The sequence below is a fragment of the Oncorhynchus clarkii genome, chromosome 23, assembly GCF_045791955.1.
Source record: "Oncorhynchus clarkii lewisi isolate Uvic-CL-2024 chromosome 23, UVic_Ocla_1.0, whole genome shotgun sequence".
Lineage (NCBI taxonomy): Eukaryota > Metazoa > Chordata > Actinopteri > Salmoniformes > Salmonidae > Oncorhynchus > Oncorhynchus clarkii.
The window spans coordinates 6,251,005-6,308,647 of record NC_092169.1 but is presented as its reverse complement, the minus strand read 5'-3'; the positions used below and the strand labels follow the sequence as shown (position 1 = coordinate 6,308,647).

The 57,643-nt window shown below is 41.9% G+C and overlaps 1 non-coding gene across 1 annotated transcript; it reads left to right on the top strand.

Moving 5' to 3' along the window:
• Nucleotides 1-4,945: 4,945 nt before the first annotated feature.
• On the top strand, nucleotides 4,946-4,998 carry LOC139382073 (U7 small nuclear RNA). The gene has a single exon (XR_011628619.1). It is a non-coding gene; the product is annotated as a U7 small nuclear RNA (small nuclear RNA).
• Nucleotides 4,999-57,643: the final 52,645 nt, after the last annotated feature.

Below are 57,643 nucleotides of genomic sequence, written 5' to 3'. Positions count from 1 at the left end.
ACAGAAACATTGCTCATGTGGGAGAGATGGGGAATAGTGAATAGATCTCCTGGCCACACTGGGCAGTCTCAGTACTGAACCACCAAGAGGGAGGACTAGTGGAGAGTTTTAGGGGGAGAACTGCTACTGTATGTGGTCTTTTAAATGTTTGCTCCGTTTCTCCTCTGAATCATTGACGCATGTCTGCCCTTGACAAGCTAACACATGCTGTTTGGGGGTATCTACTGAGCTGCTCATCTCATGTCCCCCACTCACTTTTGAAGCCATAACTGCTTAGTTGAGTTCATTTGCAGTTATGTATTGGCACAACCAGCTGTCTTCGAAGCAATTTATTTCAATTACATCTATTAATTTTGTGTTGATGCTTTGAATCCCCTCGGTTTCAGAGTTTAATGTAACTTGTTATTGTTCATAAGTTTTCACTGCTGGAGCAATAATGAGAATCTGAGTCCGATATGTTCTTCTGGAAGGCTTTGTACTTTATGTTAGGTGATGGGAGAGGCTACATGAATGACTGGATGAATACATTGTAAATACATTGTAAATACGTTGTAAATACATTGTAAATACATTGTAAATACGTTGTAAATACGTTGTAAATACATTGTAAATACATTGTAAATACATTGTAAATACGTTGTAAATACGTTGTAAATACATTGTAAATACGTTGTAAATATGTTGTAAATACGTTGTAAATACATTGTAAATACATTGTAAATACGTTGTAAATACATTGTAAATACGTTGTAAATACGTTGTAAATACATTGTAAATACATTGTAAATACGTTGTAAATACGTTGTAAATACGTTGTAAATACATTGTAAATACGTTGTAAATACATTGTAAATACGTTGTAAATCTGGTGCTTTATGTACTCATGGGATGCAGGCTACATTACTGTAAAATATTCCACTGAGACACTGGGTTTGGGGTGTGACTGCACAATTAAGCTGCTACCAATCTCAGTTCCTGACCCTGTTCTTTGAAGGACGGCAGCCAACCAACCAGTAGAGCACACTTATCTCCGAGGGCCAACTTATACACAACCTCTCTGTCAGATATCCCCACTAGCGATTCATCACTAAGCAACCCCACCAACCAAATGCTGTGTACACTGTGCTTTCCCCATCATACTGAACCCTCCCCCACACACACACACACGGGGAAAAAAAAAAAAAGATTTTCAAAGCAATAAAGAAGAGTTTGATAATATTAATACATCTGAATCCAATTAGATCCAGACCCAAATACCTGGCCCTTTGCCACTTTTCTGTGGACATGCGCAGGCAGCATTTCGATAGAATATTAGCCAATACGTAATGCTTAATACTCTCAGCAGCCCAGTAATAGAACTGGCATTAAGTGAAAGGTTGTTTTCTTTCTCAGCCTGTGAATCTAGCTAGAAGGTTATAAACATGTTGAAATGAATTGTGGCCATGGGTGAGAGGACGGGCAGGGCGCTGACTAATAGATGGACATTTCCAATGTCTGGAGGAAAGGAGAGAAAAACAATGGAGAGAATTTCAATAGCAGCTCACGCCCGAACCGCAAACCCCGGGATCTTATGAACAGTGTCCATGAATAATTCACAGTGAATTATTGGGTCATATTTTATTGAAAAGCGTTAAGTTTAGCCAAGACTGGGCTATGTATCACCCACAGTTGCCAGGGTTGAGAGCCATGAAGTGGAGCAGAACTGGCCGCTGGGAACAAAGTGTAATAAAGCTTTGATGCATGGCTGTTGCTCTACCAGTTGTTGGTTTTGATACAGTACATACAGTGCAGTTCATAGAAGGATCAGTTCCCACATTACACAGTCACATAGCTTCAGATAAGTAATATGTGTCTATGGCAGTAAGAAACAGGTGTTTGACATGATAAGAAGTACGTCTCCATGGCCTGGGGTGGTCTAGAGGTTCAGTTCCATTCCGTTGTTGAACGTCGCCGATAGAAATGCCATGAATAGAGGCCGACATGATTCCTTGTTCCTCATGTCGGAGAGGCAAGTCTGTTCTACTGTCTGAACGTTCCAAAATGTTTTGTCCTGCTGAATGCGCTCCTGGCGTTAGTGTAAAGAGGCATCCTTTCTATTGGCTCTTTAGCACACATTTTTTTTAAACACTTGATTCATTGAGATTGCTGCCTAATAACATAACCAAAATGTTATTATTTTTCATGAAATGGCCATGAACATACTACGGTATAATTCTCGAAAGGTCTGGAACTCACCTTTCTGGTAGAAAATAGTTATAAATTGCTGCGGTGTACTCACTTTTGAGGACACAAGCTCAAGTACATTGTACAAATATTATAAACATTTCAAAAAGTGGGCAATAGAGCTTGAAATTACAAATGATTTCTAAATGTAGTACAAATCGAATTATAACTATGAGAATTTCACCTTTCTCTGGACTGTATAAAACATATGATCATACTTAGTACAATATTGGCACCATTTCATATGACTGACGACAGATACCTTTCACCTAAACATCCACTGAGCGGCGCAAAGACACCATTCAAATATCTGCAGACTCGTTACAACTTCAGCTTGAAGCACACCGGGATTTCATCCATCTGTGACCAAAAGGAAATGGTCTTGTTTCAATCCTATGAAATCATTTTGTATTTTTTCATGTTGAGATCTCGAAATCCGTCTGAGAATATCACAACAAGATGAAACCACACCTGTTGGATTCGTTAGACTGTCACCTTTCATATGCCGTTTCCAAGGCTGAGCCCCTGCTTAATACCAGACAAAAATAGAGCCCTCAGAGTGACGGTGATAAGCGTAGCCTGGCAAAAGTTAACCCAGCACAGGACACAGAAATATCTTTGGGGTTGTTTATTCTGAAAACTGTCCCTGGTAATGGAAACAGAATCCTTTGGAAAGTTATTTTAATACATTTTAAATAGGCTACAATAATAAGGAATTACTTTACTGTCTCAGCTAACCTGCTTACTGAATACGCTTGAATTACCAGAAGCAAAAGTGCAATGAGTCAACTCAACTCTAGACCTACTACTTTATCAGTGAATCCAATCACGAAACAAAGTGTATCTAGCCAAAGTGCACAAAAAAATGGCAGAGGCCTATTTCTGTAAAACAAGAAAACAAAACAAAACACAAACTAAGTTAGCCTTGTTAATAGTTCACAATAACCTTGTCAAAATTACAGTATTGCATGAAATGAAAGAATACATCTAGTCTTTAAACAACTAAATGATTACAACACTGTCCATGTGCTACTACAGATGCACACGTCGGACAGGTCAACATCACGTGTCCTAGCATTAGGAAAACAATAAACACCATGAATGTCATTATCACAGCAACGATAATAGTTTCCCTCAAAACGGAAGATCACGATTAATGAACATTCAACTTGAATTGTAATTCTCACTTTATGATATCTTGTAAAACTTCACAACGTGGTCCGAGAGCAACTGGATGTAACTAGCAGTAGTTAGCCACCAACACCCAATTACAAATCTGCAAACATCAACAGTCTAAGTTGATCATCCAGAACAAATATTCAAAGCGAACATTGCAAAGGAGGCATGTTTACATAATTTTATAAAGCTGCATCAAGAGTAATATTTAATAATACATTTCACGAGAAGCCATGATGGACACTAAACACTCTCAGGTAGCCCGGCTACTACCAACGAGGATCTCATTGTGCATGTGCTACTGTATCCCAGAACCCCCGCATTAATTATTATTAATATTTATTTTTTTGAATTTTTAGCCCTTTTTTCTCCCCAATTTCGTGGTATCCAATTGTTGTAGTAGCTACTATCTTGTCTCATCGCTACAACTCCCGTACGGGCTCGGGAGAGACGAAGGTTGAAAGTCATGCGTCCTCCGATACACAACCCAACCAGCCGCACTGCTTCTTAACACCACATGCATCCAACCCGGAAGCCAGCCGCACCAATGTGTCGGAGGCTACACCGTGCACCTGGCAACCTTGGTTAGCGCGCACTGCGCCCGGCCCGCCACAGGAGTCACCGGTGCACGATGAGACAAGGACATCCCTACCGACCAAGCCCTCCCTAACCCGGACGACGCTAGGCCAATTTTGCGTCGCCCCACGGACCTCCCGGTCGCGGCCGGTTACGACAGAGCCTGGGCGCGAACCCAGGGACTCTGATGGCACAGCTGGCGCTGCAGTACAGCGCCCTTAACCACCCGGGAGGCCCCCCGCATTAATTATTGATCATTATTAAAGGGATAGTGCCATCTTGTGGAAATAAACAAATACAGCGAGGTGCTTTTACCACCCGACTACATGAGGATAGAAACACAGAGAGAGATATAATTAATATCCCACAGAAGAAAATACTTTAGTTTCCATAGAATACTATAGCACTGATTATAGAATGCTGTAGTAAACTGTAGTATACTATAGAATATTATTCTACACACTATCCCTAGATCACGTGTGGACTCCCGAGTGGCGCAGTGGTCTAAGGCACTGCATCTCAGTGCAAGAGCCGTCACTACAGTCCCTGGTTTATTCCAGGCTGTATCACATCCGGCCTTGATTGGGAGTCCCATAGGGCTGCGCGCATTTGGCCCAGCGTCGTCCGGGTTTGGCCGGGGTAGGCTGTCATTGTAAATAAGAATTTGTTCTTAAAGGACTTGCTTAGTGAAGTAAAGTTTAAATAAAAAATAAAATAGTACCTACTATAGAATGCTGTAGAATACTATAATAAATACTTAATTATTATCTGCAAAAAAACTCTATAGTAAATACTACACAAATTAATTTGCATATATTCTGCCCATTCCCCTCCCCCCATATCCCAATTTGTGCCACCCATAAGTTAGAAACCTACATATATATACCACATTATTTTCTGTTCATGTTATAGGAAAGAGTTGAGTGCTGAACTACAGTATCTGTTCAGACTCCAGTCCTACATGTTATGGGAAATTTGCTATTTTAGTATTTCTCTAGTAGGTTTACTCAAGGAGAAACCCTCAAATAAAACCACTATTAAATTACAGTCTGCGAAAACACTGCTTCAGGACTTCTGTGGGAGTATAACCTAGGTTAAAGTAAAAGTAAATAAATTCATGGATAAGAAACTTGAGTTCTGTTATTTTTTATATTGATTGATTTTGGCCTTGAAGTGTTTCAGAATGGTTGAGATGGGTACTTATTGAACTTCTGTATTGAACTGGCGGTAAACAGCTGCTGTCCAACAGCAGGAATACTGTAGTTGTTCATTTGGAAGATGAGGTAGAATAAAGTTCAGGGGATTTACACTTACTCTGGACTGCATGAGTTGATATGCATAGTACAGAATCCCATTCTCTCCCACATGAAAAAATATTGTAGTATACTATGGTATGACAACCACAGTATTCATTTTAGTGTTTTGCCGACAATATTGTAGTATTTACTGTAGTATACTGTATTATTTACAGTTAACTATAGTATAAATACTGTAGTGAAAGAAAACTGTAGCATATACTATAGTAATTAATGTAGTGTATTTGTTTATTGTAATATACTGTAGTATTTACTGTTGTGGTTTTGCAGACATTACCGTAGTATTTACTATAGTGTTTTTGTTTATATTATCATTGACATAGAAGTGGAGACTTTCTCCTTGAGAAATACACAGAGCAAATGTCCCATAACCTGTAGGTACAGTGCCTTGCGAAAGTATTCGGCCCCCTTGAACTTTGCGACCTTTTGCCACATTTCAGGCTTCAAACATAAAGATATAAAACTGTATTTTTTTGTGAAGAATCAACAACAAGTGGGACACAATCATGAAGTGGAACGACATTTTTAACAAATCAAAAACTGAAAAATTGGGCGTGCAAAATTATTCAGCCCCTTTACTTTCAGTGCAGCAAACTCTCTCCAGAAGTTCAGTGAGGATCTCTGAATGATCCAATGTTGACCTAAATGACTAATGATGATAAATACAATCCACCTGTGTGTAATCAAGTCTCCGTATAAATGCACCTGCACTGTGATAGTCTCAGAGGTCCGTTAAAAGCGCAGAGAGCATCATGAAGTACAAGGAACACACCAGGCAGGTCCGAGATACTGTTGTGAAGAAGTTTAAAGCCGGATTTGGATACAAAAAGATTTCCCAAGCTTTAAACATCCCAAGGAGCACTGTGCAAGCGATAATATTGAAATGGAAGGAGTATCAGACCACTGCAAATCTACCAAGACCTGGCCGTCCCTCTAAACTTTCAGCTCATACAAGGAGAAGACTGATCAGAGATGCAGCCAAGAGGCCCATGATCACTCTGGATGAACTGCAGAGATCTCCAGCTGAGGTGGGAGACTCTGTCCATAGGACAACAATCAGTCGTATATTGCACAAATCTGGCCTTTATGGAAGAGTGGCAAGAAGAAAGCCATTTCTTAAAGATATCCATAAAAAGTGTTGTTTAAAGTTTGCCACAAGCCACCTGGGAGACACACCAAACATGTGGAAGAAGGTGCTCTGGTCAGATGAAACCAAAATTGAACTTTTTGTCAACAATGCAAAACGTTATGTTTGGCGTAAAAGCAACACAGCTCATCACCCTGAACACACCATCCCCACTGTCAAACATGGTGGTGGCAGCATCATGGTTTGGGCCTACTTTTCTTCAGCAGGGACAGGGAAGATGGTTAAAATTGATGGGAAGATGGATGGAGCCAAATACAGGACCATTCTGGAAGAAAACCTGATGGAGTCTGCAAAAGACCTGAGACTGGGTCGGAGATTTGTCTTCCAACAAGACAATGATCCAAAACATAAAGCAAAATCTATGGTTCAAAAATGGAATGGTTCAAAAATAGAATGGCCAAGTCAAAGTCCAGACCTGAATCCAATAGAGAATCTGTGGAAAGAACTGAAAACTGCTGTTCACAAATGCTCTCCATCCAACCTCACTGAGCTCGAGCTGTTTTGCAAGGAGGAATGGGAAAACATTTCAGTCTCTCGATGTGCAAAACTGATAGAGACATACCCCAAGCGACTTACAGCTGTAATCGCAGCAAAAGGTGGCGCTACAAAGTATTAACTTAAGGGGGCTGAATAATTTTGCACGCCCAATTTTTCAGTTTTTGATTTGTTAAAAAAGTTTGAAATATCCAATAAATGTTGTTCCACTTCATGATTGTGTCCCAGTTGTTGTTGATTCTTCACAAAAAAAATACAGTTTTATATCTTTATGTTTGAAGCCTGAAATGTGGCAAAAGGTCGCAAAGTTCAAGGGGGCCGAATACTTTCACAAGGCACTGTAGATGAGAGAATTAACCCAGCCTACACTAGCTTGCCCAAACCATTAATTAAGGAAAATGGCCTGACAATTATTGCTGAGAGACGAGGGTGGAGGAGTTTAAATGGAGGGGATGGCTGCCATTTTGCAGGCTCCTAACCAACTGTGCTATTTTGTGTGCTTTTTTCCGCATTGTTTGTAAGTTATCCTGTTTCAGCATTTTCATGTTCGGATGAAAAGCGTGTCCAGAGTAAACTTCCTGCTACTCAGGCCCAGATGCTAATATATGCATATTATTAGTATTGGATAGAAAACACTCCGAGGTTTCTAAAACTGTTTGAATGATGTCTTTGAGAATAACAGAACTCATATGGCAGGCGAAAACCTGAGAAAAATCCAACCAGGAAGTGGGAAATCTGAGGTTTGTAAGTTTTTCAACTCATTGCCTATCGAATATACAGTGTCATATTGCACGTCCTAAGGCTTCCACTAGAGGTCAACAGTCTTTAGAACCTTGTTTGAGGCTTCTACTGTGAAGTGGGAGAGAATGAGAACTGATTGAGTAAGAGGTCTGCCAGAGTCGCATGAGCTGATCGCGCGTGCTCACGAGAGAGGTAGCTGCGTTCCATTGCATTTCTAAAGACAAAGGAATTCTCCGGTTGGAACATTATTGAAGATTTATGTTAAAAACATCCTAAAGATTGATTCTATACATCGTTTAACATGTTTCTGCGAACTGTAATATAACTTTTGGAACTTTTCGTCTGAACTTTCTCCTGGACTTGTAAGTTTGGTTTCGTTTACTAAACACGCTAACAAAAGGAGGTATTTGGACATAAATTATGGACTTTATCGAAGAAAACAAACATTTATTGTGGAACTGGGATTCCTGGGAGTGTATTCTGATGAAGATCATCAAAGGTAAGTGAATATTTATAACACTATTTCTGACTTTTACTGACTCCTCAACATGGCTCTTTTTTGTGTCTGAGCGCCGTACTCAGATTATTGCATGGTTTGCTTTTTCCGTAAAGCTTTTTTGAAATCTGACACAGCGGTTGCATTAAGGAGAAGTATATCTATAATTCTGTGCATAATACTTGTATCTTTTATCAAAGTTTGTTATGAGTATTTCTGTAAATTGATGTGGCTCTCTGAAATTTCGCCGGATGTTTTCGAGGCACCACATTACTGACCAATTACTGCGCCAATGTAAACTGAGATTTTTGGAAATAAATATGAACTTTATCCGAAAAAACATACATGTATTGTGTAACATGAAGTCCTATGAGTGTCATCTGATGAAGATCATCAAAGGTTAGTGATTCATTTTATGTCTATTTCTGCTTTTTGTGACACCTCTCTTTGGCTGGAAAATGGCTGTATGTGTTTTGTGACTTGGCTCTGACCTAACATAATTATATGGTGTGCTTTCGCTGTAAAGCCTTTTTGAAATCGGACACAATGGGTAGATTAACAAGAAGTTAAGCTTTAATTTGGTATATTGCACTTGTGAATTTATGAAAATTAAATATTTCCCAAAAATATTTTTGAATTTCGCGCTCTGCCTTTTCAGCAGAACCCCTAGCCCTAACAAGTTATTTTGTGCATAATGCTGCTGCTTCCATCTCGAAATTAGCTTTTGGATAACAGAAGAGCAATTACTCACCTCAAACTGGATAAAGATTTTTTCTTTAATTTGTCCGACGCGAAGGATATACTGCTTCTCCAAGACCAGGCCCAAATCCCTGTCATTCGCGTGAAGAAAAGACGGAAATGCAGGGGGCGGAGATCGGGGTGACTTGTGAGAATTAATCAGTGAGTGGGTAACCTGCCTCTACCATCCATTCTATTGACCAATGTGCAATCACAGGAGAATAAACTGGATGATCTCCATTCGAGACTAAACCCAACTAACGGAACATTAAAAACTGTAATATCTTGTGTTTCACCCAGTCTTGGCTGAACAACGACATGGATAATATACAGTTGGCTGGGTTTTCTGTGCATCGGCTGTACAGAACAGCTACGTCTGATAAGATGAGGAGTGGTGGTGGGTGTCTATTTGTCAATAACAGCTGGTGCCCAATGTCTAAGTCTTGAGGTATTGCTTGCCTGAGGTAGAGTAAGTCATGATAAGCTGTAGACCACACTATCTACCAAGAGAGATTGTAATTTTTTTGTAGCTGTCTATTTACCACCACAAACCGACGCTGGCATACAGATTGCACTCAACGAGCTGTATAAGGCCATCAGGAAACAAGAAAAACAGAATTATGGTCAGATTTGAAGTAAAGGCTGTCTAGAGTTTTTTTTCCTGCATGTGACATGCTGGTAGAAATGAGGTTAAACAAATTTAAGTTTCCCTGCATTAAAGTCCCTGGCCACTAGGAGCGCCACCTCTAGATGACAATCTCTCTTGGTCGAAGCCTACCAGACGAGCTAAATACTTTTTAAGTTCGCTTCGAGGCATGCTACACAGAAGCATACATGAGAGCACCAGTTGTGCCAGGCGACTGTGTGATCATGCTCTCCATAGCCGATGTGAGCAAGACCTTTAAAACCTGTTAAGCATTAGGGGGCGCTATTAAAATTTTGGGATGAAAAACGTTCCCGTTTTAAACGAGATATTTTGTCACGAAAATATGCTTGAGTATGCATATAGTTGACAGTTTTGGAAAGAAAACACTCAGACGTTTCCAAAACTGCAAAGATATTGTCTGTGAGTGCCACAGAACTGATGTTACAGGCGAAACCCAGATAAAAATCCAACCCGGAAGTGACACATTTTTTGAAACCGCCTCATGCCAATGACTCCTTATATGGCTGTGAATGAGCTGCGAATGAGCTTACGTTTTCCACGTATTCCCCAAGGTGTCTACAGCATTGTGACGTATTTTTACGCATTTCCATTGAAGAATAGCCGTAAGGGAGCATATTTAGCAAGTGGTCACATGGTGTCTCCCGCAGAAAATCTTGCGTAAAATACTGAGGTAGCCATTTTTCCAATCGCTTCTAATGAGAAACCAATTGCCTCAACGGATATATTATCGAATATATATGTTAAAAGCATCTTGAGGATGGATCCTAAATAACGTTTTCCGTGTTTCTGTCGATATTATGTAGCTAATTTTTTTAAAAGTTTGGCGTTGTAGTGGTAGCATTTTCCAGTCGATTTCTCAGCCAAGCATGATGAACAAGCGGGAGCTATTTCGCCTACAAAAATAATATTTTTGGAAAAAATGAACATTTGCTATCTAACTGGGAGTCTCCTAAGTGAAAGCAAAGGTAAATTATTTAATTTGGTTGCTTTTCTTATTTTGGTGAAAATGTTGCCTGCTGCCAGCAGAGCCTAGCATAGCATTATGTCATGATAAACTTACACAAATGCTTGTCTAGCGTTGGCTGTAACGCATATTTTGAAAACTGAGATGACAGTGTTGTTAACAAAAGGCTAAGCTTGTGTTTGAATATATTTCATTTGCGATTTTCATGAATAGGAAAAGTTTCTAGGGGTATTTATGTCCGCTGCGTTATGCTAATTAGTTTGAGGCTATGATTACGATCCCGGATCCGGGATTGCTAGTTTCAAGAGGTTTTAAACAGGTCAACATTCAAAATCCCGCAGGGCCAGAGGGATTACCAGGACGTGTACTCAGAGCATGCTCAGACCAACTGGCAAGTGTCTTCTCTGACCTTTTCAACCTTAACCTCTCTCTGTAATACCTACATGTTTCAAGCAGACTACCACAGACCCTGTGCCCAAGAAAGCGAAGTTAACCTGCCTCAATGACTACGGCCCCGGAGCACTCACGTCGGTAGCCATGAAGTGCTTTGAAAGGCTGGCCATGGCTCACATCAACACCATCATCCCAGAAACCCTAGACCGACTCCAATTTGCATACCGCTCCAACAGATCCACAGATGACGCAATCGCAATCGCACTCCACACTGCAATTTCCCACCAGGAAAGAAGGAACACCTGTGTGAGAATGCTGTTACTTTACTACAGCTCAGCGTTCAACTCCATTGTGCTCACACAGCTCCTCACTAAGCTAAGGACCCTGGGACTAAACACCTCCCTCTGCAACTGGATCCTGGACTGGTCGCCGCCAGGTGGTAAGGGTGGGCAGCAACACATCTGCCAGGCTGACTCTCAGGGGTGCGTGCTTAGTCCCCTCCTGTACTCCCTGTTCACCCACGACTGCGTGGCCAGCACAACTCCAACACCATCATTAAGTTTGCTGATGACACAACAGTGGTAGGCCTGATCACCAACAACAACGAGGCAGCCTATAGTTAGGAGGTCAGAGACCTGGCAGTGTCGTGCCAGGACAACAACCTCTCTCTCAATGTGAGAAAGACAAAGGAGCTGATCATGGACGATAGGAAACGGAAGGCCGAACACGCCCTCATTCACATCAACGAGTTCCTTGGTCTCCACATCACCAACATGGTCCAAACACACCAAGATAGTTGTGAAGAGGGCACAACAACTCCTTTTCCCCCTCAGGAGACTGTAAAGATTTGACATGGGTCCCGAGATCCTCACAAAGTTCTACAGCTGCAGCACCGAGAGCATCACCGCCTGGTATGGCAACTGCTCAGCATCCGACCGTAAGTCGCTGCAGAAGGTACGGCAAGCGGTACTGGAGCGCCAAGTCTAGGTCCAAAAGGCTCCTTTAACAGCTTCTACCCCAAGCCAAAAGACTGCTGAACAATTAATCAAGTTGCCACCCGGACTATTTACATTGACACCCCCCTTTATTTTTACACTGCTGCTTCACGCTGTTTATCATCTATGCAGTCATTTTACCCCTACCTACATGAACAAATTACCTCGACTAACCTGTACCCCCACACGTTGACTTTAGTTTATTTCGTAAGTTTGTTATTTTCTTAGCTCTATTTCTGAAATTGTGTTGTTGGTTAAGGGCTTGTAAGCAAGCATTTCACGGTAAGGTCTACACGGCGCGTGTGACAATTAAAAATGTATTTGATTTGATTCTCCCTGAACCTTTTAGTGTGTCTCCCCCACCTCCCAGTACCCATGGTGCCCCATGGGGGAATGGTGAGCCGCCCACCATTGAGACTTAATGCGGCCCACACATGTGGGTGGTTGTGGACGGAGCAGAGGATAAGACAAAGAGGATCATTAATTAACACCCGATAATGCAACACAGGATACACCTCATCTCTCAAACAAATGAAGGAGAGAGAAATGCAGAGATGCAAACAGAAAGAAGGGGGAGGGAGAGGTAGAGCCAAGGAGTAATCTATTGGGAGTTGTAATGCATGACAGACAATGGACAGCGAGCACCATCAATCAATTACCTGAGCCTCCTTATGTTACACTCACATCTACATCAACCTCAGTGAATTCTTATGCGGTTTATGTTTTATGCAAAAACAACTAGCAAGATAAGACTCAATTGACAGGGTGAGGTTTTCTTTGTGTGTTTGTCCATGTCGCTATGTTATCCACTCAGTTTGAATAATGTGACTACGAACAGGAGGGTATCAAATTGATTTTGTGACCTGTGATGTGTTTGATTAATTGCTTTGTCACAAACATCAGGTATCCTCTCAACAGCCAAGGCTTTATGTTCACCATTGATAAGCAATGAATAAACGATCTGTGTGTACATGGGAGATGGGGAGAACTGCATCATTACTTTCTATGGTTGTCCTTGTTCAAACTCTGCTGCCTCACCCTCTGTGAAAAATGTTTGTTTTTTAAAATTTGTTTGTTTTTTCAGACAGTAACAGGTATTATAAACTGGGTGGTTTAAGCCCTGAATGCTGATTGGCTGACAGCCATGGTATATCAGACTGTATAGCACAGGTATGACAAAACTTATATTTTTACTGCTCTAATTACATTGATAACCAGTTTATAATAGCAATACGGCACCTCAGGGGTGTCATGACGTTGGCCTGGGTAGGTTTATGACAGTCATAAATACCTCTTCCCCCCTTTTTCCTCCCTCTACCCTACTGATGTTACATTTGCAAAACCCTTGGTTAACATAGAGATTCTGGGAATATCAGAAGGTGGGGGGAAATGAACTATATTCTGGTAATGCGACCAATTGAACATATGCGGTGGTACTTAATGAATATGATGTCAGTTCGGTTGTCATCTGAGACATTCTCATCAATGATAAGATGACAAACTCTACAGTGGAAAGTCTACACATCAGAGTTATCGGATTCACATGGAATTGTTGTTCAATTTAAATGTTTGAATATTAAATTATTCGTGATGGGATGAAATGTGGTTTAACTTCTAAAATGTGAGATTTGGGTTTTCATAAGACAGGGCTCTGGTCAATCAGTGGCCCGGCCCTGTGAAGGGACATGGGCTATAAAACTTTTCAAACACTCCCTCCTCTCCCTTCCTATATAAGCCCTTGACGACAATATAACCTCCTGTTCCGAGGACGTGAAGACGACGGTCCGATGTCAGAATGGTTCAGATAATAACTACAGAATGAAGCCAACATCAGCGTGAGCTTTGGTTGCGAATGGTTTGAACTTTGAACTCTTATTCACTACAGAAGTGATACCTCCTAGCCGTTGAGTTAGCAACAGCCGCTGCAAACGAGGGTTAGGAAGGAACAGACAGTGTATCCAGTCTACCACACAACGACGTTACTACAACGTATTCAATTTATCAGCAGAGACATTCTTCAAAGGACTCGGTTGGGCAACACGGCCTTCCATCTACCACCAACCTACCGAAGCGCAGCTCAGAGTAAATATGTATTGCATTTTCCTTTTCCAAATGGCCGGTAATTTAGAATGCATAAGATACTGTATTTACGAGAGCACAGCTTCGCCCTTTGTTCCTCAGTGTGCCCGCTCTTTCACTCAAACCCAGCCCCTTTTCTTTTGTATAACAAGCTGTCATATCTGTTCCGCCCGCTAGGGATGTTTTCCTTTATGACGTAAAATTTGTAATCAAGTTATGATTTAATTATGTGTATGTGTAATTCTGTGTGATTAGTTAGGTATTTAGTAAATAAATAATTAAACCCAATTTTGTATTGCTGATTCAAATTGTTAGCCAGGGTTCGTGCAGATAACCAAGAATTTACAACTTTCAGAAGAGACTGAATTAAGATGATGATTAATATTGACTGCTATTGATGTAAAATATTACTAGGTCTTTAAGAGTTTATTTGGAAGATAACAGCTCTATAAATATTATTTTGTGGTGCCCGACTCTCTAGTTAATTACATTTACATGATTAGCTCAATCAGGTAATATTAATTACGGATAAATTATTTTATAGAATAGCATGTCATATCACTTAATCCGGCATAGCCAAAGACATGACAGGGGCTTGTGGTATATGGCCAATATACCATGGCGTTGTGTCATGCTTATTAAGAACAGCCCATAGCCATTTTATATTGGCCGAATATCACACCCCCTCCTGCCTTATTGCTTAAATATACAGTGCACTCAGAAAGTATTCAGACCCCCTGCATTTTTCCACATATTGTTACATTACCTTCTTATTTACCCTCATCAATCTACACACAATACACCATAATGACAAAGCGAAAACAGATTTTTAACATATCCTCAGTCTGTGGGATATAAACTACTGTGGCTAGGTGGATGAAGATAGATTTCTGGACAGCACTTTCCTTCAGTAAGGTTTATTTGTCTTGCTGGCTCACCATAAAAAGGTAACACACTTTATTAAAGGGAGAGAGAGCTCTTTCTTTACCTAGCTAGCTACAGTAGTCTATAATCTGAGCACTCCTTTTTATTTTATCTTTATTTAACTAGGCAAGTCAGTTAAGAACAAATTCTTATTTTCAATGATAACCTAGGAATAATGGGTTCAGGTTCAGATTTGTACCTTGTCAGCTTGGGGATTTGAACTTGCAACCTTTCAGTTACTAGGCCAACGCTCTAACCACTAGGCTACCCTGGCTATCCCTCTGCTACCACTAGGCTATCCCTCTGTGTAAACTTCACTTTTCCCATGCATGACTTATGCTTAATTGCAGGCATTTACAGCCTCCAACATTAAAACAGAATCCCCTAAGGGAATATGACCTTCATCTCATAAAAATCTATCTAGAGTCGATTGACGCACCCCTGTAAAGTAATTTTGAATATTGATTAGCTCCCGTGTGTTTATGCTATAATTACAGTTTCTTCTAGTGGCTGCAGCTCATGCTGCATTCAAAACAACTGGGAACTCCAACTTCCAACTACAGTGCATTCAAAACAACTGGGAACTCAAGAAAAAACTTTCTCAGACTGGGAAAAATATTTCAATATATTATATAATATTTCAATATTTCCGAGTCTTCCAACTCGGAATTCCATGTCGGGAACTCGGGCATCTTTCTAGAGCTCCAACTATCTGACCTGAAGATCACTGACGTGATTTGACCTAATCTTTTTCTGAGTTCCCATTTGTCTTGAAAATCCTGTCTTTCTGACAAAATAAAGCTTGTGCCAATTCCATAACATGGGGCTTGTAAAAGCTGTCTTTTTCTACCCAAGATCATCTGGACAAGAATATCTTGACAAAATTGTCTGGAAAACCCAACCATGTGAGCTACAAACTAAGAAGCCACTATCGAAATATGAGACTCTCACGAACACGACAGTGTTGGTTGTTTGGCTCTAGGACATCTACAAGCTTTACGGCACTCGTCTGACCTCTCGCGGATGTCCTTCCTTTCGAAGACGTCTTCTCACAAAACCGACTGTCCAGACCGAACCATCGGAGCTATAAACTAATATGTCACTAATATCGAAAGGGGATATTCTCATGAACATGAAAGTGTTCTTCTCTGAACACACAAGCTTCACACAAGATTCTGAAGGTATCCCAGTACTGGGCTGTAAAAATGGCAAAAAGTGCCACAAATAACTGACCAAACATGGGTCTAATTATTACAGACACTTCAAGACCGGTACTGGGATACACATCTGTTATTCAATTAGCTTCTATGGGCTATAGCTGTAAAGGGCAAACTTTATGTTTCATCAAATAATATACCTCTCTACAATACATCTCTTGCCAATTGGCCTGGGCCCTTTGTCGACACGGAGCCCCGCCAATCCATAACGACTGCTCTGCTGATCTGCTGGCGTAATTCGGCCAATGTGATCTCAACCAGTCTCTGCGTCATGGATGTGGTGATGATCCATCTGCTAGCTCCGGCCCGCTAGCTTCCTGAACGATGTGTCTCCCGCTCGCCTAGCGTAATAGTCGGCTACCGAACGGCATCCTTGTTTCATCTATTGCTGCTCATTGGACCCTATGATCACTCGGCCACACAGATGATGCCTACTGGACTGTTCATTACCACGGTACTTCATTTTGTTTATCAGGCCCTGTGTGTAGCTAACTTACCCTCTCTGCCCATTCATTGCCATTTACCCGTTGTTGTTGTCTTAGCTGTTTACCCGTTGTTGTCTCACCTGTTGTTGTCTTAGCTCTCCCAATCAACACCTGTGACTGCTTCATAACTCTCTCTAATGTCAATATGCCTTGTATACTGTTGTTTAGGGCAGCTCTCATTGTTTTATTTTACTGCGGAGCCCCTAGTCCTGCTCAACATGCCTCAGATTGCCCCCTTGTCCCACCCCCACACATGCGGAGACCACACCTGTACTCTATGCCTTGAATCTATCCTACCATGCCCAGAAATCTGCTCCTTTCAATCTCTGTTCCCAAAGCACTAGACGACCAGTTCTTATAACCTTTAGCCATACCCTCATCCTACTCCTCCTCTGTTCCTCTGATGATGTAGAGGTTAACCCAGGCCCTGCAGACCCCAGCATCCCTCCCATTACCCAGGCGCTCTCATTTGTTGACTTATGCAACAGTAAAAGCCTTGGGTTCATCAAATCAAATCAAATCAAATGTATTTATATAGCCCTTCGTACATCAGCTGATATCTCAAAGTGCTGTACAGAAACCCAGCCTAAAACCCTAAACAGCAAGCAATGCAGGTGTAGAAGCACCGTGGCTAGGAAAAACTCCCTAGAAAGGCCAAAACCTAGGAAGAAACCTAGAGAGGAACCAGGCTATGTGGGGTGGCCAGTCCTCTTCTGGCTGTGCCGGGTGGAGATTATAACAAAACATGGTCAAGATGTTCAAATGTTCATAAATGACCAGCATGGTCGAATAATAATAAGGCAGAACAGTTGAAACTGGAGCAGCAGCACAGTCAGGTGGACTGGGGACAGCAAGGAGTCATCATGTCAGGTATTCCTGGGGCATGGTCCTAGGGCTCAGGTCCTCCGAGAGAGAGAAAGAAAGAGATAATTAGAGAGAGCATATGTGGGATGGCCAGTCCTCTTCTGGCTGTGCCGGGTGGAGATTATAACAGAACATGGCCAAGATGTTCAAATGTTCATAAATGACCAGGCAGAACAGTTGAAACTGGAGCAGCAGCACAGCCAGGTGGACTGGGGACAGCAAGGAGTCATCATGTCAGGTAGTCCTGGGGCATGGTCCTAGGGCTCAGGTCCTCCGAGAGAGAGAAAGAGAGAAGGAGAGAATTAGAGAACGCACACTTAGATTCATAGGACAGGAGAAGTACTCCAGATATAACAAACTGACCCTAGCCCCCCGACACATAAACTACTGCAGAATAAATACTGGAGGCTGAGACAGGAGGGGTCAGCAGACACTGTGGCCCATTCCGAGGACACCCCCGGACAGGGCCAAACAGGAAGGATATAACCCCACCCACTTTGCCAAAGCACAGCCCCCACACCACTAGAGGGATATCTTCAACCACCAACTTACCATCCTGAGACAAGGCTGAGTATAGCCCACAAAGACCTCCGCCACGGCACAACCCAAGGGGGGGGGGGGGGGGCAACCCAGACAGGATGACCACATCAGTGACTCAACCCACTCAGGTGACGCACCCCTCCAGGGACGGCATGAGAGAGCCCCAGTAAGCCAGTGACTCAGCCCCTGTAATAGGGTTAGAGGCAGAGAATCCCAGTGGAAAGAGAGGAACCGGCCAGGCAGAGACAGCAAGGGCAGTTCGTTGCTCCAGAGCCTTTCCGTTCACCCTCCCACTCCTGGGCCAGACTACACTTAATCATATGACCCACTGAAGAGATGAGTCTTCAGTAGAGACTTAAAGGTTGAGACCGAGTTTGCGTCTCTGACATGGGTAGGCAGACCGTTCCATAAAAATGGAGCTCTATAGGAGAAAGCCCTGCCTCCAGCTGTTTGCTTAAAAATTCTAGGGACAATTAGGAGGCCTGCGTCTTGTGACCGTAGCATACGTGTAGGTATGTACGGCAGGACCAAATCAGAGAGATAGGTAGGAGCAAGCCCATGTAATGCTTTGTAGGTTAGCAGTAAAACCTTGAAATCAGCCCTTGCTTTGACAGGAAGCCAGTGTAGAGAGGCTAGCACTGGAGTAATATGATCAAATTTTTTGGTTCTAGTCAGGATTCTAGCAGCCGTATTTAGCACTAACTGAAGTTTATTTAGTGCTTTATCCGGGTAGCCGGAAAGTAGAGCATTGCAGTAGTCTAACCTAGAAGTGACAAAAGCATGGATTAATTTTTCTGCATCATTTTTGGACAGAAAGTTTCTGATTTTTGCAATGTTACGTAGATGGAAAAAAGCTGTCCTTGAAATGGTCTTGATATGTTCTTCAAAAGAGAATTCAGGGTCCAGAGTAACGCCGAGGTCCTTCACAGTTTTATTTGAGACGACTGTACAACCATTAAGATTAATTGTCAGATTCAACAGAAGATCTCTTTGTTTCTTGGGACCTAGAACAAGCATCTCTGTTTTGTCCGAGTTTAAAAGTAGAAAGTTTGCAGCCATCCACTTCCTTATGTCTGAAACACATTCTTCTAGCAAGGGCAATTTTGGGGCTTCACCATGTTTAATTGAAATGTACAGCTGTGTGTCATCCGCATAGCAGTGAAAGTTAACATTATGTTTTCGAATAACATCCCCAAGAGGTAAAATATATAGTGAAAACAATAGTGGTCCTAAAACGGAACCTTGAGGAACACCGAAATGTACAGTTGATAGGACAAACTATTCACAGAGACACACTGATATCTTTCCGACAGATAAGATCTAAACCAGGCCAGAACTTGTCCGTGTAGACCAATTTGGGTTTCCAATCTCTCCAAAAGAATGTGGTGATCGATGGTATCAAAAGCAGCACTAAGGTCTAGGAGCACGAGGACAGATGCAGAGCCTCGGTCCGATGCCATTAAAATGTAATTTACCACCTTCACAAGTGCCGTCTCAGTGCTATGATGGGGTCTAAAACCAGACTGAAGCATTTCGTATACATTGTTTGTCTTCAGGAAGGCAGTGAGTTGTTGCGCAACAGCCTTTTCTAAAATTTTTGAGAGGAATGGAAGATTCGATATAGGCCGATAGTTTTTTATATTTTCTGGGTCAAGGTTTGGCTTTTTCAAGAGAGGCTTTATTACTGCCACTTTTAGTGAGTTTGGTACACATCCGGTGGATAGAGAGACGTTTATTATGTTCAACATAGGAGGGCCAAGCACAGGAAGCAGCTCTTTCAGTAGTTATTTGGAATAGGGTCCAGTATGCAGCTTGAAGGTTAGAGGCCATGATTATTTTCATCATTGTGTCAAGAGATATAGTACTAAAACACTTGAGCGTCTCTCTTGATCCTAGGTCCTGGCAGAGTTGTGCAGACTCAGGACAACTGAGCTTTGAAGGAATACGCAGATTTAAGGAAGAGTCCGTAATTTGCTTTCTAATAATCATAATCTTTTCCTCAAAGAAGTTCATGAATTTATCACTGCTAAAGTGAAAGTCATCCTCTCTTGGGGAATGCTGTTCATGCATGTTAACATCAGAAGCCTCCTCCATAAGTTTGCTTTATTCACTGCTTTAGCACACTCTACCAGCTCTGATGTCCTAGCTGTGTCTGAATCCTGGCTTAGGAATGCCACCAAAAATTCAGAGATTTCCATCCCCAATTACAACATCTTCCGTCAAGACAGAACTGCTAAAGGGGGCCGAATTGCAATCTGTCATACTATCTAGGTCTATGCCCAAACAGTTAGAGCTTCTACTTTTAAAGATCCATCTCTGCAGAAATAAGTCCCTCACTGTTGCCGTTTGTTATAGACCCCCCTCAGCTGCCTGCTGTGCCCTGGACACCATATGTAAATTGATTGGCCCCCATCTATCGTCAGAGTCCTTACAACTAGGTGACCTAAATTGGGATATGCTTAACACCCCGGCCGTCCTAGAATCTAAGCTAGATGCCCTTAATCTCACACAAATTATCAAGGAACCAACTAGGTACAACCCCAAATCTGTAAACATGGGCACCCTCGTAGATATCATCCTGATCAACTTGCCCTCTAAATACACCTCTGCTGTTTTCAACCAGGATCTCAGCGATCACTGCCTCATTGCCTGCGTCTGTTATGGGTCTGCGGTAAAACGACCACCCCTCATCACTGTCAAGCGCTCAAAACACTTCTGCAAGCAGGCCTTTCTAATCGACCTGGCCCGGGTATCCTGGAAATGCCACGCCCTGGCCATAGAGAGGCTTTTATTCTCTATATTGGTTAGGCCAGGGTGTGACTAGGGTGGGCATTCTAGTTCCTTTATTTTTATTTCTTTGTGTTTGGCCGGGTGTGGTTCTCAATCAGAGGCAGCTGTCTATCGTTGTCTCTGATTGGGAATCATACGTAGGCAGCCTTTTTTCCTTTCGCATTTGTAGGTAGTTATCTTTGTTAGTCGCACTATTGCCCAAGTTAAGCTTCACGGTCGTTTCCTTGTTTTGTTGGCGACATTCATTTAAAATAAAAAGAAATGTACTCTCATCACGCTGCGCTTTGGTCCAGTCATTTCCAGGAAGAGGATCGGCGTGACAGGAAGGATATTGACCTCCTCCAGTCAGTAGAGGATGCCTGGTTGTTCTTTTAAACTGCTTTCCTCACCATCTTAAATAAGCATGCCCTTTAAAAAAATGTAGAACTAAGAACAGATATAGCCCTTGGTTCACTCCAGACTTGACTGCCCTTGACCAGCACAAAAACACCCTGTGGCGTACTGCACTAGCATTGAATAGTCCCCGCGATTTGCAACGTTTCAGGGAAGTCAGGAACCAATACACACAGTCAGTTAGGAAAGCAAACAGAAATCCTTGTCCTGCAGCACTAATTCCAAAAAGTTTTGGGACACTGTGAAGTCCATGGAGAATAAGAGTACCTCCTCCCAGCTGCCCACTGAGACTAGGAAACACTGTCACCACTGATAAATCCACAATAATCGAGAATTTAAATAACCATTTCTCTACGGCTGGCCATGCTTTCCACATGGCTACCCCAAACCCAGCAAACAGCTCTACACCCCCCGCAGCAAATCCAGACAGCTGATTTTCTGAAAGAGCTGCAAAATCTGGATCCCTACAAATCAGCTGGGCTAGACAATCTGGACCCTCTTCCTAAAATTATCCGCCACCATTTTTGCAACCCCTATTACTAGTCTATTCAATCACTCTTTCGTATCGTCTGAGATTCCTAAAGATTGGAAAGTGGCCACGGTCATCCCCCTCTTCAAAGGGGGAGACACTCTAGACCCAAACTGTTACAGACCAATATCCATCCTGCCCTGCCTTTCTAAAGTCTTCGAATTTCAAGTGAACAAACAGCTCACTGACCATTTCGAATCCCACTGTACCTTCTCTGCTGTGCAATCTGGTTTCCGAGCTGGTCACGAGTGCACCTCAGCCACTCTCAAGGTCCTAAACGATATCATACCCGCCATCGATAAAAGACACTATTGTGTAGCCGTCTTCATCCACCTGTCCAAGGCTTTCGACTCGGTCAATCACCGCATTCTTATTGGCAGACTCATCAGCGTTGGTTTCTCTAATGACTGCCTCGTCTGGGTCACTAACTACTTCTCAGATAGATTTCATTGTGTCAAATCGGAGGGCCTGTTGTTTGGACCTCTGGCAGTCTCTATGGGGGTGCCACAGGGTTCAATTCTTGGGCCGACTCTTTTCTCTGTATTATCAATGATGTCGCTCTTGCTGTGGGTGACAACACCATTCTGTATACATCTGACCCTTCTTTGGACACTGTGTTAACAAACCTCCATAACGAGCTTCAACGCCATACAACACTCCTTCCGTGGCCTCCAACTGCTCCTAAATGCTAGTTAAACGAAATGCATGCTCTTCAATCCATCGCTGCCTGCACCCGCCCGGGCGGGCCACTACTCTGGACAGTTCTGACTTAGAATATGTCAACAACTATAAATACCTAGGTGTCTGGCTAGACTGTAAACTCTCCTTCCAGACTCACATTAAGCATCTCCAATCCAAAGTTAAATCTAGAATCAGCTTCTTATTTCGCAACAAAGCCTCCTTCACTCATGCTGCCAAACATACCCTCGTAAAACTGACTATCCTACCGGTCCTTGTCTTCGGTGATGTAATTCATAAAATAGCCTCCAACACTCCACTCAGCAAATTGGATGCAGTCTATCACAGTGCCATTTGTTTTGTCACCAAAGCCCTATATACCTTCCACCACTGCTACCTGAATGCTCTCATTGGCTGGTATTCCCCAAATATTTGTCGCCAAACCCACTGGCTCCAGGTCATCTAGAAGTCTTTGCTAGGTAAAGCTCCGCCTTATCTCAGCTCACTGGTCACGATAGCAACACCCACCCGTAGCACGCGCTCCAGCAGGTACAGTATATCTCACTTGTCATTCCCAAAGCCAACACCTCCTGTGGCCGACTTTCCTTCCAGTTCTCTGCTGCCAATGACTGGAACGAATTGCAAAAATCACTGAAGTTGGAAACTTGTATCTCCCTCACTAAGTTTAAGTGTCAGCTGTCAGAGAAGCTTACCGATCGCTGCAGCTGTACACAGCCCATATGTAAATATCCCATCCAACCAACTACATACCTCATCCCTATATTTGTTTTTCTACTCTTTAGCACACCAGTATTTCTACTTGCACATCCTCATCTGCACATATATAACTCCAGTGTAATTTGATCAATTGTAATTACTTTGCCACTATTGGCCTATTTATTGCCTTACCTCCTTACTTCGTTTGCACACACTGTATGCAGATTTTTCTATTGTGTTATTGACTGTATGATTGTTTATCCCATGTGTAACTCTGTATTATTGTTTTTGTCGCACTGCTTTGCTTTGTCTTGGCCAGGTCTCAGTTGTAAATAAATTGGTTAAATGAAGGTCAAATAAATTCTTCACAGGCCAGTAATGAGATGAGCAACTAGCCTGTGTGGTCCGAACTGGAACAGAGAGTGGTGGTGGTGGTTGGGCGACAGGGGGATTCCCTTCTGGCTCAGAGTCACTGATGGGTGACATGCTGTTTTCACAGGGTTGGTAACCATGGCACTGGACTGGCCAGTAGAAGACAGGCATCAGCCATCACTGTAGTAATGGACACCATTCTCTCTGTGAGATTGTTGCCTTTATGTAAAGGTAAGGGTGTCCCTTTACATCAGAAAGAAGAGGGTTGCCACAAATATCCTCATCGTTATTGCTATAAGCACACAGATATTGGACTGTGTTTTTCTATGACTATGTTTCAATGGCACTATAATTTAGAATATACAGTATAACGTAACATGCCATTTAGCTGATGCTTTTATACAGTGACTTATATTTTACCTATAGGTGGTCAAGGAAAACCAACCCACTATCCTGGTGTTGCAAGCACCATGCTCTCCCAAATACCACGTATGTTGTACATCTGAACACATCTTACCTAACCCCTCTGAATCAGAGAGGTGCAGGGAGCGGCCATAATCAACATCCACGTCTTCAATGCCCAGGGAACAGTGGGTTAACTGCCTTGCTCAGAATGACAGATTTTCACCTTGTCAGCTCAGGGATTCGATCCAGCAACCTTTCAGTTACTGACCCAACGCTCTAAACACTAGTCTACCTGCCACCCCTAGTATGATGCCAACTTCAGTTTTAAGATGTGTCATGAAGTGTTGCTTTATATTTCTCCAAACCCTTTTCTCAGATGAATGACGGCGAAACAGACAGATTGCATCCCAAATCTATCCAGGTATAGAGACTGATGGGAATCCATTCCACTCAGGGAGCATTGAGCCACCATTCCTTCCAGATCACCACAGCTATGACAGAGACAGACCTCCTGTGTGTATGGATGACAAACATCCGGCCATCAGTCAGACTGTGCGTGTCTGTGTCTCTAAAAGTAAGTCATCATCAGACTCCGACAGAGGGGGTGTGGGGGGGAATGAGAGGGAGTGTGCCCTTTCCTCTCAGACTCCTACAGGGTCAGTCTATTTCTGTGGTTTTGGAGGCCTCTCACCGGCTGTCAATGCCATCCATAATGTGGTATCCTGCTGTATTCATCTGAACCAGATCAGGCCTGATGATGAACCCACTCCCAGCACTTCAGCCTGGCTACACACAGCCCTGCTACAGAAGAGGGGCTGCTCTGCTACCTGACCCGAGCTTGATGGGCCCTGAGATTATACATTCGGGTAGGGCCTGTTTTTTCATAAATACCTAGGGTTCGGGTAAGGGCTCGGCTAGCACTAAAATGTTGATGGCGTTTAAAAAATCCAATGTAATCAACATTGATTCAACCAGTGTGTGCCTAGTTTGTGCTGAGCAATTAACCAAAATTTCAGTTTTGAAGCAACATTAGTTCAATTATTTGAATTCCATTTCATTCTGTTTTTTTCCCTCTGAACTCAATGTGCACATTACGCAGTTTCTCCATAGATAAATCAGATCAAGCCCGAACTGTGTGATGTAGTAGGTAGTTGTAGTTTCCAATAGGCCAGTATTCTACATAGTTAACCCTCCTGTTGTATTCGTTTCATGTTAATTAATTCTGTGTTCCCGGTCCAAAATGACTGCCCCATTTTATAGCTGATTATAAATCCATGATAATACATAGAGTTTTAGTCGGAAGTTTACATACACTTAGGTTGGAGTCATTAAAACTCATTTTTCAACCACTCCACACATTTCTTGTTAACTATAGTTTTGGCAAGTTTTCCAACAATTGTTTACAGACAGATTACTTCACTTATAATTCACTGTATCACAAGTCCAGTAGGTCAGAAGTTTACATACAATAAGTTGACTGTGCCTTTAAACAGCTTGGAAAATTCCAGAAAATTATGTCATGGCTTTAGAAGCTTCTGATAGGTTAATTGACATAATTTCAGTCAATTGGAGGTTTACCTGTGTATGTATTTCAAGGCCTACCTTCAAACTCAGTGCCTCTTTGCTTGACATCATGGGCAAATCAAAAGAAATCAGCCAAGACCTCAGAAAAAAAAATTGTAGACCTCCACAAGTCTGATTCATCCTTGGGAGCAATTTCCAAACGCCTGAAGGTACCACGTTCATCTGTACAAACAATAATACGCAAGTATAAACACCCTGGGACCACGCAGCCGTCATACCACTCAGGAAGGAGAAGTTTTCTGTCTCCTGGAGATGAACATACTTTGGTGTGAAAAGTGCAAATCAATCCCAGAACAACCCCAAAGGACCTTGTGAAGATGCTTGAGGAAACAGGTACTATATCTATATCCACAGTAAAATGAGTCCTATATCGACCTAACCTGAAAGGCCACTCAGCAAGGAAGAAGCCACAGCTCCAAAACCTCCATAAACCTCCATAAAAGAACACCATCCCAACCGTGAAGCAGGGGAGTGTCAGCATCATGTTGTGGGGTTGCTTTGCTGCAGGAGGGACTGGTGCATTTCACAAAATAGATGGCATCATGAGGGAGGCAAATTATGTGGATATATTGAAGCAACATCTCAAGACATCAGTCAGGAAGTTAAAGCTTGGTGGGTCTTCCAAATGGACAATGACCCCAAGCATACTTCCAAAGTTGTGGCAAAATGGCATAAGGACAACAAAATCAAGGTATTGGAGTGGCCATCACAAAGGCCTGACGTCAATCCCATATACAATTTGTGGGCAGAGCTGATAAAGTGTGTGTGAGATAGGAGGCCTACAAACCTGACTCAGTTACACCAGCTCTGTCAGGAGCAATTGGCCAAAATTCACCCAACTTATTGTGGGAAGCTTGTGGAAGGCTACCCGAAATGTTTGACAAAAGTTAAACAATTTAAAGGCAATGCTACCAAATACGAATTGAGTGTATGTACACTTCTGACCCACTGCGAATGTGATGAAAGAAATCAAATCTGAAAGAAATCATTCTCTCTGCTATTATTCTGACATTTCACATTCTTAAAATAAAGTGGTGATCCTAACAGACCTAAGACAGTGAATAAGACGGTGAAGACAGACCTAAGACAGCATAGGCAGCAGCTCAATGGTAATGAGATGATGACTTTGAATGAAATAATAGTCATCAAATAATACAAATGTCATATACACAACAAATGAAATATTTTATTAAAGTAATGTAAATGAATGAAGGTTATTAATGTGATAAGCAGTAACAGACAGTCACTACCATCATGGGACTTGTATTCATTGTTTTTTTGTCTGTGTTGTGACAGCATTCAACACACATAATGCATTATGAAATGTTATAAACATTATATAATGTTTAAAAAGATAATTGACATATTTTTTGGTAATCGAACCCAAAACCGAATCAACCTCAGAAACCACTAATCACTCAGCACTAGTCCAATGGAATGTTCGTCTCAGCTGTTCTGTCTACAGTGTGTGCCAAACAAGTTATGTGTCTAAATTTTTCCCAAAACAACAACAAGCCACTGTAAGGGAGAGTGGAGTGAGTCGAGACAAAGGGTTAGTTGTGCCACTCACCCTCGTTCTAGGAAAACATACACAAAATTAATCATGTGACAAAATATTTAAGAAGAGGTCATAATAGAGTCTGTGAAGGAAGAAACCACATGGAAAAAGTGGTAAGCAAGTTAGTTTGTGTTATAAATTTCCTAATGCTTGTATCTAAACCAAAGTAGTTTGTTTTAAAATTGTTTTATAAATCAGAGATATACAATATACCACACCCACATTCCATTAATTAAACTTTGAGCTACCAGCATCATCATCCATTGTCACAGGACACCATCACCCAATTACCACAAGGCGGCTCAACTTACTCTGTCCCGATGCTCAATTTACCCCATACCTGGGGTAAGTTGTGCCAAGAGACCACTTTCTTTGGACAAACCATGTTTTCAAAACTGTCATGATATGAATTCTGATTATTTCCATGGATACACATCATCCTGAAATATGTGTATAAAGCTTTGTTAGAAATGATACTATATTTCCCTTGACATATACCAATCTTCCATAATTAGCTAACCCAATGCAAACTGGCTAATTACAACGATCAATTGCTCATTGTTTACTAATTAGCAGTGTCTCTTTATGTTTACAATTTAATTTAATGACTTGTATTGGTCATGATTTCCTGGCACCAACCTAATTGGATCCTCAATCAGGCATCTCTGCCTTGCAGTAACTATGGAAACACCATTCCATCTAACTGACATAACAATCCAAATGCTTCCCTGTTAATTGTTAAAATTGTTACAAGCTGATGTCCGGTCAGCGTTCTGGCACAAATATGTTTACCATGTATCTCCCAGATGGGTACTGCACATTAGTGGTGGATGAGGTGAGTTTCCCCCTTTCCATGTAAATCGCTTTGAGCACCTCAATTGGTAGAAAAGCGTTATATAATTCCAATCAATTATTATTATTATTACTACAATAATTGTTGACAGTGTTTGCTCAACATGTAACAGTGACAGCATGGTTATTTGTACAGCGGGCAAGTCCTTTGATTCAACCTATTGAATAGTAATTTTGTCTTATTTTCTATACCTGTCGTCTGTACCTTGGTGTTCACATCACCAACAAACTAGAATAGTCCAAACACACCAAGACAGTCGTGAAGAGGGCACGAGAAAGCCTATTCCCCTTCAGGAAACTGAAAACATTTTCCATGGGTCCTCAGATCCTAAAAAAGTTCTACAGCTGCACCATCGACTGGTTGCATCACTGCCTGGTATGGCAACTGCTCGGCCTCCAACCGCAAGGCACTACAGAGGGTAGTGCGCATGGCCCAGTACATCACTGGGGCCAAGGTTCCTGCCATCCAGGTGTTGTCAGAGGAAGGCCCTAAAAATTGTCAAAAACTCCAGCCACCCTAGTCATTGACTGTTCTCTCTGCTACCGCATGGCAAGCGGTACCCGAGCGTCAAGTCTAGGTCCAAAAGGCTTCTTAACAGCTTCTGCCCCCAAGCCATAAGAGTCATGAACAGCTACCCAGACTATTTGCATTGTCCCCGCCACCCTCTCCTTTACGCTGCTGCTACTTTTGTTTGTGTATCTATGCATAGTCACTTTAACTCTACCTACATGTACATATTACCTCAATTACCTCGACTAACCTGTGCCCCCCCCCACACATTGACTCTGCACCGGTACCCCCTGTATATAGCCTCGTTACTGCTTTTTTACTACTGCTCTTTAATGATGTTATTTAAATGTTTTACTTATCTATTTTTTTACTGAACCAACAATGCAGGCTTGTAAGTAACCATTTCAGTGTAATTGCTACAACTGTTGCATTCGGCGCATGTGACAAATACAATTTGATTTGTTTTATACAGCGCTCTCTACCAACTTTTCATTTTCACTCTCTCAACCTACTCTAGTTTATCTGTGGAGCTTCAATGATGAAAGCCATCCAATCAGTTACAGCAGACATGTGGTTCTCAGATCCATTTGGACAGAAGAAGACTTTCACATCTGGTGTTGTTAGGTCAGTTTCCTTTATTTCCGTCAGTCACACACAGGATCCCTGGGGACCGGAGCCACCAAGGGTGACGCTGAGCATGATTGGCCTTTCACCTGCTATCCAGCAGGGGCTCCATCAAAAGGACAGAAATAACCAGGTCTGTAACCTCCATTTATTACATAATTCACTCTCTAGGAGGCATATGGTTGGCTGGCTGATTGGAGAGAGAGAGAGAGATGGAGAGAGAGATAGAAAGGGATAGAAAGAGTCTGTGTGTGTTTGTACTGTATGTACTACTACATGTGGCCACATGTATGCCCCCTATGCCCTTGTGAGGACAAAAGACACTCAGATACATTAACACTCTCTGAGCGGTGTTACGACCCCAACAGTGGCTCATCTATCAATGTGTCTCCTTGTATTATACAGTGCCTTGCGAAAGTATTCGGCCCCCTTGAACTTTGCGACCTTTTGCCACATTTCAGGCTTCAAACATTAAGATATAAAACTGTATTTTGTTGTGAAGAATCAACAACAAGTGGGACACAATCATGAAGTGGAATGACATTTATTGGATATTTCAAACTTTTTTAACAAATCAAAAACTGAAAAATTGGGCGTGCAAAATTATTCAGCCCCTTTACTTTCAGTGCAGCAAACTCTCTCCAGAAGTTCAGTGAGGATCTCTGAATGATCCAATGTTGACCTAAATGACTAATGATGATAAATACAATCCACCTGTGTGTAATCAAGTCTCCGTATAAATGCACCTGCACTGTGATAGTCTCAGAGGTCCGTTAAAAGCGCAGAGAGCATCATGAAGAACAAGGAACACACCAGGCAGGTCTGAGATACTGTTGTGAAGAAGTTTAAAGCCGGATTTGGATACAAAAAGATTTCCCAAGCTTTAAACATCCCAAGGAGCACTGTGCAAGCGATAATATTGAAATGGAAGGAGTATCAGACCACTGCAAATCTACCAAGACCTGGCCGTCCCTTTAAACTTTCAGCTCATACAAGGAGAAGACTGATCAGAGATGCAGCCAAGAGGCCCATGATCACTCTGGATGAACTGCAGAGATCTACAGCTGAGATGGGAGACTCTGTCCATAGGACAACAATCAGTCGTATATTGCACAAATCTGGCCTTTATGGAAGAGTGGCAAGAAGAAAGCCATTTCTTAAAGATATCCATAAAAAGTGTCATTTAAAGTTTGCCACAAGCCACCTGGGAGACACACCAAACGTGGAAGAAGGTGCTCTGGTCAGATGAAACCAAAATTGAACTTTTTGGCAACAATGCAAAACGTTATGTTTGGCGTAAAAGCAACACAGCTGAACACACCATCCCCACTGTCAAACATGGTGGTGGCAGCATCATGGTTTGGGCCTGCTTTTCTTCAGCAGGGACAGGGAAGATGGTTAAAATTGATGGGAAGATGGATGGAGCCAAATACAAGACCATTCTGGAAGAAAACCTGATGGAGTCTGCAAAAGACCTGAGACTGGGACGGAGATTTGTCTTCCAACAAGACAATGATCCAAAACATAAAGCAAAATCTACAATGGAATGGTTCAAAAATAAACATATCCAGGTGTTAGAATGGCCAAGTCAAAGTCCAGACCTGAATCCAATCGAGAATCTGTGGAAAGAACTGAAAACTGCTGTTCACAAATGCTCTCCATCCAACCTCACTGAGCTCGAGCTGTTTTGCAAGGAGGAATGGGAAAAAATGTCAGTCTCTCGATGTGCAAAACTGATAGAGACATACCCCAAGCGACTTACAGCTGTAATCGCAGCAAAAGGTGGCGCTACAAAGTATTAACTTAAGGGGGCTGAATAATTTTGCACGCCCAATTTTTCAGTTTTTGATTTGTTAAAAAAGTTTGAAATATCCAATAAATGTCGTTCCACTTCATGATTGTGTCCCACTTGTTTTTGATTCTTCACAAAAAAATACAGTTTTATATCTTTATGTTTGAAGCCTGAAATGTGGCAAAAGGTCGCAAAGTTCAAGGGGGCCGAATATTTTCGCAAGGCACTGTATATCCACTAACACTTGTTTTCTGTATCACGGCCTTGAAATCTCATGTTCCCATATGGATCTGTTCCTTTTCCCAAAGGTGCTCTCCTCTCTACATTGGCCAGGGTTACTTGTTAATTTTAATTTCATACATGGAATAGTGTCCACATTCACTGTCCACGAAACACAGCATCACTTTGAGGTGTTTCTCACATTCTGTATGCACAGTGCATTTGGAAAGTATTTAGACCGCTTTACTTTTTCCACATTTTGTTATGTTACAGCCTTATTCTAAAATGGATTACATTGTTTTTCCCCTCCTCAATCTACACACAATGCCCCATAATGACAAAGCAAAAACAGGTTTTTAGAAACCTCGTCTCCCAGTCCCTGCCACTGAAAAACATCCCCACAGCATGATGCTGCCACCTCCATTCTTCATCGTAAAGATGGTGCCAGTTTTCCTCCAGACGTGACACTTGGCATTCATGCCAAAGAGTTAAAACCTTGTGTTCATCTGACCAGAGAATCTTGCTGAGTCCTTTAGGTGCCTTTTGGAAAACTCCAACTGGGATGTCATGTGCGTTTTACTGAGGAGTGGCTCCCGCCTGGACACTAGACCATAAAGGCCTGATTGGTGGAGTGCTGCCGATCTCCACAAAGGAACTATGGAGCTCTGTCAGAGTAAAATGGCGCTGGAAGAAATGGCAGCAATTTTATGGGCGGCCAACCAATTCTGTTGTTACGTGTTTTTTTTTGCGTTACTTGTAACTCATTTTGTGCATAAAGTTTCTGATATCAGGACAGCGATCAATCACCTCGGATTAGACAAAGATTTTTTCTTCAACAAGCAGGACGCACAGGACATTTTCCTGAACACCCAACAAGGCCAACATCCCAGTTATTTGCAAGAGGAAGAGACGCAGGTACAGAGGACACAGAGCTGCGTGCATCGTAAGGACCCGCAGAAGGCGAGAGGGACTGCTGCCGTTACCGTCAATATTACTCGCCAACATGCAATCATTTGACAATATTTGAATATTGCCCGCCTGAAGTAGAGTATCTTGTGATAAAATGCAGACCACATTATTTGCCAAGAGAGTTCTCAGCTATACTTTTCGTGGCTATTTATTTACCACCACAGATGGAAGCTGGAACTAAGACCGCACTCAGTCAGCTGTATAAGGAAATAAGCACATAGGAAACCGTTCACCCAGAGGCGGCACTCCTAGTGGCCGGGGATATTAAATCAGTTCTACCTAATTTCTATCAACATGTTAAATGTGCAACCAGAGGGAAATTCTAGATCACCTGTACTCCACACACAGAGACGTGTACAAAGCTCTCCCTCGCCCTCCATTTGGTAAATTTGACCATATTTCTATCCTCCTTATTCCTGCTTACAAGCACAAATTAAAGCTGAAAGCACCAGTGACTCGGTCTATAAAAAAAGTGGTCAGATGAAGCAGATGCTAAACTACAGGACTGTTTTGCTATCACAGACTAGAACGTGTTCCGGGATTCTTCCGATGGCATTAAGGAGTACACCACATCAATAAGTGCATCGAGGACGTTGTCCCCACAGTGACTGTACATACTGTACATACCGACCAGTAGCCATGGATTACAGGCAACATTCACACTGAGCTAAAGGGTAGAGCTGCCGCTTTCAAGGTGCGGGACTCTAACCCGGAAGCTAATAAGAAATCATGCTATGCCCTCCGACGAACCATCAAACAGGCAAAGCATCAATACAGAGCTAAGATTGAATCGTACTACACCGGCTCCGACGCTTGCCTTATGTGGCAGGGCTTGCAAACTATACAGACTACAAAGGGAAGCACAGCCACGAGCTGCCCAGTGACACAAGTCTACCAGACAAGCTAATCACTTCTATGCTCGCTTCGAGTCAAGCAACACTGAGACATGCACAAGAGCATCAGCTGTTCCGGACGACTGTATGATCACGCTCTCCATAGCCGATGCGAGAAAGGCCTTTAAACAGGTCAACATTCACAAGACTGCGGGGCCAGACGGATTACCAGACGGATTACCAGGATGTGTGTTCCAGGCATGTGCTGACCAACGGGCAGGTGTCTTCACTGACATTTTCAACATGTCCCTGATTGAGTCTGTAATACCAACATGTTTCAAGCAGACCACCATAGTCCCTGTGCCCAAGAACACGAAGGTAACCTGCCTAAATGACTACCGACCTGTAGCACACGTCCATAGCCATGAAGTGCTTTGAAAGGCTGGTAATGGCTCACATCAACATCATTATCCCAGAAACCCTAGTCCCACTCCAATCAGCATACCGCCCAAACAGATCCACAGATGATGCAATCTCTATTGCACTCCACACTGCCCTTTCCTATCTGAACAAAAGGAAAACCTACAGTTGAATTCGGAAGTTTACATACACCTTAGCGAAATACATTTCAACTCAGTTTTTTTCACAATTCCTGACATTTAATTCTAGTAAAAATTCCCTGTCTTTGGTCAGTTAGGATCACCACTTTATTTTAAGAATGTGAAATGTCAGAGTAATAGAGAGTGATTTATTTCATCACATTCCCAGTGGGTCAGAAGATTACATACACTCAATTAGTATTTGGTAGCATTGCCTTTAAATTGTTTAACTTAGGTCAAACTTCCCACAATAAGTTGGGTTTGTAGGCCTGCTTGCTCGCGCAAGCTTTTTCAGTTCTGCCCACAGATTTTCTATAGTATTGAGTTCAGGGCTTTGTGATGGCCACTCCAATACCTTGACTTTGTTGTTCTTAAGCCATTTTGCCACAACTTTGGAAGTATGCTTGTGGTCATTGTCCATTTGGAAGACCCATTTGCGACCAATCTTTAACTTCCTGACTGATGTCTTGAGATTTTGCTTCAACATATCCAGATACTTTTCCTCCCTCATGATGCCATCTATTTTGTGAAGTGTACCAGTCCCTCCTGCAGCAAAGCACCCCCACAACATGATGCTGCCACTCCTGTTCTTCACGGTTGTGATGGTGTTCTTTGGCTTGCAGGCCTCCCCCTTTTTCCTCCAAACATAACAATTGTCATTATGGCAAAACAGTTCTAATATTTTTTATTCAGACCAGAGGACATTTCTCCAAAATGTACGATCTTTGTCCCCATGTGCAGATGCAAACCGTAGTCTGGCTTTTTTATGGCGGATTTGGAGCTGTGGCTTATTCCTTGCTGAGCGGCCTTTCAGGTTATGTCGATGTAGGACTTGTTTTACTGTGGATATAGATACTTTTGTACCCGTTTCCTACAGCGTTTTCACAAGGTCCTTTGCTGTTGTTCTGGGATAGCACTGTTGCTACCAAAGTCATTCCAAAGGGTAGGTTTATCAAAGAAAATTAATGTAACCATACTTTATCACTCTTATGTTATCAGTGATGCTATTTCGGCCTATATAGCATTTGCAGAATCATCAACAGCTGTTGTTTCAATTCCACTCGGGGTTCAATAAAAAATAGACAGTACATACTGTGTATGCCTAGTGTTTCAAGTTTTGGTTGATTTTTAAAATGTAATCTTCAAGTTGTGAATCCAGAATATAAATTATTGTCTCCATCTCAACCAAAAATCAAAGCTAAAGAATAGGACAATCAAATCAAACGTTATTTAAAAGTGCCTTTGATTTGATTTAGTTCTATTGTTTAACTTATATTTTTGGTAAAGATCAAGACTAGGCTTGGGTGGTATGCCCTATATACCTTATACTGGGGTATCTGGAAATATCCACAAGATGGTTTTTCAATATCGTCATTACCGTTGAAAGTATTTTTTTATACATTTGAATATTTGCGGCTACTTTTTAAGTAAATACCTGCAGTCAACTTGTGCAATACGTTAGGAGATAAAGCAGATCTCGTTCTTCATTTCCGCTGTCACATTATTTTTCATTATAAAGCTTACCATCAGTCCCTAGTCGCATGTTGTTTTGTTTACAAGCACACAAAGACGAGAGACCGGAGGCCTTGTGAGTCACTCACTCACTGTTGTGCAGTATGCACCAGATGATCTAGTTACAGCATGACATTGAAAACGAAATGTTTGCCAAATCAAAATCATATCAAAGTTGAATTGTCACGTGCTCTAACCAACAATGCAAAAAGGGTATCAGGTGAAAAAATAGGTAAGTAAAGAAATAAAAACAACAGTAAAAAAGACAGTGAAAAATGACAGTAGCGAGGCTGTATACAGTAGCGAGGCTATAACAGTAGCGATGCTATATACAGGCACCGGTTAGTTGGGCTGATTGAGGTAGTATGTACATGTAGATATGGTTAAAGTGACTATGCATATATGATAAACAGAGAGTAGCAGCAGTGTAAAAGAGGGGTTGGGGTGGCACACAATGCAAATAGTCCAGGTAGCCATTTGATTACCTGTTCAGGAGTCTTATGCCTTTGGGGTAAAAACTGTTGAGAAGCCTTTTTGTCCTAGACTTGGCACTCCGGTACCGCTTTCCATGCGGTAGTAGAGAGAACAGTCTATGACTGGGGTCTTTGACCATGTTTAGGGCCTTCCTCTGATACTGCCTGGTGTAGAGGTCCTGGATGGCAGGCAGCTTTGCCCCAGTGATGTACTGGGCCGTACGCACTACCCTCTGTGGTGCCTTGCGGTTGAAGGCCGAGCAATTGCCATACCAGGCAGTGATGCAACCGGTCAGGATGCTCTCGATGTTGCAGCTGTAGAACCTTTTGAGGATCGCAAGACCCATGCCAAATATGTTTAGGTTCCTGTGGGGGAATAGGCTTTCTTGTGCACTCTTCACGACTGTCTTGGTGTGTTTGGGCCATTCTAGTTTGTTGGTGATGTAGACACCAAGGAACTTGAAGCTCTCAACCTGCTCCACTACAGCCCCGTCGATGAGAATGGGGGCGTGTTCGGTCCTCCTTTTCCCGTAGTCCACAACCATCTCCTTAGTCTTGGTTACATTGAGGGATAGGTTGTTATTCTGGCACCATCCGGACAGCTCTCTAACCTCCACCCTATAAGCTGTCTCGTCATTGTCAGTGATCAGGCCTACCACTGTTGTGTTGTCAGCAAACTTAATGATGGTGTTGGAGTCGTGCTTGGCCATGCAGTCATGGGTGAACAGGGATTACAGAAGGGGACTGAGCACGCACCCCTGAGGGGCTCCAGTGTTGAGGATCAGTGTGGCAGATGTGTTGCTACCTACCCTCACCACCTAGGGGCGGCCCATCAGGAAGTCCAGGATCCAGTTGCAGAGGGAAGTGTTTAGCCCCAGGATCCTTAGCTTAGTGATGAGCTTTGAGGGCACTATGGTGTTGAACGCTGAGCTGTATTCAAGTAACAGCATTCTCACATAGGTGTTCCTTTTGTCCAGGTGGGAAAGGGCAGTGTGTAGTGCAATAGAGTACATCATCTGTGGATCTGTTTGGACAGTATGCCAATTGGACTGGGTATAGGGTTTCTGGGATAATGGAGTTGATGTGAGCCATTACCAGCCTTTCAAAGCACTTCGTGGCTACGGACGTGAGTGCTACGGGTCTATAGTCATTTAGGCAGGTTGCCATCATGTTCTTGGGCACAGGGACTATGGTGGTCTGCTTGAAACATGTTGGTATTACATACTCAATCAGGGACATTCCAGCTAGATATCTTATAACTATTAAGTTAAACGTCTAAAATTTGCTAAATGCTCGGCAGTTGTACATTTGGTTTGCTAACGTAGTTGCTACCTAGCTAAGTGGTTAGCTTCTTGCAAAATCAAGCTTCTCTTGAGAACAGCAGAGAATCCCCTCCTGGATCAAGAGCTTTGCTGATTAAAATTGGTTTTGTGCTTGCAAAAGACTGTTAGTAGCATTTTCTAAATAACTTTATGAGCTGGGATGTCTGTCCTGCAAATAATTTATGTCAGAGATTGTATTAAATGTTTGCATTCTCTCATTACCATTTAGCTAGCATTCACTATGGAATTGTACATGTTGTTGTTAGCATTGCTAACCTTTGGATTCCAGAGGCTCAGTGGGGTTTGAAAATAGCGCTCTTGTGTTCAGTGCCGGTATTACCAGATATCCTGTGATGGCACAAAGTTGGTATGACAATTATTAATTCGTAGACAAACTGGATACTGAATTGTGTTTGGATGTCAACACAACCAAATAAGGAGATGTATCTTCTGCTTTTATAGTACTACCTCTACCACTGACTTAATCTGGCTTGATACCTGTATATCTCCTTAAAATACAGATATTGGTTGCTTTGTCAACCAAACACCATTCAATATTAGTAATTTGTAATACAGTAAATCAAACGAATGTAAAAGTCTTTATTCAACCTTTAAATGAGTAACACACCCATGGCCACATTTTGAGCTTACCATTACTAAATGCATTCTTATGAAATCATAGAAAGTGTGCATTTTAAAGATTGCATGCAAAGGTCGCAGGTCTGTGGAGATCTTCACAATTGCTGTAATAATCTGCAAAGGATCTCAAACATCATTGAATCCAGGTAATGTGGTTGTGCTATTAGTTGAAGCACAGTGATAACAATTAAGTTGTCGAATACAAAATATCTGACATTGTATTCCTATTTGAACTTTTCTGGGCTTTTAAATGGTTGAAAGTGATCACACTTTTTTATGAAAAAATTTGGTTGTGCTTTTAGATGGTTGAAATTCAACAAACTTCTGTCTATCTTTTTGAGTGGTTGAATAAAGGTTGAAATATCATTAATGAACATCTGAACCAGATATTACCCAAGTTTGTTAAAATGGCGTGGGGTATCCAGTGGGTTGTTTAGTCAATGCATTTGAGTTTCTCAAACCTTATGGTGTGCTTGTCCTATTTCAACCCATTGCAAATGCTCTTTCTTTCTTTCCTTCTTTCTTTCTCTATCTCTCTCCCCTCCCTCTATCTGTCTTTATCCACCTATTTTATCCCAGTCTCCTCCTCTTTCTCTGTCTGTCATCCCAGGCTCCCAGCTGTGTATCTGATCATTTATGGATGAGTGTGTGGGTGTTGGGCAGCGGAGTTTCCCCCTCTGTGATTTGTGCATGGGAGTGTGGATTATTGAGTGGAGTGTAGAGAGCGAGTGGGAGAGGAGTCCCCCCCCCTCTGCTGTACACGTGCTGGGATTCTCCTCCACCTGCGGGGAAACCCACCAGACAGACACTCCCCTCACACCCTTCTCTAACCATATGCAACAACAACAAACGCAACCTGTCTGAAATCACACATGCAACGCGTGTGTGTGCATGGTGCGAGGGCAGATGCTCCTGTCTGCCAATGCCCAAAAGGAGGAAATGGTAAGACAGAGGTATATAGATGTACTTACACTATTTGTTTGGAGCAGAGGCGGTGGCACATACTGTACGTCAAGAGTCTACTACTGATTGATTAGAGCGGGTGTTCTGACACACAAAAGCAGCCCTGGAAAGCATGCCTCCTGCTCTTTCAAAGGGCATTTCTCTCTCTCTCTCTCTCTCTCTCTCTCTCTCTCTCTCTATTGTGCCCCCTCTTCCTCTTTTGCTCCCTCTGTCTCTTACTGCTCTTTCTCTCTTCCTCTTAGTCGGGATCTCTCTCTCTGACTGTTCTACTCCATAGAACTCTCTCTTTCTATCTCTCCCTTTCTCTTCTCACTCAACTCTCTCTCCATATGGAAGCCGAGGGAGAAAGAAAGAGAATAAAGAAGTGAAACAAGATGTTTATGCAGAAGGATGATGAAACAGTCCTTTTCCCTCTCCAGACAGACTCCATCATTATTCCCCTCTTCATCATTATTCCCCTTCTTTCTCTCTCCTTTTTTTTCTTTCTCTCATTGTGTCTCAACTGTAATGATGCCGAGGCGCAACCGGGCTGTCATCCATGGCCTCATTCTGGAGGCCAAATAAGTTAGCAATTTTTTATCATCATCGCCAGGGCTCTAAAGTGCGACCATATGCTCCTAGATATCCTGACATTTTATTTTGGGAGCACCAGCGCAACCAGGAAAAAACAAATACCCAGATAATAATTATTGTAATGATGGGCTTCATTCACTGCACAGTTGTTTCCGAGTGCACTAGAGAAAGAAGTGAGCGTAGATTTGTTCAATCCAAAGCCAAAGAATGCATCGGCGATTTGTATTTCATGCAACTTTTCTGAAGACGTGAATGCCTGTGTCTACCACTGTGTGTATAGCCATGCCGAAACAGTCATTGCTAAAGGCTTTCCAATAAAATGTTGCAAATGAAATGTTAACTGCAAAGTAAGCTTACCTTGCAGAATGATATCATATGCTGGTTTGTATCAATCCGGTGGTCTTTTTGTTTTGAAAACTGTGCTTTTGAGCAGTCTCTTGAGGTGGGCAATTAAAATTAAAGGGCAACTATACCCTCCAAAATATTTGTTTATTTTTATTCCCCAGACCTTAAAGGTGGTCTCCTGGTTAAGCATCAGAACATCCACCTTATTTTTGTTTTTTTATTTTTGTTTGATTTTGAGAGTGAAAAACCTGAAATAAATGCTGGGGAAATCCGAAACCTGGAAAAACTAAATCGATATTTTTTTGTGTGTTTTTGTTTGTGTGTTATTATGGTGAATAAATACATTGGCTGGTAAGAGTTTTGAGTGGCTGGTATATTTTTTTCATCTACCTGCCAAAAACTATTGTCGCAGGTCTTTCCAAAACCACTAATGGGCATTTGATTACGCCTTGTTCAGTCATGTTACCTCATTAGCTAGCTAGCTAACAACCCGGCTTACTTTACCAGTATACATGTATCTAAATATTTGGGGGCACTTAAAGAAAATAAAAGGGCCATCTTCTTTAGAAGATCAACAATCATTGCAATGAATGAATGACTGATCGCTTGCATGTCTTCACTCACAAAACTTGACTCTCCTAAAGAGAATGTAGAATTTTCTATGTAATGTATCTCGATAGGTAGTACTTTTACACATAATGTTCAACAAATGACTTAGTAATTTAAATTAAAGGTTTTTGTATCAACATTTGATCTTTTCCTAATAAACACGTGTCTTTACAGGGTTAAATATTAGTTTCCAGAGCAAAACATGATCTTCAGAAGTAGCTAGAATTCACATGGGCTCAATATGCTATATCTCAATCAATTAAAATCTTCTGGTGATTTTATGTTGTGCTTCTAACCATTTAAAGTTGGGAGCACTAGTGCTACCAATGAAAACTGTAAATTTCGAGCCCTGATCATCATCATTGTATTTTTGAGAATGTATTTATATCCCATCACTCCATTAGCCATCCATCTACTGATCACGTTGCAGCACTTATAGACAATGGCATACATTGCCTTCAGAAAGTATTCACACCACATTTTGTTGTGTTACAGGCATCCTTGCTAACTCAGTTGACAGAGATGAAGGAAGCTACTCAGGGATTTCACCATGAGACCAATGGTGATTTTAAACCAGTTACAGAGTTAAATGGCTGTGATGGGAGAAAACTCAGTATGGATCGACATTGTAGTTACTCCACAAGACTAACCTAAATGACACAGTGAAAAGAAGGAAGCATGTACAGAATAAAACATATCCCAAAACATGCATCCTGTTTGCAATAAGGCACTAAAGAAATACTGAAAAAAATGTGACAAAGAAATGCACTTTTTGTTCTAAATACAAAGCATTATGTATGGGGCAAATCCAACATAACACATCACTGTGTACAACTCTTCATATTTTGAAGCATGGTGGTGGCTGCATCATGTGTCATCGGCAAGGACTAGGGAGGTTTTTTTTATAAAAAGAAAAGGACACTGGGAGGCGAATCCTCCTTTAAAGCAGGACAATAACCAAAACGCAAGGCCAATTATAACTGGAGGTACTAACCAAGACGACATTGAATGTTCCTGAGAGGCCTAGTTACAGTTCTGACTTACTGTAAATAGGCATGGAAATCTATGGCAGACTTAAAACATGGTTGTCTCGCAATGATCAACAACCAACTTGACAGAGCTTAACGAATTTTTTAAAAATTATAATGTCCAAATATTGTACAATCTAGGCTTGCAAAGCTCTTAGAGACGTACCCAGAAAGCCTCACAGCTTTAATTGCTGACAAAGGTGATTCTGACATGTATTGACTCAGGGTGTTGAATACTTACCTAGTCAAAATATATTTGTGCTTTAATTGCCATAAGAAAAATGTTAAAGTATCCAAGAATAAAAATGACAATTAAATCCATTTTAATCCCACTTTGTAACACAACTAAATGTGGAAAAAGTCAAAGGCTGTGAATATTTTCTGAAGGCACTGTACATGTCGTGTATTTCTTACATTAGCCTTTTTTCTGCTCTTTGATGAATCCCGGCTGTTGAACATGTGGGTCATACAATTGTCTCTTCCTGTCCCTCAATGGATTCAAACCCCTTGACTTTTTCCACATTTTGTTAAGTTACAGCCTTATTCTAAAATTGATTAACCAGATTTTCCCTCATCAATCTCCACACAATACCGCATAATGACAAAGCTCATTACAAAAATTCTAAATATAAATATCACATTTACATAAGTATTTATGGCCTTTATTCAGTACTTTGTTGAAGCACCTTTGGCAGCGATTACAGCCTCGAGTCTTCTTGGGTATGACGCTACAAGCTTGGCACAACTGTATTTGTGGGTTTCTCCCATTTTTTCCTGCAGATCCTCTTAAGCTCTGTCAGGTTGGATGGGGAGCATTGCTGCACAGCTATTTTCAGGTCTCTCCAAAGATGTTAGATCGGGTTCAGGTTCTAGCTGGGCCACTCAAGGACATTCAGAGACTTGTCCCGAGGTACTCTTGCATTGTCATGGCTGTGTGCTTAGGGTCGTTGTCCTGTTGGAAGGTGAATCTTCGCCCCAGTCAGAGGTCCAGAGCGCTCTGGAGCATGTTTTCATCAAGGATCTCTCTGTGCTTTGCTCTGTTCATCTTTGCCTCGACCCTGACTAACCTCCCAGTCCCTGGACAATTTCTTCGACCGCATGTCTTGGTTTTTGCTCTGATGTGTACTGTCAACTGTGGGACCTTATATAGACACGTGTGTTCCTTTCCAAATCATGTCCAACCAATTGAATTTACCACAGGTGGACTCAAATAAGGTTGTAGAAACATTTCAAGGATGATCAATGGAAACAGGATGCACCTGAGGTCATTTTCGAGTCTCATAGCAAAGGGTCTGAATACTTATGTAAATAAGGTATTTCATTTTTATTTTTTAAAATTTGCAAACATTTCTCAAAATCTGTTTTTCATTTGTCATTATGAGGTATTGTGTGTAGATTGCTGAGGAAAAACATTTATTTAATAGATTTTAGAATAAGGCTGTAACGTAACAAAATGTGTAAAAAGTCAAGGTGTCTGAATACTTTCAGAAGGCATTGTATTACTTTTTTAAAATAACTAATCCCAACACTGTGCTTATATCAGCAGCATAGAGAGGCCGTCTCCACCTTAACAGCTGCCATTTTCTTAATCAAATCACAAAAATCCTTGTTAAAAGGACACATGAGGCAGAAATAGACAGCTCTCAGTGTCTCTCTTTATCTCCTGGATTCAAGTTATAATTCATTTTGTTGGGATGGCTAGAGAATTGTGTTCAACTTCCATGCACTTGTTGTGGGGTTAAAGAAGGTGGTAGGAATCACTTATTAATCATGATTAAAATTAGGAAACAATGTTTTGGCATGATGCTCGCCTTTCTCGCCATGAGCGTGTCCATTCTCATGAAGTCACTTATCCCTGGTGTAGTACTGCCTTTGAAGATAAAAAGCAAGACATCAAAAACAGAATAAAATTAAGATGTTTTCATTGCAATAAGCTGCGTTTTCAGCCAGAACAGATCTCATTTGTACTATTGTGTTGTATTTTCCCTCTGGTAACATGATTAAATCAAACAAGCTTTAAGTGGGATTAAAACACAAACTGTGGATGTTGTGATAGTGTATAAGTGGATTTGAGAGCTCTGTAAAAATGGGTGGGTTACAGTATTCAATCACAATCGATAAAAGAAACATGAGCTTGGCACTCAAGTCCAATTCCAGAGAGATGAAGCATGGAGTGTTGAGAAAATTAGGATGGCAGAGGAAATGATCTTGGGGACTGCTGTGTGAGTAATGGTTCTATGTTGCCCTTAGGCAATGATCTAGGATCAACTCACCTTCCTCAAATCTTCTGCTTAACCACTAGTGGGGGAAACACAAAACTGAGAGACCCTAGAGTCTGAGGGCAACTTTCACTCAGTGTGAATGCTATGCTGTCATCTCACTTTCCAGGTGGTCTGTACTCTGGAGGGATTGTGGAGCAATCACATTTCCTGGAACCCAGCAACTATGGTTATCGTGGTTTCACCTCACATCTGAGGGCTTTCTTCGGGGTTGACTGGGTTAGCCCCATCTGATGTACCTGCCTCTCATTGGACCTTGGGTTTTCTTTCTCTCCAAGGCTTGTCCGGTCTACAATCCTCATTCGATATAGCCATGGATACAGTCACTTGATACTTTGACCTTTGTTTGGCTAATGGTAGCTTATGATATCCAAACAGCATATGTTGCATTTGAACATTGCATCTTTTGCAGACCTCTTCAGTCTGTCACTCCCTGCTTTACAACCTCCTCAGAGCCAGTTCAACCCACCTGTCCAACTCACCACAGTGCATCTGGGACCATTCTAGTGTACCTTCTTATGAATTATCCAAGACATGCAGCCCACCGCAGGAAGTCATCCTTCTGATGAAGGTGACGTGGACTCTAAAGGAGAGTATTTTTCATTGTTACTCTGAAGACTCCATACCTCTCCTACCAGTATAAAGTGAGCCACTTTATATCCTGCTACTAAGGTTTCAGAACTTTATAGCCTCACAGTGGGGTGCTCTGCTTATTTGACTGCTACCTACTGTATATTGGCTTGTGCTTTTTATGTGTCTTTGAAGTTATTCTCCTTTTCTAAGTTGTTCGTAGAGGAATATTGGTGGAGACACACATACACACACGTGTTTCAATTATCCATCATCTTGTGAATGTGAAAATTAAATCAGGCCATTTCTGCTTAACTGTGTCCGATCCCTTGATCTGGCTGTCTGAGGAGATGCACTGGGACCGTCAGGAAACCCCTGAATAAACAGGAAACCTCTGAATAGACAGGACATCCCTGGATCAGCTCCTTCTGCGAGTGACATTTATGTAATGTAACAGAGGGGGAAAAGGGCAACCACAGGGTATGCTCTGAAATGGCAATGATTGGCTCTTGTGAAATAGAGCAAAATACCCTATGAAAGTCCTGCCTACTTCCTTGTTCAAGGCCAGTATTGATTTTGAATAGGCTTGTGGCTATTATCATCAAATTCATGAAATGGGGGTCATTTAAAGGATATGTAGCATAAACGTAACCATAAACGTAACCACATGTAACATATGTTTTATTATATTGTTCACATGTTGTGGAAGCCATCTAATGTGTTTCCAGAAATGAAAAAAAAATCACTTATAGCTTGTCAATGAAAGATGACTAAACTAAAAAAAAATACATGTAAATGTTATTTTGTGTGTAATTGATCTTGTGTATTATGAACTATGTAACTCTTATTTATCTTCTGATTATTTCTTCAATCTCCCAGATGTTTTCTTTCCAAATATACCATATACCATTATACATGAATAGCAGTTACTTTTGGGTACGTCTATTTAGGCGAAAATCAACATTTTGCCATTACATTTAAGACGTTAAAGTAATGGTGGAAGGTTGTTTCTCTTTGCTTATTTGAGCTGTTCACAACATAATACGGACTTGGTCTTTTACCAAATAGGGCCATCTTCTGTATACCACCCATGCCTTGTCACAACACAGCTGACTAGCTCAAACGCATTAAGAAGGAAAGAAATTCCACAAATTAACTTTTAACAAGGCATATCTTTTAATTGAAATACATTCCAAGTGACTACCTCATGAATCTGGTTGAGAGAATGCCAAGAGTGTGCAAAGCTGTCATCAAGGCAAAGGGTGGCTACATTGAATAATCTCAAATATAAAATATATTTTGATTTGTTTAACACTTTTTTGGTTACTTCATGATTCCATATGTGTTATTTTATAGTTTTGATGTCTTCACTATTATTCTGCAATGTAGACATTGTAAAAATAAAGAAAAACCCTTGAGTGAGTAGGTGTGTCCAAACTTTTGACTGGTACTGTATCTTAAATAATCATGTTTTCATGAATTTGATTAAATAAGCTTGATGCCCATTCAAAAATTAAACCAGGAAATAGTCGAGACATATCAGGTGGTCTGAACTCAGCTGGGAGATGGTAAAGACCAGCTGGGCCCACTCCACAGAGATGTGGCCTTTTAACAGTAATTATGGAGGGATTGTGGAGAAATTACGTTTCCTGGAACCCAGCAGCCATGGTCGTCATGGTTTCACCTCACATCTGAGAGCCTTCTTCTGCCTGCCTCTCATTGGACCTTGGCTCCATGGCTTGTCCAATCTACGATCCTCATTCGATACGGGTGTTGTTTCTGGTTCAAAGTAAACAAACGGTTTCTTCATTCATTCATGAAGTGCTTGCCAAACTTATAATGATGTGGGAACACAACCTGACGGAGGTCAAAAAGGGCCTACCTTTACCCTCCATAATTGACGGTTGGGAAGATGACGGTGAAGAAGTGGTCCCGTATCACGTACAGTAGCATATTTACTTACTTTGTTGAATCCGTAGCTTGCAATGGTAAGGCGATGAGCAACTTAAAAAGTTTGGAGACGTACCAATACCTACACAGTAACAAAGTCAGTCAGGTGTTATTGAAGGATGTTGGAGAAGACCTTGTCGACCTAAAAGCAGACCAAGAGCCGAGTCAGAGCCTGCACGCATCTCATCACAAGGTGTGGTTACTAGCATCAACGACAGGTGTCATACAGACAGCGGGTTGCTCATGTATTGCAGGGCCAGGACGCTCTTGTAGTCATGCTGCAGCAAATCTGTGGAAGGTCAGTAAAGTAATGACCAAAAATGACACGAATGTGCAGGACCACGGGTACCTCAGGAGGGGTTTGGGAAACACTGGGTTAGATAACAAAAAAATATTTTCTTCAATGTAGGTTGAGAGTGCAGTCAGGCTAGGAAGTGGAACTCAGGTGTGAGGAAGAATGAAGGGCTGAGGAAGGCGAAACACATTAAACACCACAGACCCCACCACACATATCCAGGCCCACCAACGTCGCCACAGGGCGATTCCACAACCTCCCCCCGACTTTTTAGGAACCATGCCGAGTTCACAAGCCACATCAACTCCTCGGTAATGGCTCCACTATTTCGGCTCCAGACAAATGGTCTTCTTCAGCTAAGTTACAGAGCAGATGTAGACAGCAGCAACAAGGCAGGCCCAAGTCAACCGGATTCAGCCCACACAAACACACTGTGTCACACTGAACACAGCACAACACTGTAGGAAGTGCACAATGTTTTATGAGGCTCACATCAAATGATTCCCCGTACAAACAGCTACATTGAAAGTGCTTCACAGCTATGCCATGATGCTAGGACGCTGCGTCTAACAGCCGGCACAGCGAAACGAGTCCCCAAACGAAACTACACCGATCCCCCCAAAAATGTGTAAATGAGCATTTGTACCCAACCTTCACTAGCAATACAGCAACAAAGCATGGCAAAGAAAATGAGGTCAATGTCATCACACTCCTGGAGAGCAGAGGGCATGTTGTGGGGAACAGCCCAGATGGGATCCTTGATTCAACACTGCTCCTTGAGATCAAGTGCCCTTTCAAGAGTTCCACGTCTCTGAGTCGACCAAATGGTGACATCAAAAGCTTGGATGATGGACAGTACCTAATTAGTCCCAATGGAAAAGATGGATACTACCTTCAGGTGGGTAAAAAAAAATTATAATAGATGATTAGCTATAGTATTACAAGTATTGAACATTGTATTGTGAACTCATACTAATCAGAATTTTGTGGCAATGAGCTTTCGGATTCCTTCTTTCAGACAAGTGACCATGACAGGCATAGGCCTACACAGCTGCATGCTGGTCGTCTGGACACCAAGCGAACACATAGAGTGGACATTCCATTTGATAAAGACTACACCGATGCAACAGCTGCACAAGTTCTACTTTTTACACATGCTACCTAGGTTGGCTGATGATTTGGCTGAAAAGAAGATGCATCTCTGCCCAAAGTACCTGGAGCTCTTTAAGTAAATGGGAGAAGGGCAGTAGATGACATATGCTGGGCGTACACAATTCAATCCGTTTGAGTGTGCACTTACTTCATGAAGTACCGTTTTAATAAATACATATATTAAATAATACATCAAATACTAATATATTAGATAATCAATTGATTGAGATATATACCTACACAAACACAGTGTAATGATCTCTCACCAGTTTATTTGTCATAAGACAATGTCAATTTTTCATAGGACAGAACTAGTTAAAATAGGCAAATTGGTACAGGCAGTTGTGTGAGCTGACAAAGCAATGATTTAAAAACAAACACAGCTAACAGTTGGAATAAAATAATGTTACAAATGCTGACAATGTTTTGCAGTTCATTAATAGAGTAAAGTGATGTACGTTTTTGGAATACATAAGTGATCAGTGCATGTTGTTAGTCATGTTGATTGTGTTAGACATTGTGTCTATTTGCTAGAAATAAGCTCTCCTCTCAGACTTACAAGAGCTGCACACATTTTAAGTGTTTTGTCAATTTTAGGGACCAAATTAATAGCCACAGTTTGAGAGAGAATCTTGTACCCCTTAAGACGCCTTATTGCTCGTTCCACATGAATACGGACATCAGCAACGCGTCGTGTGCGAGTGACCTGCTCATTTGTCAACTGGCATTGCTTGCGTGTAAATGCTGGTAAGACCAAGCGTACATTCCGTTCCTCTAGCAAGTCTCTAATTGTGAAGCCTGGGTCCCCCATCACCTCATCTCCAGCACGCAAATGGTCGAGAAACACTGCGTTCTGTGTTATGAACCTATCGCTTCATTTCCCCACCACAAGCCTCTGAAATAACCAGTCCTGATGGAGCAGTTGCAGTTGCAACTAGATATTTTACAGTATTATTGGCATAGTAGTGACTTAAGATTCCGTTGTCGAGTCCAGTTTTTTAGCCTTCTGCGAAACACTTTCTGTGCAGTCCATAACACAAGTTGTGTTTGACAAATTCTCCTGAAAAACCTGTGGCATAGTAGTCTTTATCGTCTCACGAGGCAGCCATCATGGAATGAGATCCTCGGTGTGCTCAGCAATGAATTTCAATGTTTTACTGACCTGACCCGGGTGACCTTTTGAAGTGTCTTGCTAAATCAGCTATAACAAAGTTCTAAGTTTCATTCGTGTCGAACAGAATTTGGTCTACAACCGGGAATTGTTGATGATGTGGGGTGCAAAACCTTGTAAGCAAGACACAAGAGTGTTGAATTTTAATAGTGGAATGCCTGTGGTACAGCTGACAGTCTTGCAGCATCTTTCAATGTCACGTCTGCAAAAGACAGTGACCTCTCAGGGGCTGGTGCAGTTGTCATGCCACATGTGATGATAGGTCCTTTGGAGTAGGCGTGGTCCTCCATTACTGGGTCTGACCACCGTGTTTGGGCATCATGGAAGGTCTTTGAAATAGGACCTGGCTCCTCAGAAAACTCCACCACACCAGGCTCATCTGCAGGTGATGATTATTTGAATGGTAATATGAATATAGATGATTAGTTCATGAGATTATTTGGTAAGGATCTGGAAAAGCAAATGCACTAGTTAGGGATACTTAAACAATTAATAAAAACTCCCAATTTTTTACTTATAGCTTTTATCAGAGAATTCCCTACTGCAAATAGGCACTCTAAACCCAGTGGGATACAGTTGAAGTCGGAAGTTTACATACACTTAGGTTGGCGTCATTAAAACTCGTTTTTCAACCACTCAACAAATGTCTTGTTAATTAACCAACTATAGTTTTGGCAAGTCGGTGAGGACATCTACTTTGTGCATGTGCTGGTTCCATTTTTCTGTGCTCCGTTTTATTTACTTAACAAATAAGGAACTCTCAAAATGTGCACTTATAAATCATAACAATTTGAATCAAAATACAGCTGTAGACAGAAGTCAAAGAGCAAACATCACACATACAACTGATGTCTCTTATGAGTTCTGCCCCATAGGAAAAGTCCCAAGTTATTTTATTAAGCCCGAAGTCCAGTCCTAGTGATGTCACGGCATACATCATTACCTGCTACTCCTCAGACCAAGGCCATGCATACACAGCTATACAAACTTGCAAGATATACAATAGTTCCAGTGTTTTCTAAGGCCTCAGCAGTAAATGTCCACTCCCCCAAGTTGATTTATAGAGGTATGTCTGACTAGCCTCTTATCTCTTCTACTCCCCTGCAGGGCTCTATGTTTATCTTTGAAGTGCATTCTCACAGACCCCATGCAATAATTCACACATTTCTCAGACCATTTCTTTATAAGAGGCAGAGACTTAGAAAAGACTGTGGAACAATTCTAAAACCTTATAATGAGTATATATATGTTGTTAATCTGTAGTCTAGGATCCTATACATGCAGAGGAGGAGGGGTCCCATAGCCCCTCCCCTTCTATTAATACAACATAAGCATCATCAATTATTATAATACATCAAACATTTGGTGCAGCCCCTATCATGACCCCAATTTGACCTCATCATTTCCCCCTTCGAGACTCACCCAGAGGCTCACACAATCAATCATAATATTCTCCTCTGAAATCAAACAGATTTGGCTCTGATCTCCCGGATCCATTTGATCCCAGGGATGGCCTGCTAAAGGGAGAAACAACTCCTGAGGTTCTTGGAATGCTGGTGGGGTTGTGGTGAGCCTGTCTATACTCCCATTCCTCTTTCTACCACATGAAGTAAGTTTGCTCCCTTCTTGTGACCACCCCAAAATCCCCAATTGTTCAACAGTCTTTTTAGCCAAGCACTTTATTATACAGATATCAACAGCAAAGCACAGGAGTCCTACCAGAAATGGAACAATCATGGCAGACATGAACATCATTACCTTACCCATCACGTGAAAATACACCCTTAAACCAGTGTCTAATTTGGTCAAAGATGGTGTTGTCAGCATTCCCAGAGTACAACCTAATTTAGCCAGGTCATTAATAACAGCTGTCATTTTGTCAAAGGAGTCAGGAAGCAACATGACACAGTAATCCTGATCTTCTATTCCAAGGACCTGTAGGCCCCTCTGTCTTTAGCCAATATGTGCCATTTCGTCTCTGTTCACTACTGCCTACCAATTCTGCACATTTTAGTGACAACTGAGTAAAACCCCATACTATCAAATTAGTAAGGGCCTGCATGGAGTATGTCAAATTGTTAATCCCCTCACACTTTAGTACAGCTCCTGCACCTGAAAAGATGACTAGGGCTGCCATCTCTACCTGAGACAGCACATGTCCATAAGCCTCATTATTTTTTTTTGCTCTGCCATTCAATCTGAAACTAATTTGCAAAGAACTGTTCAGCAGCTCAGAAGCAGGTAATGTTTCTTCTGTCAGTTCAGGTTTCTCCAGATAACACCCTTTCCGTCCCATGGGAAGGAAAATGTAGCCATTACCCCTACGGATCCAGAGATGATCCGGAGGTGTCCCCATGCCTTTGCCTATGTTTGACATATTTATCCTAGTTATCAGTTGTTGCCTATCCAGTACATCAAAACTACTGGTATCTGTTTTTAGGCCTGTCTAAGACAGGCAATTAGTGGTATTTCCTACATCCACATTCCCTGAGTTGCAGATACAAACAGGGAGTGTGGAGTTATTGTGTGTTTTAATCCTTGTGGTATTGTGGGTTTTAATCCTGTCAACACATAATCTACAGTACTGCCTGTCAGATACTCCATTTACTTTTGGAGGTCCTATGCATTTAATCTGCTGGGAAATTTTACCTGGTTGTACGCTAGGAACCTTCTTCCACCTTGGCTATTTAGTCTCAATGGACCCACCCTCAAGTTTTTTTGCTGCATCTGAACTATTACCTATTCCTTTCCTATACCTGTTCTTTTGCATAAAATGGAGTAATCCACATCCAAAATAATTATTTCCAATTGGTACTGCCTGGGTTCCCCACAGAAAGGCTGTGGAGGTGGGTTTCTGGAAAATCATTATCCGTGTGCCAGCCCTTCTCCTGTAATCCCATGTATGTCACTGCTTTCACCCATTTTTCATTCTCCAAATCCCCATCCACAAAGGGAACGAGTAGGATTTGGAGAGCAATAAATACCCTGCATGTGTTTTTCCATGGTTGCCTTTTTCTTGTTTCCCAACCATAGTGTGTGTGTATGATGGTGTCCTCGACATCTGATGACTCTTCATTCTGTGGCTGAACCCTCTGTTGGTTCTTCTGGCCTTTGGTCTCGGCCCTCTGGCTGTGGTCTCCCCCGTTTCTCCTCTGGCCCCTCCTCATCGGTGGATCTCAGCCTCTTTCCTCCTCTGTGTCCTAAAGGAGGATGGTTGCCAGTCTGGGAGAAGCCTGGAATGGGAGAGATGGTACCATCCGGACCTCTGGGATTGGTTCTGCTGCTTTCCTAGTGTGAGAGTGGAGAAAACTGACAACAGAAGTTTGTTCCTCCATGTACTCTAAATGGTCACACTATGTCTTAGTTAGTCGGTTAGTCATAGGTCTCACCCCTGGGGTGTTTATTGGTCATCTTGTTAACATCTCATAAGGTGTACACCCAATACCTTTGTTAAGGCTGCTGCGCATTTTCATGAGGACAGGGAGCAAGCATTCCACCCAGCTCATTTTTGTGGAATGGCAGGCTTTTGCAAGCCCCCCTTTGATCATTTAATTAGCCCTCTCTGTAATCCCGTTACTCCACGGGTGATAGATGGACACAAACTTCTGGTCAACACCCATCATTTTGGCCACTTGGGCAACCACATCTCCTATGAGATGAGTCCCATTGGCTGCAGGCAAACCTCAGGCACTCTGAACCCTAGTTTAATTTCCCAAGCTAGCAATTTTGCAACTGTTCGCGCAACGCAGTTGGTGGTGGAAAATGTTTCCACCCACCTGGTGAACCTGTCAATTATCACCAGGCAGTTTCTCTTTCTTTATTTTTGCTCTACCATGTCTATGAAATCCATAGCAAGGTGGACAAAAAGGTCCTTTTTGACTGGGGAACTTCCCTGGTTGCAGGGGAGTTCCCTTGTCTATGTTATACAACAAACATGTCGTGCAAAGATAAATGAACTGTTTTTTTTTTTACGTGCTGATTCAACTTTTGGCAAAAACATTGGGCCTAAATCTTCTCCTCTTGTCAAATGATACAAACGACAAAAAATAAAATGCATGTGTGTGACAACGGGAAACAGCCGTCTTGGCCACCTCATCAGCGATGTTGTTATCAATTCTAGCATAATCACACCAACCCGTGTGTGCCTCAACCTTAACAATAGCCAATGTGTTAGGTTTTCACATAGCTTCAATCAACTGTTCAACATAAGGTCTGTTTTTAATAGGTGTGCCTGTGGAATTAGTAAACCCTCTTGCTCTCTAAACCCCACTAGCGAGTAAGGGCCTTCACTTCCCCCAATTCACAAGCTGTGTTCAGCTAATAAATCTGTTCTGTTACGCTGATAAACGGTCTGGTAGGGGCCGTATAACCTCAATATCACCTTCCACATCTACTACAGCTAATCCTACATGTGTTCTTGCCTCTTTGGCACCTTCAATGTATTGAGATGTTGTAGACAATCTTTTTAATGTTTTTTAAAAAGTTGAATGGCTGCTTCCTGTGCTTAAAGACAATTCACCATATCAACATCTCCTGTAAGGTCCGATTCTGGTTCAGGGTATACCAGGCCTGAATGTAACCTCCCCAAACATTCTCAAACAGAACTGAACTGATTGTCACAGGGAATCATAATGTGTGCCCCACACCATCAACGCACTCTGACCAAGCTGGTCAAACAAGTCAACAAGAATGACCTAGCTGGTCAACCAGCTCGACCAGCTCATGACCAGCTCAAAATCCAAGCTGGTCTAAACTGGATTTTTTTAAAGAGCAGGGCCTAAATAGATTGTTTGGTTAGAAAACTAATTTGCATGGTGTATGTCAAACAGAAGAAAATTGACTTGAAATTGATAAACTGCAGAAGAAACATCTGCTGAAAGGAAAATGTAATGCAAGAAATGTGGGCAGAAGATGCACAGACAACTGAATCTGTTAAATCATAGTTAGTTAAAGAAATTATGCTTAATTCAAAAATGTAATATGGCAGTAGTGGCTGTTTCTGTACTGAGGAACCTAATAGTTCTCATTCCTATGTCGTCGTCTAGCCTACTAGGACCAGGGTTGCCCGGTCAGGGGACAAACCCCATTTTCTGGGTGTAAACATTATTTTATCATGAGATCAGCATGGGTTGTTGATGTGCAGGCTTTTAGTCTATACAACAAGGCTAGATTTAGAAGTGCAGTGCAGTGGTCTGTCATGATAGCCCATCATTAGAGCTCTCCATGGTTCTGCAGTTGCCAATGAATGTGAATATGTAGAACACTGGAATGTGTGGCTCTGACCTTGGCCCTTGACCACTGTTTCTAGATGGTCTTCACTGCATAGATGACACCACTATGTATAAGCATACTACATGGTAGAAAGTGGATCTTTATCCCCTCTTTAGAAGTAGGCCAATTTGCACTCCTATTTATGAAAACTGGGACTGGCTTCACATTTCAGACTTTTTAATACAGATACAGCTAAATAGGACCTGCAATCCTGTTTAGTTATGAATAGTGTAATATAATGTGTGCTGTTTGATGATGCATTTCATAAACAGAATATTTTATTCCCTGGGAATGCCGCCGAAAGCAATGCCGCCGAACGCCATGCAGGAGCGTGAGGACTGGGTACATTTTTTACAGGTCCCACTCCAGCCTCTTCATGTGGATGCAATACAGACACAGGTAGGCTACCCTCTGCACTTTTAAAGGGAAACTGCACCAACTGATATGGCCCCGTTTTATTTGGCTTGTTCCTCAAGAAATGCTGGCGGCCATGACAGAAGCCAAAAGTGAACAGGCTTGGGGGTGTGGTTTGATGTGGGTGTTTTCTGGGTGTGACCTTGCCACCACCAAGACACACCCATTTATCAGAACCTTGCCTGCAGCTGACCCCCCCCACACAATCACAACAAACAAACTGATACCATTCAATTAAAACATTAAAAATACATTACAAGTTAAAGTTGTGTCTAGTAAAAATGTTATGCCGAAGGTTGCTTTCCATTTAGAGACATCAGTATCAAGTCCGTCTGTTATTCTGGACTTCATCAAATCATCTTGCAGGTCTCCATGTGCTGGCTCCATACATGTTTATGTGACCACATACACACACAGTCCTTGTTCTATTGCTGTTGGCAGTTAGGATATGTAATATCTGACACACAAACAGGTACTATGTTGAAGTTTGAACAGGTCAGATAAAATCTACCCAATTATGGTCTCCCCATCAAACGATGAGGCCTGCTTGTGGCATCTACAGTCCTCTCCATCTGTAGAAATAGGCAGAGCTAAGCATCAGTGACACATGGAATGAAAAGGGTGTTGCAAATCCTGGACATTTCTGATGTACTGTATTATTAGTAATTAGCTTTAGTCCCACATTGTGGATGTGTTGAGTGCCAGGTGTCTCTCCATTCAGAGACGTCAGTGTCAAGCCTGTCTGTTGGTCAGGATTCCATCACATCATCTTGCAGGTCTCCAAGTGCTGGCTCCATAGATGCATCTGTGAACACATACACAGTCACTGTCCTATTATCAATGGCAGTTAGGATAGGTGATATCTTACAAACAAACATATACTAAGTTGCAGTTTGAACAGGTTAAACCTGTTAAACAAGCTAAACCTGCCTAATTCTGGTCTCCCCATCAACGGCCGTTGGTGAGCAGGCCAGAGGTGAGGTTGGAGGTGAGGTCTTTGCCAGTGCCCCATTGATGGCATGGCAATGTACAGTCGTGGCCAAAAGTTTTGAGAATGACACAAATATTAATTTTCACAAAGTCTGCTGCATCAGTTTGTATGATGGCCATTTGCATATACTCCAGAATTATGAAGAGTGAACAGATGAATTGCAATTAATTGCAAAGTCCCTCTTTGCCATGCAAATTAACTGAATCCCCCAAAAACATTTCCACTGCATTTCAGCCCTGCCACAAAAGGACCAGCTGACATCATATCAGTGATTCTCTCGTTAACACAGGTGTGAGTGTTGACGAGGACAAGGCTGGAGATCACTCTGCCATGCTGATTGAGTTTGAATAACAGACTTGAAGCATCAAAAGGAGGGTGGTGCTTGGAATTATTGTTCTTACTCTGTCAACCATGGTTACCTGCAAGGAAACACGTGCCGTCATCATTGCTTTGCACAAAAGGGCTTCACAGGCAAGGATATTGCTGCTAGTAAGATTGCACCTAAATCAACCATTTATCGGATCATCAAGAACTTCAAGGAGAGCGGTTCAATTGTTGCGAAGAAGGCTTCAGGGTGCCCTAGAAAGTCCAGCAAGCGCCAGGACCGTCTCCTAAAGTTGATTCAGCTGCGGGATCGGGGCACCACCAGTACAGAGCTTGCTCAGGAATGGCAGCAGGCAGGTGTGAGTGCATCTGCATGCACAGTGAGGCAAATACTTTTGGAGGATGGCCTGGTGTCAAGAAGGGCAGCAAAGAAGCCACTTCTCTCCAGGAAAAACATCAGGGACCGACTGATATTCTGCAAAAGGTACAGGGATTGGACTGCTGAGGACTGGGGTAAAGTCATTTTCTCTGATGAATCCCCTTTCCGATTGATTGGGGCATTCGGAAAAAAGCTTGTCCGGAGAAGACAAGGTGAGCGCTACCATCAGCCCTGTGTCATGCCAACAGTAAAGTATCCTTAGACCATTCATTTGTGGGTTTGCTTCTCAGTCAAGGGAGTGGGCTCACTCACAATTTTGCCTAAGAACACAGCCATGAATAAAGAATGGTACCAACACATCTTCCGAGAGCAACTTCTCCCAACCATCCAGAAACAGTTTGGTGATGAACAATTAATTTTCTAACATGATGTAGCACTTTGCCATAAAGCAAAAGTGATAACTAAGTGGCTGGGGGAACAAAACATTGATATTTTGGGTCCATGGCCAGGAAACTCCCCAGACCTTAATCCCATTGAGAACTTGTGGTCAATCCTCAAGAGGCGGGTGGACAAACAAAACCCACAAATTCTGACAAACTCCAAGCATTGATTATGCAAGAATGGGCTGCCATCAGTCAGGATGTGGCCCAGAAGTTAATTGACAGCATGCCAGGGCGGATTGCAGAGGTCTTGAAAAAGAAGGGTCAACACTGCAAATATTGACTCTTTGCATTAACTTCATGTAATTGTCAATAAAAGCCTTTGACACTTATGAAATGCTTGTAATTATACTTCAGTATTCCATAGTAACATCTGACAAAAATATCTAAAGACAATGATGCAGCAAACTTTGTGGAAATTAATATTTGTGTCATTTTCAAAACTTTTGGCCAGGACTGTAAATCATCTCCTGGCCCTTCATCAACGACACTGGTCGGTCACACACAAACAGAGAACTGATTACATTATCAATGGGGGTTTTGAATAGCATGGTGGAACCAACCTGATCAATGCATTCACCTTTCTATTTCACTTCTGATATCATGACATGTGCAGTTAAATAGAATGGTAAACACAGTGATCAGGCTGGTTCCAACAGGCTAAGTTATGAAGGTGAATTGGGACAAAACTAAAAACTGTTTTGACCTTTGACCAGGTCAAATGTAACCAACCTGATTCAAGTGTCCTCCATGTTCCATTTATAGGATTGCTTACAGCGAGGGTATGTCTGTGTGATGCTGAGGGTACCCTTGCTGGTCTTCTCTAAAATTGCAAGTTCGGCTCCAAACTGGACATCTCTCGAACAACTGCAGCAGGCAATCCTCATACACAATATACTTCCTCATCTTATGAGGTGGTGTTGACTGGGAGGGCCCGAGACAGGGTGATAAAATAGACACCCAAGTGGTAAATTGCATTTTGTTGTAAAGGACAAAGCCTTTTGATAATGCACTTCACATCCAACATGACTATACTACTTTTATCTGCTTGGCTGGGCAATTAACCTACTAGTTTATCTAACTGTTTTTTTTTTTATATACAACTTTTCACATAACACACATTACCATTGTAGATGAAGCTGTTTGTGTCATAAGGGCAGTAACATGGGTCAAGCTATTTCTAGGTTTTCACTAGTTACCAAAGCCACAAAATCATAAATTCCTTCTTTTTTTTGTTGTGTGATTTTAAACATAACCCTAACCACACTGCTAACATTAGGCCTAACCCTAACCTTAATTTAAGACCAAAAAGCTAATATTTACGATGTGACCGACCACCTTGATTCGATCTTATGTAGCAAAAATTTTAACTGTGTTTTTTATGTTGGATAATAGCTGAGACACAGAGCTACAAAATGATATATCATACACTGCATTTGAGGAACAATGGGAAATGAATTCTCCTTTGAAAGTTGATAAACT